The sequence below is a fragment of the Lytechinus variegatus genome, chromosome 6 (assembly GCF_018143015.1).
Source record: "Lytechinus variegatus isolate NC3 chromosome 6, Lvar_3.0, whole genome shotgun sequence".
In the NCBI taxonomy this organism is placed as follows: Eukaryota; Metazoa; Echinodermata; class Echinoidea; order Temnopleuroida; family Toxopneustidae; genus Lytechinus; species Lytechinus variegatus.
In genome coordinates, this window is record NC_054745.1 from 17,262,636 (window position 1) to 17,334,724 (window position 72,089).

Below are 72,089 nucleotides of genomic sequence, written 5' to 3' on the forward strand. Positions count from 1 at the left end.
AGCAAGAAGGGACACAGAATACTGGTAATAGTGCAGAGTTGAGCAATGCACGTGTGTCCGTGTGAGGGTGTGCGGGTGTGTCGGTAACGGTAGTGTGTGTATCGTGTGGTGTTAGTTGTTGGCAGATGTGTGTGTGAGGGTGTGTGTGTCGTGTTGTGGTGGCGGTGGGGCCATTAACATTTTGAAGATTTCGTATTCAACGCAATTAATAAGGCAATTACAAGATTATTAATTCTGCAATTATATTCCTGATTCTTATTTTAATCAATAGTGATAATAGATTTTATCATTTTTAATGGTATAAAGGTCAACGATTTACATGGACTTGTAAACTAGGGTGATTGTTTCAAAGAAAATCCATTCAATTGACATGTTGGTAATCACGTGAACCTTGTCCTGTCACTACAAACTTTTCATGAAATGACAGCTTTTAAACGATAAGGTCAAGAATGAATATAATAGTGGTAAAAGAGGGAATTTACTTTTTTTTCGAAATCTTAATTTTTCATAATTATATATGTAATGATGTATTCGCCATTTCGATAAGCTTACATGTGCCCTTGCTGGCAAAACATATATGATTCATTGCCGAGTTCATTTATCCATTTCATCTCTAAAAACAATAAGTTTACATATTTACACAAATAGTATATAGATTGATAATCTTTAAAAATATATGCGAAAAATGATATCAGAAAAGTACATATGATATTGAATTATAAAAAAAAACTGATATAAGAAATAAAAAAGCACTTTGTAACATTCGAAAACGCGCTTTATAAGGGGTAATTATCATTTATTAACATTACTATTACCTAATTAAAGCCAATAGTGTTATTGTGAGTCCTGAGACTATAAAGCATGGTTTGAAGGCTTCTTAGCATATACACATCTAATAATTAAAACAAATGCATGTATGAAAACATATAAGCAACAAAAATAAGGGGTGTAGAAAAAGAACGGAAATTATGATTAACAATACATGTATTAGGTGATCAATAAACATAAGTGCTATACTATAGGCATATTTTGAAGTAAAGGGTCTTTTATGTCCTAAAATTGTTTGTATTTTTCTCTACACTACAGTATGCACTAACCATGATGGAGTTAGTAACTCCGTGTCGTAACGAAATGTAGCTTTTGGATGCCCGACGTGGCAACTTGATTATTCATAACTGGGAGCATTTTATTATTTACAAATTAATAGCAATAAAAACAATTTACGCGAGAGGTCCCTAGATCTGTAAATAATTAATGTTGACACCTTTTTTAGTCAACTCGTTTTGCGTAATTTCAACTTAAATAAGATTAGTATTCCGAAATTTTGTTGCTGTTTTGCATTTCAAATTTTACCTCAAAATCCCATTCATTTTATGAACAAATTGGGATAAAAGGGAGGCACTTATCATATGTGACCTATAACCTTTAGATCTGCACTCTTGCAGAAGTGCTAACTTTAGAACCTCGGCAAAGACGCACAAAGCTACAAAGATCATCGTACGTCTGGATTGGTCTACGACTATCTGGAGGCACGTAAGTGGCTACGAGCGATAATTTTAGTTTTTAGATTATTTACGGCTATCTTACGATGTCTTGTGCAAGGCATCGTGATGATCGCAGATGGCCAAAACAAAGCCATCGTACGATGTCCCTGCGCAGATCACACAACAATGTGCTGATCGTAGAATGCTCGTTGAATATAAATCATGCCCTTTGGCTCATCGTGCCAGTATATGGTTATCGCACGATGACCCTGATAGCACGATGGCATTGCCCTTCTGGTACGATTCCCTTACCATGCTTACGATAAGTGCTACGATCCTATGATTTTGAAAAATCTGTGCAACTCCGCGCTGAACAAAATCGGAGAACCTACGTAGATCGTGAAATGGTATGAAAATCGTACGATTATCGTTCGCTCATAGTAAGGAAATCATACGTTACGAACGTTTGGCATGGTATGATTACACAACGATCAATCTACGATGATCGTTTTCCAAATGTAAACAGACTTAATCTGCAATACGAGGTTTTATTTACAGCTACTGAGTTTGTGTTTTATTTAATTATAATTAGTTCTGAATGAAGCATCTTCACCCCAGCTCGAACAATGTCTCCTTGAGAAAATCGTTGAATTTCGTTATGTCAAAAAGATCAAACTGTTGCCTGTCGCCAAACTGATGACTTGCATAATGATTCACATTCATCTTGTCCAGTCGGGAATTCGAAAGCTTCCATGAAATCTGGTGACAAATATGAAAAGAAAAGCAAAATGGATTCGAAGTATAATTTATGTTGCGTTAAATACACCTGCAACTATATCCGCCCCGAGCCCGACAGTCTTAATAAACATGATCACACGAAACGTGAAAGTTGATGAGGATCCACTAAAAGAAAATTGGAAGGACCTGCAACTATTTGGAACGCTCTTGGGTTTTTTTCAGTAAAGGGTCTGCCTTTATTTAAGTGTTAAAAATATGTTTCATTATCTATTTTCTTTGAACAGTTAAATGAAATTTATTTGTACATCAGGTAGGATTGCTTTTGCAATATTTTATTCCCAGTTATTTTACACTGCATATATTTTTACAATATAAATAAAGTAAATCTTTCTTATTTACAAGAGAAATTAACACTGAAGAAAAGTTTCTTCTAAAAATCCCAGCTAAAGTAATAAAACGATCTTGGTGGAGTTGTTAGGAAAATCCATCAAAGATTTATTTTAAAATTTAAGGTTTTCGATTTGTGACGTCATATACGAGTAGCTGGCCCATATGTTATGAAATACATTTCTTAATGATTCATAATGATTAAAAAAGAAATTGTTTTTCAGGAGCCGGTGTGAAATAATAATTGTCTGTTGATACGCTGAAGATGCAAACAACATTTCGATCTTTTTTACAATTCATTTTTAACTACTCGATCGGGATACTGCTCTCATAATTATGACGCCACAAATCGAAAACTTATTTATTTTTGTTTGGTATTTCAACAACTTTCCCTTCAAGAGTCACATAATTCATTAAGGATGGTATTTATTATTTTTTAATAAATAAAACAGTTTTACCACGCTTACCTTTCCTTTTTTCATCGGTAGAATAACAATCTCTTTCTCTTCTGATCTATAACAAAATCTCCATTATTCAGAGTGATGACAAACTTGTGATCGGCCGTATCTACTTTGACGGCATCCTCATTGCCACGCCGAGCCTCCTTTCCTATCTTGAATGCCCTGACTCTCACCTGTTTACACATCGTTGTGTAATCTGTACAACTCTTTTTACTCATCTTAGCAAACTGGGAGTTGCTAGGTATCTCGTCATCGGATGTCATGGGTTCCGCAAAGAAATCAATCGTAACATAGACTGATACCTTCGTGTTATTTATGATCTTTGTCTTTGCCCCTTTGTTCTTCTTTCTAAGACCTAGAACATTCTCAATTATATTCCATATGGTGCCGGTACCGGTTGCAATCAATGTCAAACTCTTCGCTGCGTCTTCGATCGAAGCCATTGTTAGCTTGTTTTAAGTCTTTCCTATATAGGCATACACGACACGATTTTCCTGCATAATGCGCTATAAGAGTATACTCGGATAAATAATGATGGACCCAAAATTACCGGCTGGATAATCATTTGTTCTTAAAATGGTCATAGCGATATTCATAGATTAAGTTTGGCCAATCAACGTCATTTAGCGATGGCAATATGGATCAGTTGATCTGACGTCATACAACAGGTAAAAAATGATTGGCTACTGATCTTACTGACCTAAAGATAGACAGACTGAGTTCATTTATTTGAGAATCTAAAAAAAGACAATTAAAGTTCATCTCTCCTGGAATCAGGACTAATGATTTTCAATAATTAACATCATTTTCCAGCTAAAGATTGAACAGCTGATTTTATCAAAAGCACTTGAGGAACTAGTACCCCAGGTTGTGACATGCTTGCTTAAAAAAATCATTTTTTTCGTTCGGGTTGTGGTCCAGTCAAAGGTGGTATGACCGTTGTACGGTAGGTTTAAAGTTTGTGTTATCATGATTCAAGGGTTACCATTCTAGGTCGACGCCAGGGGGACAAGGGAGTCCCTCCCTATGATATCTCAGTGAGAAGAGTGGAATAGAATAAAATTAAAAAAAAGATAAGATCACATCATCACATGCACATTTATGCGTCATAAGAGAATTGTTGATCAATCAACTTTGCGATACCCCTGCATATTACTTTGCGATACCCCTGCACATTTTGAACATATTAAAGTTAAACTTTGTTTAAGATTCCAAACTTGATTAAACTATTTAAACAACTTCTGTAAGGTTCATAAACATCGTCGTATAAAATATTAAACAGCGTTGGTAATGTTCACATCCCTATGAAATTCATTTGAGGAAAAAAATGATGTCCCAAATTAATGTCTCATACGACTGAACGAAACTGTTCTGAATTTTCACCGGTGTCGATCCGTGATGTCTTAATATTCAAACGGGGAAATGAAACAAACAGATCCCCCCTCCCCTCTTGAACAATAGATTCACCGCTTGGATCGACGCCAGTGGTTCTGGTCACACTTTTAAGGAAAATGTCCACTTGGTCCCAATAAAAGTGTTGACTAATCTACCCTACATTATACATCATTTTCTATAACAAGCAGAACACCAAGAAACGTCATACCTTGTATCTGTCATTGCATCTGCTCTCATGAGATGCGACCGGACTCTTGCAAGCCGTGAGATTTCGTTCCCTCCACTCACTACCCACGTGGTATACAGGTATGATTCAGTACATAATTGCGATAATAAACTAATGAAGAATACTAATACCTGGGCTGAACAAATATTTGCATAAGTGGTTGCAAAGTTATGCACTTAGTCTTAATTCATTGTATTTTGGCTGAACAAACAATTTCCTATAAATATACACATTATGCAAGATAAGATATTGCTATTTGCAGACTAACTACATTTTGCAAGGAATGATTAAATAAAACAAAATAATCAGGTCAAGCCGGTAAATTATAGTGTTAATATATTTGTCTTTGATATTTTCCAGGAAAGTCAAATATAATGGTATCAGAATTTCTTTAAGAATTTCTGTCCGGCAGTTATCAAAAGAAGATAATAAATTTCTAAGTTGGAAACATAGGACTGCTCCAAAATGATCTTGTCTTGCATGAACGGTATTTAGGAACGAAATTAATAAAATGATCAGATATTTTTATGATGGATAAGAATTTATTTTTGATAATGAGGCATTGCTTTTGTAGACATGAACACTATAAAAGGACACATTTTAAACTAACGTAATTTGTTTGCGAAACGTGTTTTAATATATAGTAGGAATGTATCTTTCTTATATACTGTATACTCGTTTTCTTATTTTCAAGTCATATAGCGCGTCCCCAACAAAGTCCCTCTGATATACAGCTGATTTTATTCTGAAATTAGATATTCATTAATTATTTAGTCATTCATGTTTGTTTCCTTTAGGCCTACTTCTTTATTTATACTTCTATAGACTTCATGGGCGCGCCGTGGTCTAGTAGTTCTGACTCTCGCCTTTTAAACAGAGGGTCGTGAGTTCGAATCCTAGCCACGGCGTGTTTTCCTTCAGCAAACAATGCATCCACAATGTGCTGGACTCGACCCAGCTGAGGTGAATTGGTACCCGGCGGATTATTTTTTTGAATGCACTGAGCGCCGGTGATGGTAGCTCTTGCTAAAGCCTGGTAATAATAGCAGCGCTTTTTATCAGGCAAAAGCGCTTTATAAATCCAGCCATTATTATTATTATTGTTATCATTGTTATCATTATTATTATAGAGCAGGAAAGTCATTTCAATAGAGCTATATTACTCTCAATTTATCAACTTTGTGCGGAAATAAGATGATTATTTCATGTTTTAACTTTTGTATATAAAAAACATTGGTTTCGTTTCAGCGGTTTTGAACAAACAATCTATGTTAATTGATGCTTTTCAGTCCATTCCAAGTTTGCATGTATAGCTCAAAGACATCCACTTCTGGCTTCCTTGTTATTCCAAAAGTTTCAAAAACATGGGGAAATAGATAATTAGATTTTGCATGCCCCACTTTGTGGAATAGCCTTCCTGAAAACACTAATCTTGAACGGATTTTCCTCAAACCTTCACCAATATTTGTATTTTTTTCTATAAATTTTCACAAAAATCTTATCCTCAGGGCGAACCGTCCCCTTTGAATTACCATTTGTATGAAGTTAATGAGGTCAAGCTTTCTCCCTATTTTTTTAGATTTTAAAAAGTGAATCTTAACTGTTCGCTTTGACTTAATGTGGTACACTTGTAATTTCCAACTCATTCATGTTCTGCGTAGACTTCCATCATTTTCTTTCAGACTGATACATGGATAAATTAATGCAAGAGTCAGTCAAAAAATAATAGGGGCCAGACATGGCGTAAATAGCACATTTTCTAAAAAGCTGCGAGAACCCAACGCAAGCAAATTAAAAATTACTAGAAGACTCTACTTTTGTAATAGATTTTGACATAAATTATTCAGAAAATTGTATCATATTTCACCTTCCCCCCCCCCCCTTCCCTTTTCACTCTTTCTTCCTTTTCTACGTCGTTAAACTTTTTGGAGGGTATGGCCTCCACAGGGACAAAGACCCTGTAATACCGTTCAGTTCAACAAAATGAAGTAGGGATTATATTTCGCCCCAAAATGAACAAAAAAAGGGGGGAAGTTCAACCTGAAAAATTAATAAAATAATGCAAATACAAATCTCAGAAAATAGTGAAAATATTGGCGAAGGTTTTTTTTCAGGAAACTCCACTCGAAGATTAAGTAAGTTATTAAAATTCTAAGTTTTTGATCTGTGGCATCATGGATGTGCACTGCTCCATATGTCATGTAATATAAAATGCATAAATTTCAATTTCTTGATGGTTCATGATAACTAACTAAAAAAAAGTCTTACAGAAGCAGGTTTGGAATAATTTGTCTGTTTATGTATTAAAGTAGCAAGGCACTGGGAACGATTTTTTTTACTGGGGCAACTGATGCAAATTTGAAAAGAAGAAGAAAAAAGAAGGGTTTCACCACAAAATAGAGATCAAATTAGTGCCGAGAAATTTTTAAAGCCCCCCAAAATAGGCTTTCATCAAAGAGGATGTAAAATAAAGCCCCCCCCCCAAAAAAAAAAGAGAGAAATTTTTATTACACAATAAAGTACGTTTTGGTTTATTTCTTCAATTTTTGCACATCCGAATAACTAGGGGTGCTGCAGTAGCGTATCCAGGGGGCAGTTACAGGGGTTCAAACCACCCCACATTAAATTTGTTGGTACCACCCCCCCCCCCCTATGTATTGGTTTGCTTGTCAATTTTATTTTTTTAGGTATGAAACGAAGTAAAATTGGTGGTGGTGATGACCTTTTTCTTTTTTTTTTTTTTTTTTTGCTTCTCGATTCTTTTTGTGGGGTAGGATACGACCCATAATTGGTGATGCAGACTTCTTTTTTGGGGGGGATGTCAATATTGCATTCATCTTGAATCCCCCTCCCCCCCCCTTAAAAAATCCTGCGTACGCTACTGCCTGGGGTGCTGGATATGTAGAATATTACATTCAACGCCCCCAAGGAAATTTTACTGGGGACTTTAGCATCCAAAGCTGCAAAGTAGGCCTACAATAAACACCATTTTCATTTTTTTTTCTTTTTTTTTCTTTATTATATTTCATTGATCTACTGGGCCGGGAAGCCATAGCGATAAAATTTTTATCTCTAAATGGGAAGTTGATTTCATAAGACGTCACGAATAAATAAAAAAATCTCATAATTCAGTGATTTTTTTACATTTTTTGATCGATTTCCCTAACTTTCACCACTTTTTTTTAATTGCTTTTCTGTTATGGTTATCGTCTTCCCCTCTTAGTTTTACAACAAGCAAACTCAAGAGGGCGACGGAACCAGAAAATAGCGCCTTATGAGAAAACTGAATGATCATTGGATAAAGTGTAAGTGGATAAAAGTAAGCTTAAATTTTATATTTGTACGTTTTATTATCTCTGCTTTGTATACCAACAGCAGCAGCTATCTATATAATCTCTGTTTGATAATTAACGTTAGGTATTCGTCGAAGGATTGACATTATTTACAATCGAAAAATTCCCGTTCTAATTTATGTAGTCCCATCCTATCATATTTGTGTAGGGGCTAGGCCTGTGCAGATCTATTCAATTGCGTGTTACGAAAAGTGAGTCCAGGCAAGCGGGTACGAGTTAAAATATTGACTGCTAGCCAAGTCCTCTAAACTAAGGTCTGATTTCTTCTTCTTTAAATTAATTAACAATGAAGATGTGTGTGCTGCTGCATCGCGAGCATTGGCCGTGGGTTTTTTTTGGGCCTTGCTGCACCGGCCAGCCGTGTCATGTGCGCGGTTTTGCTGCAACAAGTGAAAAGGCATCGCTTCTGTCTGGCCTAGCCAGGAGGCTTCTAGAGAGTAAAATCATTTACTGACATAAGGTTACTCTCAACGAAGCCAGGTCTTCCTTTCTATCCATTTGCGTGTACCACCGAAAGCCTGAAACTTTCGCCCCCGGGATTTCTACTTAATACTTTCTTTCTAAAAGATCATCTATCTAGCCCACCCATGGGTTCATATCGTCTCGCGAGTGAAGGATTATCAGTCATACGCACGCGACACACCACTACACTTCGAAAATACAGTGGGCTTTTGCCCACATAAAATATTTTGTTTAAATAAACATTCAACATCCTGCTATGACACTTACCGAATCATTTAGATCCTTCCGTGACTTCTCCTTGAAGTTTCTTTCTAAAAATATGTATATTTTCTTACTTACCTTACTTACCTTACCGCAAATACTGGAAGAATGCTGAATTAGCAGTCGAGCTTCCAGATCTATCTTCTAATTTAGTCATCTTCCATCATGCTTCAATAGATTAAGGAGGCAGTGGGGCAAGTTGGTGAAAATTGACTTTTCGTATCTAAGAGTAGTGGGAATCATAATGCTTATCTTGCCAGTATCGGTCTAGCCTGAATTTGAAGGTGTCTACTGTGGAAGCTTCAACTACCTCAGCTGGGAGAGAGTTCCAATCATTGACTACTCGGTGACTAAAAGCATGCTTTCTCACATTTGTTCTGCATCTTGGCTTTACAAGTTTGTATCTATGACCTCTTGTAGTACTGTCAGCTAGTTGAAAAAAGTGGTCTGGGTTAAGCCTGTCGACTTCATGAGTGATCTTATACACTTGAATCATGTCTCCTCTCTTTCTTCTGTACTCCAAGGATGGTAATTTCAGGTGTTTAAGCCTTTCCTTGTATGGAAGATGTTTGATCCTGGAGATTACTTTTGTTGCTCTCTTCTGAACTCTCTCGACAGCCTTAGCATCAGCAATGTACTGTGGTGACCAGATGACATTTCCATATTCCAGGAGTGGCCTCACTAACCCTTTAAATAGTTTGGGGATAGTGGTCGAATCAAGACACTGGAAAGTACGTCTTATGCTGATCAGTACCCTGTTTGCCTTATTAACAGCATTTGACACTTGCTTGTGGAATTTTAGATCGTCGTCAATGATGATCCCTAAATCCTTTTCTTCTCTAACTACATTCAGTGCTGTACTCCCGATGTTGTAGTGCTCTCTTTGGTCACCTGATCCAAGATGCAAAACACTGCACTTGTCAGTGTTGAATTGAAGTTGCCACTTTGAGGACCAGTCCATCAGTGAGTGCAAACTTGCTTGGAACAGTTCACATTGATTTGGCGAGGAGACAGACGAATAGGCCTTAGTGTCATCTGCATAGATTCTTACAGTGGATTCCATAACATCAGGAAGATCATTGATGTACAACACAAACAATGTCGGGCCGAGCACGCTACCCTGGGGCACCCCACTCTTTACCGTGCACCACTGAGATCTGGCATTGTTTACTATTACCCTCTGGGTTCGGCCACTGAGAAAATCAGCAATCCAAGTTTTGAAGCTTCCTTGGATGTTGTACGCATCTAGTTTTGCCACAAGACGTTGATGGGGTACACTGTCAAAGGCCTTTCTAAAGTCTAGGTAGACAACATCAACCTTTTCACCTTGATCCAGTAAGGATGTCCAGTCCTCTAGTGTCTGGAGCAGCTGTGTAACAGTTGATCTTCCTGGGACAAATCCATGTTGGGAATCGCTGATTAGTTCATTCTCCATCAGATGATCGACGATCTTGTCTCTGATCAGCGACTCCATGATCTTACAAGGTACTGAAGTCAAACTTATCGGTCGATAATTATTGGCTTCAGACTTGTTTCCCTTCTTGTGAACTGGAACAACGTGACTTGCTTTCCATGCTGAAGGAAGCTTGCCTTCTTTGAATGATTTAGTGTAGATGATGGCCAATGGTGTACACACTGAAGGTGCCGTTTCCCGTAAAATGCAAGGATGGATACCATCCGGTCCAGCACTCTTGAATTTGGAAAGCAGATCAAGTTTGCGATGTACATCCTCTGGGGTTATGTCAAGAGCAGATAAGCATCCCGCTGACTGTCTGCGTTCAAGCTGTGGGATGGAAGAAGTGTCCTCTTCAGTAAATGTTGTCTCAAAGAAAGCATTCAAGATTTCGGCTTTCTCTTCATCTGTTGAAGTGAAGGTACCATCTGTCTTTTTGAGATCAGGGAGCCCCTTTCTGGTCTTTAGATTATCAGATGCATATCTCCAGAATGCTTTTGGATCCTTCTTCACATTCTTCGCAAGGTCCTTTTCAAAGTTACTTCGCAGTTCTCTCGTGAGGCATTGAAGAGCCTTTGCTAGTCTCTTAGCTCTAGCAATGTCAGTTGGGTGTTTAGTAACTTGGGCTTGTTGCCATGCACGATGCTTTTGTCCATGCAGTCTGAGTGCTTGATTGTTCATCCATCTATGCTTTTTCTTACGTCGCCGTGATGAAGAACAAGGTATGTGTTTCTTCATAATGTCTGTCAAGTTTGTATGGAAGAATGACCAGGACTGTTCAGTATCCATGTCCTTCATTGACTGTTCCCAATCAACTTTATCAAGCTCCTCACATATGTCATTGTATTGTCCAAGACTGAACTGAAGTTTTGGAAACTGTGCTTCTCTTTCTGGAGCTGAGAGGGTGACTGTCAAAATAAGCCCAAGATGGTCACTCAATCCAAGAGGAGGCAGTGATTCAATATCATCAATCAAATGGTCATTATTAGTGAACACCAAATCCAGAGTGCTGTCAGTTTGTCCTACCCTATGTCTTGTTGGGAAATGGACATGCTGGTGTAGGAAGCAGTCGGCTATAGTGTCTATGAATTCTATATCTGTGTTGCTTCTTCCAGTGTGGGATTCCCAGTCTATGTGAGGATAGTTGAAATCCCCTGCAATCAAAAGGTGGGCTGAGTTCTTACTGGAGACTTCAAGCATGAGATCGCGTAGCTGGTTGTGATTGCTGACAGATGGACTTCTGTATATACATCCAGCAAGAAGTTTCTTTGAACCAGACACCCGCAGAGTTATCCACACAGACTCATCAAATCCTCGTTGGATATCACAGTCTCGTATGAGATGGCGTAGTTCATGAGAAACATAAATAGCAACACCCCTCTTTCCATTTGGGAGATTGGAGTGTATGTCATATCCATCTAAATGTAAGTCCTGTTCATGAAGTGGATTCTTGGCATTCTTTGGGCAGATCTCAGTCAGAAAGACCAAGTCTACTTTGTGTACTTCAAGAAGCATTAACAGTTCATTCCGCTTATTTAAAAGGGAATCACAATTTGTGTAGTATGCCTTCAGTGTACCTCTTTTCCTGTTATTTGGCATTGTTTGTTCTTGTTGAGTTTCATTTTCAGAGTTTACCTGCCACTCATCATCATCAGAAGTTGAGGTCAAGGTGGAGCAGTCACTGTCACCAACACTTGTGATACATGTAGATGTCACAGTTTCATCCATATCTCCAGTAGCATCCCCGGCATATTTATCAAATTCATTATCCAGGGTGAATGAGATGTTGTTGCTTACAATGGATTTCCTAGTACTTGTTCTTGTGGCACCTTTGTTCCCATCTGTGGCAAGTTGTTCCCTCCTTTCACTGTATGAACACGCACCATCTATTTCAATGCATTCATGTAGGTTCCTTCTGTTATCGGTGATAGACTGGTTATCTCCATCTGTGGCAAGTTCTTTGGTATTCACTTGGGATGCCAATACTTCCATTCTGCTATTGTATTCTTGTGACGTCCTTCTCCTGTCAACTTCAATATCACTTTCATTCCTCTCAGTGTTTAATCCAATGTTACCATCTCTAGCTACATTATTTACTGCACATCCATCATCTTCATCAATTATATTAACAACTGATTCATCGTCCATTAAGTAATAATACATTCCATGTTCATCATCAAAATCATCAGTTTCATTAGAGTTACTAACATCTTCTCTGCTGTTGTAAAGTGGTGTAAGGTCTAGTCACAGCTCCATAATTTTATCAGTATCTGCGGGATTCTCAGCCTTGGGATCAACTGAACCTTCCTCATTGAGGTTAGAATTCCTAACTGGTTTCAACTGCTCACTCTGCTTCTCTTCTGAGGGATCAGTGTCATGGTCAAAATCTGTAGCTATATTCAATTGACACTGCTCATTATCAAGTGGTAAGTTAACTGAATCCTTGTTGCTATTTAGTTCAGTTTCCTTTAGGACTGCATGTCCATTTCCAGTCTGTGGGGTATTAGCAGTGACCCCTACATTGCCTGTCTGCACCTTGGGACTAGTGTTCACCTCACTTCGCTTCAAAATCCTAGGGGTGTCTGACATCTGCCGTCCATCAATATGTATACTTTCATTTAATGTTGGGAAGTCAGCATACTCATCTCCATTTCTGCTAGGTTTGGTCAGGTGTGTGTGTGACCGTATGTCATCATTGCTTGGTATGCCAATAACTTCAACATCAGATCGCTTTGGTTGAGGGCTTTGTGTGTTTGCGCTATATGAGTTAGTCCATGGATTGCTGGATCTGTGAGCATTTCCCAAATTCACAATTCTACCTCCACGAATTATACATCTCTCACCATTGGCCCTACGCATTTTTAGTTCATCCCGCATCAGTTTGTGTATTTTTCTTTCAGAGGGTGTTCGGTCAGGGTCAATAAATATATTCTTGTAGAACCCTTGATGTCTCAGCATTTTAGCTTTGTACAGAATCTCATCTCTAGGTACATCAAGTTGAACTAAGAGAATCCTCGGGATGTTATTATCACGGCGCTTGTATCCAAGTCTGGTTACTTTCACAATGTTTGTGTTCTTGATCTGCAGAACAGTCAGAATTTTTGACACAAAATGAATATCGTCATCTTGTCTCTTAGCAAATGTCTCTGATTTGCTCTCTTCTACATTATGTATGATGATATTATTTCTTCTTCTATCCTGGTCTCTGTACTCTTCGAGAACTGGTATTGCATCTGGAATTGCACCTTGAGAAAATTTTTCTGTCTTTTGATCATCATCAACTACTGACGAACTTTTACCATAGGAGGCATTGTCTATACAAGGGAGAGGTGCTTTGTCTATAACATGGTGTAAGTCTGCCTTTAGCTGTTTATTGTCTTTATTGTCTTTATTGTCTTTATTGTCTTTAGTGAAGATTTTACGGAGATAGAAATCAGACAGCGTTGATATCAATTTTCTCCTGAAGAGGGCGCGCGATTTATATTCATATCAAAGACACGACAAGGGAAAGAATAGGCACCTACACTATTTTACACGCATATCGACGCAAGGCATTACGCAAAGTCCGTGAAGTGTCCAATCTCTTCATTGTATAGACTTTGGTACACCGTATACGTATTATTGACGTTCGTCAAAGCTTGTACTGCTGGTTTCTTTCCAGGCACGTATATTATTTTCATTTTTTTTTTATCAGTCATCTTTTTAAATTAATGCAAATGAGTGTTGTCATCACCAATAATAATCATTAATTATGTTTTTTGAAGGCATTTCATTAATTGGTGCCCATAATTAGTAAATTAATCATGAGGATTGCGCATTCAAAGAATTTAGATACAGTTATAAAATTACCGAGGAGCTGAATCAAGGTTGTGAAATTATTAGCGCCACCAACGGGCTTCCTTGTATTTCCGTGGAAGAGACAAGCGAAGTCACTTTCGAGGCCGAGGTAAGCAAAATGTGCTTTTTTTTATCGGATTATTATTTTATTATTATTTTATATTAAAAAAACTCTTGCTACTTACCGGCAAGAGCCCCGGTGCGTAGCGAGAAGGAGCTTCGGCAAATATTACTTCAGCAATGAAGCGATGTTTGCCGACTACTTCGAAATCCAGGGTCAAACACAGTCTATTGTACGAGGTTAGTACATACTAACCTCGTACAATGTGTGAGTGATCTAGCCCTAAATCATGTACATGGTCATGGGTAGACAGGAATAACCGTCGTTTCTGGGGATTTATTCAACAATTTCTGACATTTTACTACAATCCCCATTCATCATGTATTGGTGAGTGAGCCAACACAGTTCAGCGGAACAACCAAAATACAGAGACTGAAGGTTTTGGTCTAGTACATGTAGGCCTACATGGGATACAACTTCATTTCCGACATTTCTACACTATGGATTTTATTTTTAAACAAGTATTCATAAAAAAAATGAGAAAAGGGTCATGAAAAGACGGAAGAGACTTGCCCGATGTTTACGCCGCCATCTTGTTTTCTATTGTTCTTCACGTACGATACAGACGCTTGCGTCGCGTAACGTTGGGGGAGAACAATAGGAAACAAGATGGCGGCGTAACGCTAAGCAATCGCTGTTTCCAAAGCTGCCCGCTCAAGTTACCAATATTTGGTATCAAAATGTAGATAATAAAAAAATGCTCACAATCATTTCATTTAGAAAGTGGGGGTAGTAATTGTTATCAAAATAGAGGGGTGGCGTCTCAACGTGTATCTCAACCCAGCTGAGTCAATGGACTTTTGTGTGCGCACCCAGCTTGTTCCGGCATTGTTTGCACCTTCGTGATCGGTTGCTATGCATAAGTTACTTTAGCGAGTGAAAATCCCCGGATGTCCGACCTCAAGATCCTTAGCTATGATAGCAATAGCAAAACCCAGGTTGTCCGGATAATGCAGAGAGAATGAGATGTCTGGTAGAAAAAGTCCTCCTTGCTGTTGATCCGACTTCCAAAGTGATGATGAGATCCCTTGGCTGGCCTGAGTATGTAGCATTGTTGAATTGTGCATCCAAGCATGGATGAATGCACAGGGCTTGGGGGTGTGGGTCTATTGTTAGTGTGGAAACAGCCTCTAACCCGTAGTATACTCTATGCTGACTCTGTGCTGTAACCAAGGAGGTACATGTAGTTGCTCCAAATCATCCCACAGTACGACATATAGGGAGAAGTTGCGCGTGCCACGGGCTGTGGTACATTTTACCACACTCCCCCCCCCCCCACCGACTTTAGGACATCATGACCGGTACTTCCCTTATTTTTGAACCGTCGCCGTCCGGCCATATGTCTTATATCTTATGTACACATGTGGATTTCAGCAGTCCTCATTGAAAGGAGGGAACGATAAATGTTAATACACTGTCGTTCTCAAAGGTTTGTAAGAAACTGTCTGGAGTCGCAAGGGTCAGTGGATGAACATCGTCTGCTGGGCAAACCCTTCACTCAAAACAAGGGTCTGAATTGCAGCCTACTCATGCCTTGTGTACTGAAGGCTCTCTCGCAAGTTTTGTATGTGCTAGTCTTCGCGTGGAGGCACACTTGTTGATCAAAGTTCCAATGAGGGTCTGTGCCTGCAGACTAGGATGAACATGCCATTTAGTTGGTATATTTATATGCCCAAATTTATTTCAAATAAAAACAACTATCCAACTTCTCAGGTAAAAGGTCAAGGGGAAACTAATCGATGTGACTTTTGGGTACAAGTATTTTAATCAAACGCTGCCACGTGATAACTTGATGCTATTACCGAGACTACAAAGGAATTTCTAAAGTTTTGCAAAAATATATTAATATCGAAATGGACTGCCAGAAGAGCGAAGGTCAAGCTTTACGCGGGTAAGGGATCAAGAGAATACGTGACTGCATATTTATTGAAATGCCTGGGAAGACTTACTTTCTGCTTCCATGCAAATGTGTCATGTACAGATGTTTCTTGCTGCAAAAGTATTGCAATAGGTCAGAGACTGACCGGTTTTCAAAAATCTGCAATGTAGTACGAGATTTGAAGTCTGAGGCACAAGTCACAGTTGTGTCTCGACTCGAGTTCTGTACTAGATTGTCTGCAACTGATTGCACTGCCAGACTTGACTTCCCTGCAAGTTCTAGACTTTACTTACCCTGCAAGTTTTAGCCAAGCAACTGGGTATGCTACAACAATTGTTGCAAGTCTTAATCCCATCGTTATTGGAACTTGACTTCCAAGAGGAAGTCCCTGGAGATGATCTCCTATTCCAAAGATGAAAACGTGTTCTATTGTAAAGAAGTTGACCAATGTAATTGAAATAGGGAGAATAACTTTGTTGATGTGTTATCACCCCAGAAGTCAAGATCTAGAAATCTTTACTCCTGTAAAGTCCATGAAAAATATTGTCATCTTGTTCTTTATTCCAGTACTCAATTCTTCACAAGGTTCCATAAATAGTGTTATCAATGATTTTTCACCAAGTTCAGCAGAGGTAAAACAACAAAGATATCCTCCAACTTTTTTTCCATGACAACCTGCCCTGAACCGGACTGTCTATAAGGTTGCATTTCATAAGTTGGATATGCAAAAAGGGTGGCGTATGAACAATTTTCCACACAGTGCCATGGATAAATTGTTGCTACATCACAGCATCTTGACCAAATTTATTGAGTAAGATCTCAGTTTGAAGCTAGAACTACATGTGCATATATAGGCTAAATATAGTACTATGAATTAGATAATACAATATCGGGAACAAAAACTATAGCACATGAAGTTTGAAGTAATTGGTGGCGGAGCCGGTGGATGCGGTGAATGATAGAATATTATTCAACTTAATTAACAACTTACTATAATATGTAATATGACTGTTATCCTCATATTTCTGGAAATTTTAAAACATGGAACATCTCAATGTCATAAAAAATTTGAAATTTTTAAAATATACAGCAATGAAATACATGTGTTTCTCAGCTCTCATCTCCAACCTAATCAGATAGTAAACTGGAGAAATTTAGTTAATTATTTAATTTGTAATCTTAATTTTTAGTACAAATGTTGTGTATTATTGCAACAGACATTTCTACCCATGATGTTGTCATTTTGCCAAGCATATACATTCAGTGACAGGTATTTTGGGGGCAAAAATGTGACATTAATTAATGTTAATTAATTAGTATAATTAATATAATTAATATGCATACAATAATAGATAATTAATCAATTTTTGGTACAGATTTAATTATTGATGTTTCAAGATTCTGCAAAATACTCGGGTAATATAATGTTGCATTAAATTTTGACACCATTTTATGTGCAGCAGGTCCAATTCGAGAAAAACGCATTTCAAAATTCACATTTACATTGACGTCTATGTAATAATTAGCTGTTGATTAGTCATTTTAAGAGACTTAAAACCTTTTCATTATTTAGAGAAAGGTTATAGCGATAAAATATTTTTAAAAAAATTGACCATTTTTACCCTGTTCGCGAAATTGGACCACCTTATGACATGCGACCAAAATAGACATCCAAATCTATGGTATCTTCAACATTTCCATACTTGAGTACCGGTATGTCTGGATCACTGCAACTAGTCAATGCCACCTAAAACCCAGACAGACACTCTTATTACACCATCCTTGTCTTCCCTGATGGCAAGGGACTGCTTTTTGTCCTGAGAGTAGATCGTGGATATACTCATTGTAAACTTCTAGATATATCACCTTGGGCATGACCTCCGTGTTCTGTTTCTCCTCAATCATTTTAATTTAAACTTGGTAAATATTGCAGTCCCATGTAGTCCCATACATAGATTTTCATGGCAACACCATTGAAGTCTACATGTGGGACTACAATATTTACCGAGGTAAGTTTAAATCAGAGTCGGAAAAGTGGTGAATATTCTTCATTTTTTCTGATAGTTTTCAACTAAGTCAAAATAATTTCAAGGAATTATGGAAAAAAAGAAGGCCACTTCATGGATTTAAAGATGTAAAATGTGAAATTTTAGTGCTCAATTCTTTTTTCAATTTTTTTTTTTTAGCAGGAGCGCGTACGACATCTTGTAAACGTATTGACGTGACCCAGGCCTAGTTTCACCACAGATTAATTAATAGCTAACACAGCTATTGCATATATACAATGTTAAGAAAAACCTACAATTTATCATACATGTATTGTAATGAATTGATTTGAGCTCGTCACAAAGAGCGATTCTGAGGAGCTCAATTGAGCTAAAAAAAAATAAGGAAAGCGATTTATTGAGCTCTACGAAATTATAAACGTGAAGGACTGACAAAATCGTGTAAAACCTTTCATTAAATCCAAAATACACTGTACCTATTCATATTGATATTTCTGTCTGCCACTTGTTTTTCTTTGCAGAATTACTACTCGAAGTTTGGTAATTGAGAGAAGTTTATCACCATGTTTGGAAAGCAGACGACGGCTGGGGGATCGACTGGAACCCCCAGTCTCTTTGGGACCACAGCCCCTACAGCCGGAGGGTTTCCCTTTGGTGGAGCACCAGCGGCAGGTAATAATTGGGTTTTTTTCCATAAAGGGGATTTTCACATGGTCCATGTACACTATAGGCTCTTGTGCCAAAGGCCCATTTTCTGAAGTCAGTTTTAACTTAGACCATGGTCTAACTCTGTGCTAAAATTATGGGAAGCCAAAAGTGTAAACATTTTTATTAAGCTGTATATTTCTTATGTTTACTGTGCTCTTTCCTGATTCATGGATGGTGAAGACAATCATCATTATTTACTTCCTATACAATTATGAATGATTTGAGAACCAAATGGGCTGAAATTAAAACCTCTACTAATAGTGATTTATGTAACAATTGGCTATCCATACTTAAACCATAACTGTAAACCTGAGTTAATAAGTTAACCCGGACTTCAGAATACGGGCCATAGTGTTTTAATAGTCTCTATACATACAGTACCTTAGAGAAAGAAAGTGTACTGTTTGAGTAATACCACAGCCCCTTCTGATAGAGGCTTCTTGTTTCATATGTCGGTGGCAGGAAATATTTAGTGTTTTTTTTTCTTACAAAGAGGAATGTCCCCTTGTGAGATCCATCTACATCTATAGGCTTCTGTGCTGTAGTGCTAGTCTTAATATACCTTTTAGAAAATATAGCATGGATTTGGGCAGAGGGGCGGAACATCGGGCTCATGCAATGAAAGTGGAGAAGCACCTATTGTTTGGCAGACAAAGATGCCCTTCCATTTTCTATGTCTGAGCCTGATGTTCCGCCCCTCTGCCCTGGACGCGGGGGTCATACTTATGATAGCCATATGATTATGAGCAGTATACAGAAATATCAAAATGTTGCATTATGGTTAAACATTTATTCCTTTCCTCTTTTGAAATCACCCCTTTTTTTCTCTCTCTTTTTTTATTAACTTTGTTTTATTTTTCTCCTCATATTTTATTTTTCCTTCAACCCTGAACTTCCATTTGTTTATCTTCCCTTTTTCCTCTTTTATTCTTCTTTCCTGCCTTTCCTTGATCTTGTTCAACATAGATGGGGACATTGCTTGCGAGTGTGGCAAGGATCAGATGATGCAACAACCTTCTGGTTTACCCCCCTCCTACCAGAGCCATGCACTGCCGAAGATGAGTCCTTTAACCCCAAAGCCAGATCTTCTTCCACTGGACAGGTCTTATGTAGTGACCCTGGAAGAAGCAGACCCTTTTAACCATTCTTGCCCATGTCCATATTCCTCCTTTTTTTTCCTTATTTAGTATTTTCCTTATTTCTACACTTCCTCGTTCACTTTTCCTCTTCTTGATCCTCCTCTTCAATTTCATCATCTTCTCTCAGTATGCATCTTCCTTTCTTGTAGATATCAAAGCTTGTCTTAAATGGCTATAGACACATGACTGGAACATGTTCTTAGGTGCCAAGTTAGTTATGTAGGGATATATCAGATAGCACAAGAAATGGTCACCAGTCTCGTGTAAACTCATTCATAACATGTTTATGAAACAGCCATTTATATTGTCCTCCATTTATCATTCTCTTGTTTAAAGGGATGGCAGCACCCAGCGGAGGGTTTTCGTTTGGCCAGACACCAACCAGCAAGCCTGCCGCAGCTCCAGGGGGCTTCAGCTTTGGCTCCACCCCCTCCCAGCCAGCCCAGCCACAGGCGACATCGTCTTTCTCCTTTGGAAACAATGCAACAGCAGGTATGAAAGGTGGCCTATCCCAGATGCAGAGATGTCATTTAGTAGGATTTCAAGGGGAAAGTGACGCTAAATAGGATTCCCCCCCCAGTAAATTGGATTTTTGAAACTCTGAATGAAGATTTTGGTATGTTTTTCCAAATTTTAAAGAAAAATAAGATTGTAGACTGCCAGAGGTGCTCCACTTGCCATTCTTTGATCTTGAATTGAAGGCCATGGTCATAGATGCTGTTTGATTGGCCGCAAAGCCTGCCTCATGATACCTGTTGTGTCCTGTTTTATAGATATATGCCCTATAGAAAAGTGGTTTTGCATACCGGTACACTGTACTGTCTTCATTTTAGGATGTTTGTTTATTTCTGTGCATGGTTTGTTTGCTTTTTAGCTCATCCGGCCCTTCGGGCCGGATGAGCTAATATGCTGTGGAAATTTCTGCTTATATCAAGGTCAGAATCCTGAATTTTGAAACTCATTGAATCTGCTATTTATTCATATATTTTCAAAACTCACAAAAATTGCTTACTTATTTGTTGATTTATTTTGGTTATTTTTGTTCCATCTGAGAGCGACATTAGGTTCACCAAGGTTCTACACAGAGTTAAGAAACTTTGACTAGATAATAATTAGTACTTAATTCATATGAAATTTATTCATACATCACAAAAAATGCTTCTATGTCATTTCTTCATCAATTTCAATTCTATATCCTCAATTTATGTCACCAATATAATTCACTACAGTGTCAACTGGGCTGAAATTAAAATTGTGTTAAATTTTGTTACGAGATGCCGGATGAGCTCCACATCATTGATGTGCTAGTTTGTTTTTATTTTGCTTGTTTTCTTTTTTTTATTTGCATGTTTTTTTATTCACTGATTTGCTTGCATGTGAAGCCCCCTCCACCAAGCCTGCTACATCAGGATTTCAATTTGGTGGGACTACTCTGGCATCCGCACCATCTCAGCAACCGGCAACTGGATTTTCATTAGGTATTAAAGAGCCCACACTGTAGAAAACACAAGAGGGCGACATGCGACTTTGCCTTCACCACAGCCCAAATGTTCAATGAAATTCCCTAAATTGAATACATGCATAGAGCGAGCATCTTGTCTTTAGTCACCCTCGAATGGATATCGCATACGGGGATGTGCCGCTCCAGTGGGTCCTATTTTTGTCCTGAATAATTCTTTGACATGGGTCCGTTTCTGAAAAAAAAAAAAATCTTTTTAAGAATCCCTAGGAAAAACCCCTGGAAAAGCCCCGGAAATGTCTATGTTAGTCCTGGTCAAGAGTACGAGTAGCCGGACCCCGGGACAAGTACCTGTACTAGTTTCACATCTGGAAAATGGGTCAATATCTTAAAGAATATCCTTAGGCATGGGTCCAAATTTTGAGAAAAATCCTTAGGCATGGGTACCTGTTCATGGTGAAATGACCCTTAGAAATGGGTCCTGTCCAATCATAATCCAAGTACATCCCCCCCCTCCCCCCGGGTCACCCTAAGATTTCCCACAAATAATCATTCATACATGAATTGAGATATTCAGTCACTAATTAACAATGGACTGCTTTTAGGAGGTCCCTATTACCCAGCTTTCAAAACTCCAGAACATGTGACTCCATCTCTCTATTGGCTTCCAATAAAAGCCTGCATTTTGTTTAAAGTCCTTGATTGCTTTATAAATAGAGCTTAACACTGACTTTATCAGAAGTATCTAAGCAATCTACACTGTACAGCAATGCTGCATACATGTAATTACCCTAGCAGAGCTGGGGACCATTTCATCATAGTTATCAACTGACAAGTTATCACATTTGGCAACTTTCCTTCATTTTGATCATTACGTAATTCCTCTGGTTAAAAAATACCCCACCAGCTTATGACACAGGAGCCCCATTGCCATGTGTATCATGTCAATGGAAGCTCAAGTGGGGTATTTACCACCCCACTTTCAGTTTTTAAACTGGGGAGGGATAGACTGACAGCTGATGAGAGCTGATAATACACAGCCACCACCGGCAACAGGCGATGACGACAGCGGTGGAGTTGGATTGCAGCTTTCCATCTTACATAATAGTATACACAAACTTTTAAGAGCTTCCTGGCTGACAGAAATAAATTAGTATTATATTTGTTTAAGGATATTGGCATATCGAAAAACGATACGAAATTTAAATAGATGAAGATCAAAATGGGAGGTTGAACGATGCAAAATGACCCACAATTGGCGAAATTAGAATAAGTAAAACAAAAATAGTTCAGGACTCTCTCCCTTCCTTTCTCCCTGCCTGCGCTGTAAAGCATTGAAGGGGTGGATTACATCTGGACAGTGTGTGTTGTTTGATTACAATTCCTGCAAAGGATTGCTGATATTGGGGTTGGGGGAGGGGATGGTGAGAATGGTTAGGAACTGGAATTTGGGGTTATATAGTTTAAACGAGAATTTTCCTCATGATGTTTTTTTCTGTTATTGTTACTCCTCCCTCATCTTTCTTTCTTGATAGGGGGCGGGGCCGCTGGAGGTTTCAAATTTGGGGAAACCCCCAAACAGCCAACAGCTCCCCCAGCCCCTACAGCTACAGCTGGGGGAAGTTTCTCCTTCGGTGCCACCCCCTCTGGAACCAGTGCAGCTGCTCCTGTTGCATCAGCAGCCCCTAATGTTGCAAAGCCTGGGTTCTCACTGGGAGGGCTGTTGGCTCCCGGAACAGCCTCTACAGGTATGTAAGTGGTACAAGCCATGGGTAATTCAAGCTATTATTTGTAGCAATATATCATTTCTTGTCTGTCTGTTCTGATTTCAGGTTATTCATATTGAGTAATGAAATTCTGGTAAAGCAATTTTTTGATTCAGTTTCATAATTCAACTTTATTTATTTTCCATCTTAAAAAAACAGCACACATTATAGATATAACATGGTATTGATGTGGAATATACAATATTCAAATGGAGGGAGGTCCTTAATTAGCAGGTTGATCGTTACCAGGGTCCCAACAAAACATGTAATGACGGTGACATAATAAAACAAATAATGCATTAAAAAAGATAAATACAATCCTGTATTACGCACGCCTATGTAAACACAATGTAGGGAGAGAAAATAGTAAGAAAGAGAGGGAGAGACATAGACAGAAGAGACCAATGACAGATCTGTATTTGATTTTTCAACAAGTTTTCTATTTCATTGCTTAATATCATTGTAATAATAATATTAATAGACAGTTCTTGTATAGCGCATAACACATTATTATAAATAACGTCTCTATGCGCTTCCAAAGGACTTGGATATTATTACCCTGGCTTTAGCCCCTCAGCCTTTTACAGCGCTGTGGCATTTCAAGGAATAAATTCCTGCCAGGTACCCATTCACCTCACCTGGGTTGAGTGCAGCACAATGTGGATAAATTTCTTGCTGAAGGAAACTACGGCATGGCTGGGATTTGAACCCACGACCCTCTGCTTCAAAGTCCAGAGACTAATCCACTGGGCCACAACGCTCCACATTGTACTATCACATGCATACATGAAATCAGAATTTCTGCTTATATCAAGGTCAGAATCCTGTAATTATTAATATAGATGCTATTTATGGCCATATACTCTGAAAAATGTGTAAAAGGTAATCAGTTTAAAATAAAAATTGCTATGCCAAAAAATTTGCTATTAGCCTATCAAATGCCATATCACCATGGGCCCGTTGCAGAAAGAGTTGTGATCAAACGCGACTAAAAATATTTGCGCAACTTGATTTTCACCCAATGAGGCACCTGTATTTGGGACTTGATATTTTGACTTGCGTTTTAACGCAACTCTTTCTGCAAAGGGCCGCTTGTGTAGCTTTTACCAGTCAACCAGATACCATCATCATCATCGCTGTGTAATGCTCCCCTATTTGTACAATCCCTTCTTCCAGCTGCCACAACTCAACCAAGTCAGACGGCCACTTCCACTCCTGCATCGGGGGGTCTAGCTGGTGGTCTTGGCGGAGGGATCAAACTGGGAGGATTTGGAGCCCCAGCATCGACTGCACAAAGCACAGGTACGTGTGAATCTATTCATTTTGTTTTAACTTGTGCAAGTATTGGGGTTTGTTTCATAATGTATGATACATCTCATGCAAAGATTCTTGTGATTTGATTGGTTGAAAGCCATTCAATATTTGATCCATTTTGTGCTGCATGCAAATTTAATTTTTCATTGCACGGTTGAGCTCTCTCCTTCAGTGTGTGTACGTACATTCTGTATGTGTGTGTGTTTGCGCACATCGAAGTAAGCGCATCAACAAGGCTGACTATGCGCACTCAGATTAATGACTCAAAGTGCGTCACAAAAAAACAGCTGCTTTCATTAAGCGGGAAAACCTATCCACTCTCGTTGAGGCTGTGTTCACCCCATTGCACTCAGCCTAATGGCTTCATGCAATGGATTGAACAGAGCCTCAACTTGCGTAAGGATAGATCGCCTAATAAACTCATGTGCATGTGCACTAACAACTGTTGTAAAAACTTCAACTTACCATTATGACAGTTACCATAGTAACCAAGGCTACCATGGCACTTGCTCCTTATTTTGTTTATGTGTTGTTTTTGTGTTTAATGGTAAAAACAACTTCTACTTTAGATATATAAACTGATAATTCAATAAATATCAATAAATACTTTTAAAAAACTCAGTTATAAAAAAAACTTATGTAGCCCGTCATTTTCATGTTAGTTATGATATGTCATTTGTTCATCAATCAAAATGTATATTGAAAAATTGATTTTATTAACTTACTAATTATTTTTCCTATTCTTTTATTTTTATTTTTCTAATGACATTTATTCTGTTTTCTATATTTGTATATTCTGTATATGTTTGTTGATATGTTCATCATTTGAAAATTGAAATAGACAACTTGAAATGTGAATCTTGCCATTACATTTTAAAAATACAAGAATATTTTTTTATTAAAAAAAACTCTTTTGCAGCATCCACTGGTCTGAAATTAGGCACATCGACAACCTCCGCTCCAGCAGGTGGATTGACATTAGGTACAAGCACAACCTCCACTCCAGGATTAGGAGGTAAATACAAACTTGATGGAAACAACTATTGTGATCGTAAACTTTGAAATTGTGTACTCAAAAATGTTCAGGGAATGTCGCAGAAAAGTCTTTTCACGATTTTGAGTTATGTTAAGCATCAAAGAGCAATACTGTCAGGCCATATCCCCGAATATGAGTCGCTGTCATTATGTTAACCTATTGAAATTTCGATGATAAGTTTCTTTATCCTGAAATATCCAAAAATTGAAATGTTGTGTAATACATGCAGTACCAGAAAATACAAAAGAAATCGTGAGGGAGTGACATCATGGACTCTCTCATCATCGGCATATCGCTGTGTTGTGCGTGTAATGTTTTCTGAAAAATAAGTGAAATTAACATTGTCACAACTCTAATTTTTAATCCAAATTTGATATCTTTCAGCACTTTTCTAGTTATGATTTTTTTGCTTATGTAGTGAAATAAACTTTTTTGAGGGTGGGGGTGGACTTCCACTTTTTGTTTGTCTCCTTGACAGGGTTCCCAGCCCATCAGGGAAAACAACATCCATTGAATGACCGGTTATGGTGGATGGCTGTATGGGGAGAAGGGAGGCCATTACATGCCTGTGTAATAGTATTATTAGTTTACATTATTATTTTTTATACTGAAAATACATGTAATTCACTGCAACAACTTAGAAAACATGCGAAACTGGAAATGGGTCTAAATAATTATTATCAGGGATTTTTTTTTGTTGAAAAGCTGGGAACCCTGCTTGGACAAGCCTTTGGGATCCTTAAAATTATTTGTGATAGTACTGGATCAAATTAATACATAAGATAAGTGGTATCGACAGATGACATACATATTATATGCCTGCAGCATCATTCGTTTTTATTTTCATTTCATACTTGTACAGGTGGTCTAAAGCTAGGAGGTCTTGGAACTAAGCCATTAGGAACAGGTCTAACTCTAGGCACACCTGCATCGAGTGCCGCAGCTAGTTCCTCATCGGGTCTTGGTCTGTTGGGAGCCAAGCCCACGACTACAACAGCAACAGGAATTGGACTCGGTAAGATCTTTCATTGTACTACCCTTGTGATTAGTTTACATAGGTGGAGGTAACCAGCTTACCTTTATATAGTAATGTGATCGATCATGAAGGCCCCATTTCATTAAAAAGAGGTGCTATGATGTCAACTATTATATAGTAATGTGATCATCAAGGCCCCTTTTCATTAAAAAGAGGTGCTATGATAGCAACTATTATATAGTAATGTGATCATCAAGGCCCCATTTCATTAAAAAGAGGTGCTATGATAGCAACTATTATATAGTAATGTGATCATCAAGGCCCCATTTTCATTAAAAAGAGGTGCTATGATAGCAACTATTATATAGTAATGTGATCATCAAGGCCCCATTTCATTAAAAAGAGGTGCTATGATAGCAACTATTATATAGTAATGTGATCATCAAGGCCCCATTTCATTAAAAAGAGGTGCTATGATAGCAACTATTATATAGTAATGTGATCATCAATGCCCCATTTCATTAAAAAGAGGTGCTATGATAGCAACTATTATATAGTAATGTGATCATCAAGGCCCCATTTCATTAAAAAGAGGTGCTATGATAGCAACTATTATATAGTAATGTGATCATCAAGGCCCCATTTCATTAAAAAGAGGTGCTATGATAGCAACTATTATATAGTAATGTGATCATCAAGGCCCCATTTCATTAAAAAGAGGTGCTATGATAGCAACTATTATATAGTAATGTGATCATCAAGGCCCCATTTCATTAAAAGGAGGTGCTATGATAGCAACTATTATATAGTAATGTGATCATCAAGGCCCCATTTCATTAAAAGGAGGTGCTATGATAGCAACTATTATATAGTAATGTGATCATCAAGGCCCCATTTCATTAAAAAGAGGTGCTATGATAGCAACTATTATATAGTAATGTGATCATCAAGGCCCCATTTCATTAAAAAGAGGTGCTATGATAGCAACTATTATATAGTAATGTGATCATCAAGGCCCCATTTCATTAAAAAGAGGTGCTATGATAGCAACTATTATATAGTAATGTGATCATCAAGGCCCCATTTCATTAAAAAGAGGTGCTATGATAGCAACTATTATATAGTAATGTGATCATCAAGGCCCCATTTCATTAAAAAGAGGTGCTATGATAGCAACTATTATATAGTAATGTGATCATCAAGGCCCCATTTCATTAAAAAGAGGTGCTATGATAGCAACTATTATATAGTAATGTGATCATCAAGGCCCCATTTCATTAAAAAGAGGTGCTATGATAGCAACTATTATATAGTAATGTGATCATCAAGGCCCCATTTCATTAAAAAGAGGTGCTATGATAGCAACTATTATATAGTAATGTGATCATGAAGGCCCCATTCATTAAAAAGAGGTGCTATGATAGCAACTATTATATAGTAATGTGATCATCAAGGCCCCATTCATTAAAAAGAGGTGCTATGATAGCAACTATTATATAGTAATGTGATCAAGGCCCCATTTCATTAAAAAGAGGTGCTATGATAGCAACTATTATATAGTAATGTGATCATGAAGGCCCCATTTCATTAAAAAGAGGTGCTATGATAGCAACTATTATATAGTAATGTGATCATCAAGGCCCCATTTTCATTAAAAAGAGGTGCTATGATAGCAACTATTATATAGTAATGTGATCATGAAGGCCCCATTTCATTAAAAAGAGGTGCTATGATAGCAACTATTATATAGTAATGTGATCATGAAGGCCCCATTTCATTAAAAAGAGGTGCTATGATAGCAACTATTATATAGTAATGTGATCATGAAGGCCCCATTTCATTAAAAAGAGGTGCTATGATAGCAACTATTATATAGTAATGTGATCATGAAGGCCCCATTTCATTAAAAAGAGGTGCTATGATAGCAACTATTATATAGTAATGTGATCATCAAGGCCCCATTTCATTAAAAAGAGGTGCTATGATAGCAACTATTATATAGTAATGTGATCATGAAGGCCCCATTCATTAAAAAGAGGTGCTATGATAGCAACTATTATATAGTAATGTGATCATCAAGGCCCCATTCATTAAAAAGAGGTGCTATGATAGCAACTATTATATAGTAATGTGATCAAGGCCCCATTTCATTAAAAAGAGGTGCTATGATAGCAACTATTATATAGTAATGTGATCATGAAGGCCCCATTTCATTAAAAAGAGGTGCTATGATAGCAACTATTATATAGTAATGTGATCATCAAGGCCCCATTTTCATTAAAAAGAGGTGCTATGATAGCAACTATTATATAGTAATGTGATCATGAAGGCCCCATTTCATTAAAAAGAGGTGCTATGATAGCAACTATTATATAGTAATGTGATCATGAAGGCCCCATTTCATTAAAAAGAGGTGCTATGATAGCAACTATTATATAGTAATGTGATCATGAAGGCCCCATTTCATTAAAAAGAGGTGCTATGATAGCAACTATTATATAGTAATGTGATCATGAAGGCCCCATTTCATTAAAAAGAGGTGCTATGATAGCAACTATTATATAGTAATGTGATCATCAAGGCCCCATTTCATTAAAAAGAGGTGCTATGATAGCAACTATTATATAGTAATGTGATCATGAAGGCCCCATTTCATTAAAAAGAGGTGCTATGATAGCAACTATTATATAGTAATGTGATCATGAAGGCCCCATTTCATTAAAGAGGTGCTATGATAGCAACTATTATATAGTAATGTGATCATCAAGGCCCCATTTCATTAAAAGGAGGTGCTATGATAGCAACTATTATATAGTAATGTGATCAAGGCCCCATTCATTAAAAAGAGGTGCTATGATAGCAACTATTATATAGTAATGTGATCATCAAGGCCCCATTTCATTAAAAAGAGGTGCTATGATAGCAACTATTATATAGTAATGTGATCATGAAGGCCCCATTTCATTAAAAAGAGGTGCTATGATAGCAACTATTATATAGTAATGTGATCATCAAGGCCCCATTTCATTAAAAAGAGGTGCTATGATAGCAACTATTATATAGTAATGTGATCATGAAGGCCCCATTTCATTAAAAAGAGGTGCTATGATAGCAACTATTATATAGTAATGTGATCATCAAGGCCCCATTTCATTAAAAAGAGGTGCTATGATAGCAACTATTATATAGTAATGTGATCATCAAGGCCCCATTTCATTAAAAAGAGGTGCTATGATAGCAACTATTATATAGTAATGTGATCATCAAGGCCCCATTTCATTAAAAAGAGGTGCTATGATAGCAACTATTATATAGTAATGTGATCATGAAGGCCCCATTTCATTAAAAAGAGGTGCTATGATAGCAACTATTATATAGTAATGTGATCATCAAGGCCCCATTTCATTAAAAAGAGGTGCTATGATAGCAACTATTATATAGTAATGTGATCATCAAGGCCCCATTTCATTAAAAAGAGGTGCTATGATAGCAACTATTATATAGTAATGTGATCATGAAGGCCCCATTTCATTAAAAAGAGGTGCTATGATAGCAACTATTATATAGTAATGTGATCATGAAGGCCCCATTTCATTAAAAAGAGGTGCTATGATAGCAACTATTATATAGTAATGTGATCATCAAGGCCCCATTTCATTAAAAAGAGGTGCTATGATAGCAACTATTATATAGTAATGTGATCATCAAGGCCCCATTTCATTAAAAGGAGGTGCTATGATAGCAACTATTATATAGTAATGTGATCATCAAGGCCCCATTTCATTAAAAAGAGGTGCTATGATAGCAACTATTATATAGTAATGTGATCATCAAGGCCCCATTTCATTAAAAAGAGGTGCTATGATAGCAACTATTATATAGTAATGTGATCATGAAGGCCCCATTTCATTAAAAAGAGGTGCTATGATAGCAACTATTATATAGTAATGTGATCATCAAGGCCCCATTTCATTAAAAAGAGGTGCTATGATAGCAACTATTGCTGTGGCCCGTTGCAAAAAGAGTTGCAATCGATCGCAACTCTAAAAATCATGTGCAACTTGATTTTCAACCAATCAACAGCGCGCATTTGGGACTTGCGATTGATTTTTTGACTTGCGTTTAAACGCAACTCTTTCTGCAACGGACCTCTGGAGTGTCAATTTTCTTTGGATAAGCCAATCAGGAAGCTGAATTTTCACTGTTGTCGTAGAAGTTGGCATTCCAGCAAGAGTTGCTAACATGGGTCCTGGAAGACAATATGCTCAATATCAACTACGCTTCTGTAGGATCTCCGGGTTTCAGAACTCCTTCTTTCCTAGTAATGTACGGTATCGAAGCCAGCTCCCTACCATTATAACATCCTGGGGCTGAGGAATAATAATACATTAGATTTGTATAGCGCACTTTTCATCTTGATTAGATGCTCAAGGCGCTTCAGAGCAGAACAAAAACTATTCACATTTAATACATGTCTGAACAATAAGTCAATATCTATAAAAAAAAACACTCTTATACAGGTATCTTTTCAGTTAGGGGGGTTTAAAATGGGGGGGGGGAAGGGGGCTGACCATGTAACATTCACAATCAGGTGGTAATTTTTATAATTTGGGGAAAAAAGTGGAGGGGGTATTTCTCTTTAAAATAAAAAAAAGTGCTCTTGATTATTGGTTCTACAGGCAATTTAGCTCAGCAATAACCCAATATCTTTGGAAATAGATGATGATAATTACCATTTTTACACTTAATCGGCTTTTGGTTCAGAACCAAAAGCCGATGCAGAATCGGCTTTTGGTTTATCTTGCACTGCGTTTACACGCTATTACAGCTCGCGGTTCAGAACTGCGAGCCGATGCAAAAATCTGAAATGATACACGCACCAACAATATACGTCATAAAGACAACACTGAATCAGTGCGCTTACAAATACGTCACAATGGTAAAGTAAAGGAAATGCGCACAAATTGCCGATGCAGAAACGGCTTTCTGTTTACACGTAGTAAAAAGGCCGATTCTGCATCGGCTTGCGGTTCTGAACCTGCTACTTTGGTGGTGCAAATTGTTGATTCTAAACCAAGAGCCGATGCAAGTTAATCGCATTTACACGCTATGAAAAGCCGATGCTGCATTGGCTCGCGGTTCAGAATCGGCCGATGCAAAAGTCGACTAAGTGTAAACATGGTAAATGGTGATGGTAACTTTTATTCCAATATTTCTACCTAAAATGATTGTTGGAAGGAAAGTAATATAATAGGGACATGATAATTATGATGAAGCCTCAAAATGAGTTCCATGTCATTTGCTCCGGCAACAATTTCACCGCTGTAAATCCCACACATGAATGGAATGACCAACTTCAACCGTGGATTTAACAATAAACCATATCCTGAATTTAACCCAGAGGTGCCAATTAGTACTTATTTTCAGTATCTAGTACTGAAAAGTGAGAAGAATACTGACAGTTTCTTGCAAAATGCTGATTTCTTAAGTTTGAGTTGTATGTGTTGTCCTATGGTATTTTTTGAAAATACTGATTTCCTCACCGAAATACTGATTTTCAGCTTCAAAAATACTGAAATGTTCCTTTTCAGGTTGGCTGCTCTGTTAACCATGAACCTAACATAAAAACCCTATTACAACCGTAACCCTATATCTTAGACAAAATAAAGCCCAGAGCATATGTTGTGTCACCTGAAAACGATGTGAATTATCTTTAAAATGACATTATTATTGTAAATTATGATTTATTTTGTCAAGATTATTCTAATGATTAAAATGATATTCTGTTCTAAACTTTGTCTTTTTACAGGTGCGCTTGGAGCCAAATCTACTGCTACCACTGCGTAAGTGGAATTGCTTCTTTTTTTTAATGCTAAATTTTTCAGGATTTGAAATTCGCTATCAATCATACAAGTTCAAAGATATTTACTTATGACAAAAATACACAAAGTAAATAAAAAATGAATTAAAAAAAATATATATACCCTCATTGAATCTGTCACAATATTGTCAATCGAACTTGAATTTGTTGGGGATAGAAGTTGAGATTATAAACAACTTATAAGAGAAATATGGGAAAAACCAAAAAGCTGCAGAGAGCTTGAAAGGGGTTATTCCCAGTTGAAGAATACGATTGCAAAAATACATATACATAACTTGATGAAATAACATACAAATAAAGCATAAATAAACTTAACTGTAACTTGCCTAAGAGAACTCCTTAACACCCCCCCCCCCTTACATGAACAAAATTGACCTATCTTCCAACTAATATCATTTTGCAGTGCTGCCGGACCTGCAGAGACGATGTCCTACCGTGAATTAGAAGAATGCATCAATAAATGGACGGTGGAATTGGAGGAGCAGGAGAAGAGTTTCCTTCACCAAGCCGCACAGGTCAACGCTTGGGATAGGACGCTGGTCGTTAATGGAGAAAAGGTATTAAGGGGTAATTAATGTTGGATAGGAGAGGGATGGACGGTACTGATGGCGGTTGTGGTGGGGATAATGACGATGTTGATGATGATGATGATGATGATGATGATGATGATGATGATGATGATGATGATGATGATGATGATGATGATGGTGGTGGTGGTGGTGGTGGTGGTGGTGGTGATGGCCATGGTGATGGTGATGGCCATGGTGATGGTGATGATGATGGTGATGATGATGATGATGATGATGGTTTTGATAATGTTGATGGTGATGATGATGATGATGATGATGGTGATGATGATGGTTTTGATGATGATGATGATTGACATAATGTTTGTGGTGATGGTGTAAAATGATGCTGATATTTTTAGATTCATTTTTTTTTTCTATTTTCAGATCACATCACTCCATAATGATCTTGAAAAGGTGAAAGCAGATCAGCAAAGGTAAGATTGTTTCATTCAGACCATGAGCATCTAGGTTTTTTTGTGCCTCAACAACTTTTTACCTTCACGTAAAAAAGATTGAGATATCATACATTGAACAAAATAGCAACTGACCAACCCTATTTTGTTCCTCTCTTATACCCCCAAATTTTTTTTTTAATATTGCGTCTAATAATCTGACGAGCGCCAACTAGGTGCTTCTCTCCCAATTCAGTTACTGTACTTGTATCAAGTTCTAATTTAATTTTGTTTTCCCAATACAGACTAGAGGACAAATGAAATTACATTGCAACCCAGCAGAAGTCAAACCAGGGCATTGTAGAGTTGCCAAGTAGTACGGATTTTCCGTATTTAGTACTGAAAAATGAGAAGAATACTGATGATTTGTTGCAAAATACTGAATTCTCAAGTTTCAGTTTTATGTGTTGTCCTATGGTTTTTCTTTGAAAATACTGATTTCCTCACCAAAATACTGATTTTCAGCTTTAAAAATACTGAAATGTTCTTGTTCAGGTTGGCAGCTCTGGCATTGTAACATAAATCTTAGCAGTTATTCATAGGGGTTGATTTCTCTGATTGGATGTAATGATAAAATGACATGCAAACAATTGCTCTCATTTTGTTTTTCTTGCTGCAGACTAGAGCATGAGTGCGATTACATCGTAGCCCAGCAGAGAGAACTTGAAGACATTCTTGTCCCACTTGAAGAGGCATGTAAGACACAGGAGGGCTCCCTCTACAGGCAGCATACAGATATAGAGAGGGAAAGAACGTGAGTAAAATTGCAAATTTGACATGAGCTCTAACTCGGACAGTGGGATATTTCTTATGATAAGATTATGTTAAGAACAGATTGTAAGTTTTCATTCTTTCAAGTTTTGCACAACTTTTGAGAGCAAATTATCCACACCCTGTCATCTGTTTATGAGTAATGCAACATTTTATAGTGCATGTATAGAAAGGTAATGCATCAAGGGATAATTCACTTTTATTTTGCCTGTACTCAAAATAATGTATGGTAATTAGTTAAGATTCCAAAAGGTACATCATTTCATGATTGTTTGGAAACTGCACTATCCCTTGACTAACTCTTGGCCAATCTTAAAGCAAGATTATTCAGTTTGTTGAATATTATTAGATATATCCGAGAATTAAGTGATTGATGCGTAGACTGTTCATCGTCTATTTTATTATTACCTTCATAGGTATCAGATGTAGAATGAAATCATTTTTCTTTGCAGTGCTCATGATTATCTTGAATTATGAGATATTTGAGAATGTAATCATTTTCGTTGTAATGTTTTTATCTTGACAGCTGTCAGATGTCTGACGATGTAATCATTTTTAAAAGTAATGTTTTTATCTTAATAGTTGTCAGATGTCTGACAATGTAATCATTTTCAAATTTGATATTTGAGAATGTAATCATTTGAAATACTATCTTCATCTTAATAGGTATCAGATGTCTGAGAGCATAGATTCCCAGTTGAAGAGGATGGTCCAAGATTTAAAAGAGATTATTGATCACATGAACACATCCAACACATCTATGGACCAGACAGATCCTGTAAGTCCTTTTGATAGTAAAGCTAATGATTGTTTGACGTGTAAAGCATAGCTAATGGAGGGTGTCATGGTGAAGTGGGTAAAGATGAATACCAGGGGGGGTGTTTCACAAAGATTTAAGTATGACTTAGGTCGCACTTAAATGTTGACACGTACATGATATGAAACGCGCAATGTTATAGATCAATACGCAGAAGTGCGCGTCATCTTGGCATGATCTGACCAATGCTGTCATGCCTTTTATAATGCGCGCAACTAGACATTCAAGTGCGACTCTAATGGGGCGTTGCAAGAAACTTGTGATCAATCGCAAGTCTATTTTTTTTCCCGAAATCAAGCATATGCCTTGCAATTAATTGCAAATTTGCGATTGATTGTTATCTGCTCCATGAAACAAGGTGTGTAATCTGGGGACCGTTTCATCAACATTTTTGTCCGACAAGTTGTCAGATCTGACATCTTTCCTTGATTCTGATTGGCTGAGAGGCACTGTTACTATAGTAACTGTCAGATAAAATGGGACTTGTCGGATAAAACGTCCGAAAAACATGGGATCTTCCGACACTAGATAAAAGAGAAAATTTAAGTGAAATATGCACAAAAGTAATGGGGAAGTTGTCCGTAGGTGACATCACAGACCTTTTTCGCTCTGTCAGTTGAAGGATCTACATATATGTTGTTAATGATCTCAATATTCAAAGCTCATTATTTTCTTAATATTCATTCAATATTCCTCAAACTTTTGTTGATCTCTTTCTTTGATTTTTCTCTTTTACATGGATGTTATTGGTTTCAGGGGTTGCATTCTCTTAATGTTTCTTGTAATTTCTCTCTTAAATTCAACCTTCCTCAAACGTTCATTGATCTGTTTCTGTGATTTTTGTCTCACCTGCGAAGCAAAGTGAGACTATAGGCGCCGCTTTTCCGACGGCGGCGGCGTCAACATCAAATCTTAACCTGAGGTTAAGTTTTTGAAATGGCGTCATAACTTAGAAAGTATATGGACCTAGTTAATAAAACTTGGCCATAAGGTTAATCAAGTATTACTGAACATCCTATTAGAGTTTCATGTCACATGACCAAGGTCAAAGGTCATTTAGGGTCAATGAACTTAGACCATGTTGGAGGAATCAACATCGAAATCTTAACCTGAGGTTAAGTTTTTGAAATGTCATCATAACTTAGAAAATATATGGACCTAGTTCATGAAACTTGGACATAAGGTTAATCAAGTATCACTGAACATCCTGCATGAGTTTCACGTCACATGACCAAGGTCAAAGGTCATTTAGGGTCAATGAACTTTGGCCAAATTGGGATATCTGTTGAATTCCCATCATAACTTTGAAAGTTTATGGATCTGATCCATAAACTTTGAAAGTTTATGGATCTGATTCATGAAACTTGGACATAATAGTAATCAAGCATCACTGAACATTTTGTGCAAGTTTCAGGTCTCATGATTAAGGTCAAAGGTCATTTAGGGTCAATGAACTTTGGCCGAATCGGGGGTATCTGTTGAATTACCATCATAACTTTGAAAGTTTATTGGTCTAGTTCATTAAACTTGGACATTAGAGTAATCAAGTATCACTGAACATCCTGTGCGCGTTTCAGGTCACATACCAAGGTCAAAGGTCAATGAACTTTGGCCGAATTGGGTGTATCTGTTGAATTACCATCCTAACTTTGAAAGTTTATGGATCTGAGTCATGAAACTTGTACATAAGAGTAATCAAGTATCACTGAACATCCTGTTCGAGTTTCAGGTCACATGATCAAGGTCAAAGGTCATGTAAGGTCAATGAACTTTGGCCATGTTGGGTTTTTTGTTGAATAACCATCATATCTCTGTAAGTTTATTGGTCTAGTTCATAAAAAGTGGACATAAGAGTAACCATGTATCACTGAACATCTTGTGCGAGTTAGAGTAATTCAAAGTCAGCACTGCTGCTATATTGAACCGCGTGATGCAGGTGAGACGGCCAGAGGCATTCCACTTGTTCTCTATTGTATGAGAGTTAATGGTTTCAAGGGTTGGATATCTCTTGTAATTTCTCTCTTAAATTCAATCAACAGGTAAACCAAGTTGCCAAGATCCTGAATGCTCATATGAACTCGCTGCAATGGATTGACCAAAATACAGGTATAGTATTCAATCTTTTCTGGCCCCAAGGGGGGGGGGGAGTTCAATCCTCCCCCCTGACATTTTCCCTGATAAATCTGTAACTCGAAAAGAACACACCCAGACGTTTCACTTCTTGTTTCCTTCCAGTCTTGTGCAACTTTTAGACTAAAGTTGCAATGCCCAGGTCCATGGTTGTAAATCTATCCAACATGTAGTGCATGTCTGTCCCAAAATTGCTCCAAAATGTGATTATTTGTGCAAAGTTAATGCAAAAATTGAATTTTCACACCCCATTCATACAGGTATGATTATTTTAATTTCAACTGAAATTGATTGATTTTAGCATAATTATGCTTCAAAAACTTTCTGCAATAAATGTAGTGAAAGACATGTAAAAACCAATTAAATGCATAAGAAATTCATAAAGCAGTAAAATACATGAGAAATTGAATTTCAAAATTATGGTCTCAAAAGATGCCCAAGAGTTGAAATTAAAAATTCAGCGAGAGGCATAATCTAAAGTGAAATTGAATTCCTATTTCAATGGGTCCAAATAAATGTGTCTCATTGTAGATTGTATTGCTTTTATGTCTTCTACAGCGAAATTACCAAAATTATAAATTTTAATGTGGATTGTAACAGAAACCATATGGGTCCTTTCAGGGATTTAGAGGTCCTGTCAGTGAGACTGTAGTCATGTGCTTAGAAATAGATTGATGCAAAGCTCTATTAAACAGGGGTATGATAGTTCAACTTAATTTAGCTTTCCTCTGTACAAATGTATGGGAGCTCTTTCAATTTCAGGGGAGCGTTTCATGAAAGGACTTGTTGGACGTTTTATCCAACAAGTCCCATTATATCTGACAGATTTCATAGTAACAGTGCCTCTCAGCCAATCAAAATCAAGGAAAGTTGTCAGATGTGATAACTTGTCGGACAAGAATGTTGATGAAACACTCCCCAGCTTTTCAACACTCTTCAACTATTTTTGTTTCTGATCTCTAACACCCCTGATTAATAGATATTTCATTTGATTTTGATTTCATAGGTCTTGTTCAGCGAAAGGTCGACGAGGTAACCAGACAGTATGAGATCATCAAGAGAGACCAAGAAAGGAATGTTCATCTAGCTTTTGAATGATGTCTTATATCCCTCCAACCATTCCTCGTCTAGCCATTGTAAGACATGCTCCGGCTACTTGAACTCTATGGCCGCTGATACACATACACCTCAGATGCAAGCTTAGAAGCCATCTTCAAGCCTGCAATTTGGGTGATGATACACATAGGCCGAAAGTGGACTGAAGCCGCCTCGAGATCATCATCACCCCCCCTGCCATACACATGGACTGAGGCCTGCAATCATGTGTCTATTCTTAAACCATCTTTACTTCTCCTAATCACGTGTGACCTGATCGACTTTTCATACAAAAATTGTTATTCTGATTTCGGTTTGTTAGCTATCACTATTTTATTCTATTCCTAGTTCAGTGATCAAGCCGGCTTGAGTCCACTTGGGGAGGGGGATATGCACTTTAACAAAATACAACACTTTGGTGCTAATTTCATTGGATTCTGTTCAACATTATTTTGATATTGTTACCTGGTATTTATCTTTAAAGAGAAATGCCAGTAGTTGCAGTAAACACTGATTTCATGAGAAAGTCTGTAAAACCAGGCTTAATTGTCAGTATATCATCGAGGATCTAGATCTGGTACAGTTACATAAGCTGAACTTTGTGAATTCTTGAAATCTACGCTGAAAAATGTTCACACTGAACATAACCAACACAAATAGGCACATGTGGGACAGTGTATTATTATTGCTGGAATAAAGACCCGACGGAAGTGACCGAATCTGCGCTTATTTTGCTGATTTCTCAGCAATTACACAATTTCTTCCAGAATCCTTTGGCACATATTTTTTATTCATACAAACAGACACTTGGGTGGTCATTACATTAGATTCTGTAAAAAGTCATTTTGAGATCGTTACCAAAACTGGAATTTATCTTTAAGTTATGACAATTTTGTGTAATATCCTCTTGGTCTCTGAACACCACTAATGGAGATTGCAAGAAACTTATGATCAATTGCAAGTTTAATCTTGGTCCCTAAATTGACCATACGTCTTCTCATTAATTGTAGATTTGTGATTGATTTCAAATCTGCTTCTTGCAACCTGGACCCTGTCTTGCAAAGAGTTACGATTGATGCGATCAATTGTAACTCTGGAAATCCATAAGTGTCATATTTTTTGTACAGAAAATTTGCACAATGTCCTTTGTATGCAAAGAGATGTGTAGTGAATTTTCAAGAAAACAATGAATGCATGAATATACTTCACAGCTAGAAAATATTTTGAAGAAGCATGCATAATAGATGTGGAAGTTGCTGGCCGTCCATAGTTGCAATTGATAGGATCAGTCATAACTCTTTGTAAGACAATTCCCAGGAGTGTAATCTGATTTACTACAGCTAAGAGTGATATATCAGTCGTAAAATTGCAACAGAATATTTGCAATTGATTGCAAATATTTCCTTGCAACACCCCCCTTAGTTGATGTGATACTGTTTATGAACCAAATGCTTCTTTGACACAGGGCATAATGATGAATAGATTAAGTTGAAGTTAGACCAACTTGTGGAGCGTTGTGGCCCAGTGGATTAGTCTCCGGACTTTGAAACAGAGGGTCGTGGGTTCGAATCCCAGCCATGGCGTAGTTTCCTCCAGCAAGAAATTTATCCACATTGTGCTGCACTCAGCCCAGGTGAGGTGAATGAAATGCGAGCGCTGGAAGCTAGCTGATTGAGCTACAGTCAAGATAATAATATCCAAGTCCTTTGGAAGCGCATAGAGACGTTATTCATAATGTGTTATGTGCTATATAAAAACTATTTTTATTATTATTATCCTGACGTTAGACTAAAGAGCAATTACACCATGCTAGTATTTAACCAAGTCATGCATGGGCCAATGAAAGAAGACAAAATGGGTATAGGAGCTGCTAAGCATTTGGTCTTGGAAAAAAAAACAGCAAGCCCCCTCCCCCCCCCAAATCTTAAATCTCAAAGAGATGGTAATACATGTAAATCCCCCCCCCCCCCACTTTGGACCCCCATCTAAGATTAGATTGAAATATGGAATGATATTAAAAGTAGTCAAGTAGACATTTAGTAACATTTGACATTCATTTCATGGTTGAAAGTGGTCTCCTTTTTAAAGCTTGTTGATTTTTTTATGATATGGCAGAGCAAAAGAGCAGGAGAGATAGATAGGAAAGGAGAAAGATGGGAAAAGGAAAGGGGGATAAAGGAAATGAAATATAAAGTGGTGTTTGTATATCAGACAGTGGAATAAATCACTTTTGTATTACTTTTTTTGTCCATGGCTAAAATCTTGTTTGTTAATTCAGTGGCTGGAGCATGAATCCACGGCTCGGTGTAAAAATGGCAGAGGTAAAAATGGCAGAGGTAAAAATGGCAGAGGTAAAAATGGCAAAGGTAAAAATGGCAGAGGTAAAAATGGCAGAGGTAAAAATGGCAAAGGTAAAAATGGCAGAGGTAAAAATGGCAGAGGTAAAAATGGCAGAGGTAAAAATGGCAGAGGTAAAAATGGCAAAGGTAAAAATGGCAGAGGTAAAAATGGCAGAGGTAAAAATGGCAGAGGTAAAAATGGCAGAGGTAAAAATGGCAGAGGTAAAAATGGCAGAGGTAAAAATGGCAGAGGTAAAAATGGCAGAGGTAACAATGGCAGAGGTTGAGGTCACAAAAAACCTTTTTTTTCATTTCAGCACTTTATATTTTGGAAGAGCATGATGAAAAGAAAACCCTACTAAAGTACCAAAATTTGGTGGGAAAACCCATATTTTCTACAACCAGTTCGTGTAATATCCAGTTCGTCTAATTCCCACTCAAAGTTATACTGCTGCTATGCTGAATCGCGTAATGCAGGTGAGACTGCCAGAGGCGGTCCTTTTGTTTGTTCTACTTCTTCGCCTCCTCCTCCGTAAATTGTATTGGATCTGTTTTCTTTCTCATCCTTTTGCCCTTTTCCTTCTCCTTCCCTTTCTCTAGCTTATTTCTCCTTTCGATTCCCCTTCATTTCCTCTCCCTCTCTCTCTCTACATTTCCCTTTTTATTTTCCTCTTCCTTTTTCCACTCCTTCCTTTTCCTTCTTTTCTCTTCCCTTCTCCCGCTCTCTCTTCAAATCCTTCTTTGTCTCTCTCTCTCTCCAATCCTCTCCTTACTTTTCTTTTTCCTCTCCCTTTTCTTGTTTTTTCTTCATTTTCTTGTTCTTCGTCATCTTTTTGTTGTTCTTCTGCACTCATCTCCTTCTGCTTCTAATTCATCAACTTTTTTTAATGAAGGGCTTCTTCCTTTAACCTTTATCATTCTCATTTATTCTTATTTTATTGTTCGCTTGTTCTCATTTTCTCTAAACCTTCCCCATCCCCTCTAAAAAGGAAACTAAAGAGGTTGCTTGGTTTGAATGTTTTGTATTAGGATTAAGCAGTAATAACTTTATCAAAATGATAATTTCCTGTTCAGAACGAAAAGGATACATTTCTTCTCTTCTCATGAATTCAAAGAGAAATAAGTGAAGGTATTTCTTTTTAAATGTGAAGTAGAATAATTTACACTTAAGAAAATGGTTAGGCTTGATATAAGGCCTAGAGCGGACAACATGCAATGCAATATTATTAAATTTCTAGTGTTCACGTTGAAAAAAAAAACGACAAACACAAGACATGAATAAACTGTATGTATGGGTATGTATGGTGGCCGAATGTGAATAGCCCAACAAACCATTACTCCAAAAAGAAATTAGACCAAGTGGCATGCAGATGAAATGGAAATTAAACCTACTGCACTTAATATAAAGTGAGGATTAGACGAACTGGTATTAGACCAACTAATATTAGACTAACCGACAATTAGACGAACTAGTATTAGACCAAATGCAATTAGTGAAAATTAAATACATTACACTAAATGGCAATTAGACCAAATAAAAATTAGCCCAAGTGACGATTAGCCCAACTGGGCATTTGACCAAATGGCTATTAGACCATATGTGATATTAGATCAACCGTCAGTAAACCATATTGCCTCATCCTTTCGATTATCGATAACATGTTAGTTAAATCTTGTAAAAATTTTAGCTATTGTATCGTTCGCGATGACTTGTTCAGTAAAAATAGGTCGATACAGAAACTCAGTGAATTCGAATCCCTAATAAACTAGCATTGAATTCCTAAGACCATGAAGGCGGTAATAATTTGGCAACCAGCCAGCATCAACTCATTGACAAATTTTGAATAGGAACCGGACACCATGGTTCATGCTGGCGTCCACTCATTCATAGCTGAAGATAAAATTATTGTCATATCCAAATTCTTGATTTAAGATTTTAGGTCTTCTATCAAATTATACTTTGAATAATTTTATCATGTATGATGTGAAAATAACGAAAAAAAAAATCTCGTTAGGAAGCGTTTTCTTGTCGTTCATCTGTTATTCACAGAACTAGTTTACCTTTTCTCAAGTGGAATTTTCCAAGTTGGGGTGTACTTTAGGCGGGAAAATATCGTAAATACAGGTCCAGGCACTAATGCCAGTGAATGAATAAATGTCGCTTTCCCAGACTTGTAAATTTCGGTGGGTTGATGTGATAATGGCGCGTACTGACCCACATCATCACTATTCGTGAATTAGCGCTATGTTCATTTTGTTCACAAATTGGAAAACGAACACTTTTTTGCCTTACTGACGCGTCACTATGGCAAAAAAGTGGTCGTTTCCAATTCAATCAACCGATATACAGGCCTTTGAATCAGGTCATAACCTCTTCGTGTCACAAGTCAAGACAAAAAAGTGTCAAATTATTTTCCTACTAAGATATCAACTAAAAAGGATCATACGTTCTCTGCATTATGGACGCAGTATGACCTGGGTTTTTCTTGAGACAAATGTTAAAGAACATTCTTGATCGAAATCATGAATTTGATTTCATTATATTTGGACACAATGCACGGATAGTTGTGAATATTTTAGAATACAAATGTAACAATAATATATATCCGACGCTCCAAATTTTCCCTTATTTTTTAAGCGAGAACATTACTTTAATGCTTCCTTTGTTCAATGTGCCGGAACCACAAAAGGGACAGTATAAACATTTGACGCATTCCAGAATACCGCGCGCTATGCAGATGTTCTTGTGCCAAGCAGTTCAAAAGTTTTACCCGATCATGCCCCTTGATGACACGCACTTCAACCCACTTGATGAATATTCAACAGAAAACCAACCAATTACCGAAGACTGGTATCGTCAACAATTCGATCTCATGAATATTCACTACCAAATTAGCCAATCATTATATAGGGAATAATGAAAAAGTTAGGCGCATCTGTCCACGTGTGATTGAAGTTCGCGGTCGACAGGGCCGGCTAGAAATAATTCAAAGTTGCCTCGTGTTAATGGTCATTTGCAACATCGACTGTAATCATGGAGGTGCTAAATTCAAACAAGGGAAGAGTGAAGATAATATTTCAAGGAAATATGTATACAAAACACTATGAGGGGAAGGATTCCATAAACTGGAGGTGTGTTAGGAGGGCTTACGGCTGCAAAGGGACTATGAAAACGAGCTTAAACCAGACACAACCGCGCCCGGGTAATGACCATAACCACGATATTGACCAAGTAGGAGCGGAAATTGCTAAGGCACGGCAAGAAATGAAGATGCGCGCATCTACCACCCACGACACGCCCAAGCAGATCTACACAGATACAGTAAGAAATCTTCCAAGGGAAGTGCAGGCAAGCCTGCCAAGCCGCGCAGTCGTTAGGAGGACCCTGCTTAACCAGCGCAGGGGACCGGCTGAGCCCGACTCTTTGGCTGATTTAGTTTTGGATCCGGAGTTTACGATGACTGAAGGACCAAACCCAGCACAATTTCTACTTTACGATAATGGGCCACAAGCTCAAAGTCGAATCATCGCCTTTGCCACAGAGGAATGCCTTGCTCACTTCGCAAATGCAGAGCTATGCTATATGGATGGAAATTTTGCTATGTCCCCGAAACTATTCAAGCAGCTCTATATAGTCCGAGTTCCCCTTGGCCTTGATAATGAAAGTGTTGATGTAACAGTTGTATATGCCTTTCTGCAGAGGAAAACCAAAGCGATATATGTGGAATTATTTCAAGCCATCCTAGATAAAGTCACAGAACTTGGACTTCAACCAAGACTTCGCACAATCGTAACAGATTTTGAGATTGCTGTTATGCAGGCTAGTGACGAGGTATTTCCTCCCCATAGACATCAAGGATGCTTCTATCACCTCACACAGGCGACTTGGAGAAAGATTCAGGTAAATATAAATGTTATGGGGCTGCTTTAAAAAGAAATATGAATATTGTTGCAGTATTTCTTATCATTATTTTATGTGTCTGCAAAGGGTTGATATAGCCTTATACAGGCTTTTTATAAAGGCAGTGTATACAGCCACACGCGTGTGTCTTTACCATCCAGCCACACGCGTGTGGTTATATCCAGAACACCTATCTGTGGATACCGCCACACGCCGCCAGTAATAACAGTAAAACACGCATGTAGGTCTGACCGTCTATATCACGATCAAAATAACCTCATTTCTTCATTAAATTCTTACATTCTAAACCCCTTTGATTTCTTTAAATCGTTTCAATTTCATTCTCACCGTCTTCTTTCCTTGCTTTTCTTGTCTTGTTACAAAAGGCCGCCTGTTAAATAGCAAATTTCCACACTTTTTCTACTTGTGTCGATTCTCTACTGACTCTAGGCTATGTGCGCGTACGTACGAAACCCAGACTGTGTATCGGAGCTACTGCGCTGCGCTAACGCCGCGCTGTATGGGTCTGCCACCGCGAAGGAAGCCAGAATCGACACAAGTAGAAAAAGAGAATTTGCTGTTAAACAGACGACCGTTTGTAACAAGACAAGAAAAGCAAGGAGAGAAGACGGTGAGAATGAAATTGAAACGATCTAAGGATATCAAAGGGGTTTAGAATGTAAGAATTTAATGAAGAAATGAGGTTATTTTGATCGTGATATAGACGGTCAGACCTACATACGTGTTTTACTGTTATTACTGGCGGCGTGTGGCGGTATCCACAGATAGGTGTTCTGGATATAACCACACGCGTGTGGCTGGATGGTAAAGACACACGCGTGTGGCTGTATACACTGCCTTTTATAAAAGGAACTTTTAAGACAACTAAGACTTATTTGTTTATTATTATATCAGTTGAAAATACAGAACTACTTTGGACAAATATTTATATTACAACAATGTCAACCTGTGTGGAATTGGCTCCTCAAAAATATTTCTACCCCGAGATTTGACCTACAATATTTTGTATATATACCACAGGAGGTAAAATGACGAAAACTTAAGTTATACTGTAGAATAGTTCAAATTGTTGGGGGGGGTATCGATCTAATGAATGTGATCGACATAGGCATGACATATCAGACTAATCTCTTAAACCAACTACCATTTCTTTACGCAGGAACTTGGATTGATCGAGCATTATCGTGATACTGCAGACTTCCGTCACTTTGTAGGCATGCTCGATGGCCTCGCCTTCTTGCCAGAGGTTGACATCGAAAGGGGGTTTGACTACCTGAGGAATATTGCACCACCACAAGCGAATGGCTTACTCGAGTACTTTGAGAGGACCTACGTACGAGGTCCCGTGCACCAACGTCAAGGGCAGCAATTTAATATGCGTTATCGACTTCCACCCATCTTCCCTCCCCGGACCTGGAATGTCAACGAGGCTACCATAGATGGCAACCCTCGCACCAACAATTCTTGTGAGAGTTGGAATTTCGGGTTCCTGAAACAAGTTGGGCACTACCATCCTACTTTCTGGAAGGCACTGCAAAACCTGAAAGCGGAGCAATCAGCAGTTGAAGTAGCCATTTCCCAGTTCCTGATTGGTAACCCGCCAAAAAAGGAGATAAAGAGGGTATATCGTGATCTGCAACATCGCCTCCGCAACCTCTGCGTAGACCTCCGCGATGGAAGGCGCGACATGGCACAGTTCCTGCAGGCAATAAGCCACAATATTCGACCACTTAGGATTTTGAATGTTGAGCCAGATGACGCCTAGACAGAGCTTGACAATATAATTCCAGTGACATACAGCATTAAAACTTCATGGACATAGGATTGTAACAGATATGAGTTAACCTGTTTAAGATTTATTTGATGCTTATCAACATTTTTTATCTATTTAAAAGTCAACGCTGCACCTTAATTTGGCGTATTTTGTGTTATTGTTTTACACGATCCCGCAATTTTATTAAAAGCATATCTTGAGAGAATGTATTTTTTTGCTAAACGTTGATATTTTTAAAATAATCTCTCTAAGTAAGTTATAAAATCATTAATCGTGATGTCTGCTTTAACTTGGTGTATTTTGCGTTTAAGAATGTTAAAAAATCAATTTTTTTTTTGGGGGGGTGAAGAAAATATAAAAATGTAACTAAAAAAAATCTGGTTTAAAAGAGTATGCATTATCAATGTTCCAGTCTTTATTCATGTTGAGGTACAGAATTTTTCATTATAACCATGATAACTTCACTAAACAGAATCACACATTTTTCAACAAATGTACAACCCGATTTGTCTTATGATGTATATAGTCATACAAGCAAACTGAAGATGCCCAAAGCTATAAATTCTAGAAGACATGTGAATTGTCAGAATTGTCTCTTGAGTATTTCATTAAATCCAAAATCATTATTGCTTACATAAACATTGGTGAAATAGTTCATTAAAAATACAAAAAATGCAGGAAATCAAGGGACAGTATTAAAAGCATTACAAGGCTATGCTAGTTGAGTTGGGCATACAATATTGTGGATTGTATATATCAACACATTTTTAAATGATGTATGACAATGTATTTTACTATTTATAAAGATATGATTTAGTAAGATCATTATTTTTTTACATAGCTATTGACATTTATATCTAGTATTATTGGGCCTATACAAGTAAAGTGCAAATGGAAAAGTTGACACTTAATAATTATGTCTGCCCTAGTTTTATTTCAAAACATTTTTGTTTCTATCTTATGATTATGATCTCCCCAACCAATTACTTCCGTGATGTTCACGCTTTATCCATAAAGTCTAAAATTGCCTTATAAGGTTGAATTAAATGGATTAAGTAAAGTCAGAAGCATTAATTGATTAAGTAATGACAATCAATTTAGTTGCATCTTTAAGTCTTAACTAAATTATATAGCAGTGTGTAATTTCCAAATCATAAATGTTACAGTAGCCTAGTGGTTGAATATAGAAACGTTTTATTGTGGATTTAAAGGGCAATGAAGGGTGTATAAAATGATTTAGGATTATTTGAAATTATATTAGCATGCACTTCTTGTCAACAGCCTTGCCACCACTCAGTAATTTATTTTAAGATGTATTCTGTGATGATTAATACATTCCTCGAACCATCATGCAACACTCCATTCGTTTGTCAAAAGGATAACAGTGAAGCGAAATGTATTTTTAAAACATAAAGGTGGTTGTTAAATAATGTTTAAAAGTATATTATTTTGTTTTCGAAAGAGATGATATTCTTAAAGGGTTAGAATCATTCGTGTGAATGGTCATTATAGTGAGCATTTGATACATACAAAGAATCGAGGCAGGACCTGAACCCTGCAATAAAAAGTGTTTAACGGACGACAATTTTTCCACTGTCCTTTTTTAATTATTAATAGTTGGTGTTAATGTGAGAAGCATGCAAGTTTGTCATGTATACTTCATTCCATTCCAAGCATTCCTAGACAAAATATACAAATAATTTGGCCTTTACACTAAAAAATATTTCAAGGGAGGATATTGGGGGAGGTGAAGATTTATCTATGCTATGTAGGCTCAATTTATGTAGTCGGGGATGTAATTCTTTGGAATTGCCTACTGTTTAAGTGAATGCAAAGTATATTTCTAATATTAGTTAAAATTCACGATAAAGCACAAGACTTCGAATTGAGTATGTGTGAAAGTGAGGGGCGCAGATGTGTGTGCTTGAAAGAGAATGCCGGCGGTATTTAACAAGCGAAGGAGCGTGCATTGATGTTGTCAGGGGTGGGATTGGGTTTGTTAAAATAAACAATAATTGTGGTAGGCCTGTGAATGATTTATTTTCATTTGGTACAAAGCCAATTCGTCCAATTGCCAACTCGTCTACCATTATTTATTCTTCTTCTTGGTCTATGATCAGTTCTTCCAATATCTACATGTACATGGTCTAATAACCAATTCTGCCAATCATCATTTCGTCTGATAACAAGTTGGTCCAATAGCCAATTAGACAATATACCGTTTGGTCTAACTAGACTAAATGTTAATTGTGCGATATTAATGAAAATAAAAACGATTGTTAGACTGGTTATGAGACGAAATGGTCATAGACGGGCTAGTGATTATCATTGGACTAAATGGTTGTTAGACAAAAAATATCATGGAAAGAATGGCAGTAGACTAAATTAAGGCAGACCGTGTGGTGAGTGGACGAATTGACAATCTACCACTTTACTATTTCATAATCCATTGTCAAGAAAATGAAAATTGATTGCTCCCTTTTGACTCGAAAAATTATAGTTGACAAAATTATGGATTATAAAGTGATGGTTATTTCCCGCACTTTCAGATAGGGTTTGTAACATTCCGCGACGTAGTTCGAGAATGCACCCGTCACAAAGACCAGCGGCGTAACAGAGGTCGGTGACCAGGGCGGGGGGGGGAGCAAAAAAATTCCCGGTCATATCATGGTATGAATAATGGTGTAATGAGGGGAGTATTTTGAGAAGGCCAGATATGGCGTTTTGGGCAGAATTTGTTTATACAAAAATCAAATTTTGTGATATTTTGACATGATATCCATAGAATAACATATTTCACTCTTCTCTCTTTATATTCTTTTTTGTGGTCTGTACGTCACTGTGAACAGGATTCTTTGCGGCAGTAGCGTGAAGAGTAAAAAAAAAAAAAAAAACGAGGGGCGCAGTATAGCACATGTGCTAAAAAGCAAAGCGAGTGAGAAAAACAATCTTTTCATGAAAATCTAACTTTGAGCTATTTTTTACATTATATTCATTAAAAAATCATATCCCGCCCACACCTTTCCTTTGCTGTTATTTCCTCCCTTTTTACTTCTTATTCATAGAACTTTTGGGGGACTTGCCCCCCCCCCCCATGGCCTAACCCTTCCATACGCAGTGCTGTGCGGTTGGGGTCCGTCCGGGGCGGAGCCCCTGGAACTTCTTGATATAAAAGCCATTTAAACCCTGCAGATTGCCGCTATTTTAATCAAATCGCGGGCATAAACAGAATATAGCTTTTACACAACTAATTTATTCAATCCAGTTGCGTAATGAACCAAATATTTTGAGGGGGTAAAACACAGCAATGTGGGAAAAATTTGTTAACAGTCACCAGCAAGCAAAGCGAGCTGGAAAAAAAGTTGCCTATTGAAATCAATCTATAATTATGTGATATATTTTCCATCATATTCAGCAATTAACACATTTCATTGTTTCCATTAAATTACCCAATGTATAATGAAATAAATTTTATTTCATTATACATTGGGTAATTCACTTTATTTCCACTTGGGTGTGGCACCAAGACACCCCCTCCCCGCATGCCAGTGATTGAACAGGGGGCCGTTATAGAGCCATTTGAAAGTTATAAATGAAGAGCCCGTACTGCGTGGGGTCTGGGGCGAAGCCCCGGTAGCTTATTTGCATAAAATTTATCCAGCTTATGTTGTATGCAGTCCATCTTTCTTCCCGCACTTTTATTCAATCATTGGCAGCCCGGTCGTGTTAATTTTTTTCTTGTCCCTTTTCTTTGTTTTCCTTAGCTTTTGACTGCTAACATTTTACCTTCGTTTCCCGCTATTGTTTGCCATTTCGTTATCTTTGATTTAGTTCCCACCGTGCTATTGCATTATGTAGGTCTATTTCAGAATGATTTGTTCTTTATCAAATGTTCTTTTTTCGTAAATTTTCCCGCTTTCCTTCCTTTTCCAGTAAAAAGTTTTTTATTGTTTTCTTTTTCTTTTCCTCCTTTCCTTTTCCCCTTTTCTTCCCCTTTCCCTTTCCCTTTCTTTCTCCATCCTTTTCGCGTTTTCTTATATTTTCCAGTAAAAAAGAATCGGCCAGGGGGAGGGGGGGCTGCTTGGCCCCAGCCTTTACGCCGCTGACACACACACCATGTTTACTTTCTAAGACTATATAGCTCACTAAGATTCAGGAAACCAGTTTAGGAGATCGCTTTGCGAGTACCACCCCCCCTTTGAAAGTGATAACCTCACTCCTCCCCTTTGAAAGTGATGACCCTCGGGGGGGGGGGGCTTGTCAAATTCATTTTGGAAAAATAACCTTAAATTTGGGTATAACTTTTTTTTTGTCAAATTATTTTTGGGGACAAAATGACCTTTCAAATGTGATCCCCTTATTTTTTAAGATCCTGAACGGCCTCTGATCTTTTGGGGAGGGATTTCCATCCACGCATTCAAGTAATTCTCCTGACCACGCCTTCCCGGGCCCGCCATCGGTCATCTTTTTAATGAGTTCGTTGCGATTTGCCAATGTTGGGATGGCAATCCTGTTTTTGCGATTTACCTGTTTCCTGATAAATATCTATCCATGGAGTCAGAAAATGTGTGTCAATGAATTTTCGAACTGCCTTGCGATCGGGCCTGCGATGCAAAGCGCGTAATATTAGGCGAGTTCAACAAACTTATTAAGTGGGTCAAGTGCATCAACAAAATAACACTTGTATTTGGGCTCTAAAATTGTCTGTATGAATAATAATCTCGAATGCGCAGTGCATGCATGTTTTCCCTTTTGGGGTTCAATTTACTACGGGAGCCCAAATATTTCCTCCGTGAGCCCTGTAACACAAAGGTTAGCAATTAATCGCTAAATGAAGCAGCCTCTCACGATCAGCTTTCTATGCACATTTTCTTCAGTAAACTGACTGGGAACCAATCAGAATTGTTGTTTTGAAAAATCGCTCACACTCGTGTTAGGGGGCCCTGGTTGGAAACAAGTGAATTTCTTGTCGCTATCAACGTGAAGATAGAGCCTTGTAACTTTTGTCAGGCGAATTACATGCAATTTATTATCATTATAAGCCTAAATTAACCTCTGCCATTTTTGCCTCTGCCATTTTTACCTCTGCCATTTTTACCTTTGCCATTTTTACCTCTGCCATTTTTACCTCTGCCATTTTTACCTCTGCCATTTTCGCCTCTGCCATTTTTACCTCTGCCATTTTTACCTCTGCCATTTTTTCCTCTGCCATTTTTACCTCTGCCATTTTTTCCTCTGCCATTTTTACCTTTGCCATTTTTACCTCCGCCATTTTTACCTCTGCCATTTTTACCTCTGCCATTTTTTCCTCTGCCATTTTTACCTCTGCCATTTTTACCTCTGCCATTTTTTCCTCTGCCATTTTTACCTTTGCCATTTTTACCTCTGCCATTTTTACCTCTGCCATTTTTACCTCTGCCATTTTTACCTCTGCCATTTTTACCTCTGCCATTTTTGCCTCTGCCATTTTTACCTCTGCCATTTTTACCTGGCACCGAATCCATTCAGTTCATATTATGTAAAATAAATTGTCATGAAATGAAAATAATGTTTTTGTTAATGATATCTTGATGATGGCAAGTAATAAAGGTGAAGGTTGATTTTGGTGATGGTGATAGTTAGTGGCGGACTGTGACCCGGAGGAGACGAAGCATTGGAGGGGCACAGCATTGTTCAGACACAAACAATACAGTGCCCCTCCAATTATTGTCTCCTCAGGGTTACGGTCCGCCACTGGTGATGGTTATGATGGTGGTGATGATGGTGATGATGACGATGGTGATGATGATTGTGATGATGGTGATGATGATGATGGTGGTGATGATGGTGGTGGTGGTGATGGTGATGGTGGGGGTGGTGGTGAGGATGATGATGATGATGAAAAAAAAATAAAATGAGTTTTCCGATTAAACCAAAATGGGAATAGCCCCTATATTATGCAAGAGTAAAATAGGACATAACTCAGACATTTCATAGTTATAGTTCACACTCAATTTTGCCACATTCTGAAGTAAAAAAAAAACATTCCGATCATGTTGATTTCAAGCATAAAAAGAAACATTTCTGTGTTATCGTTTCTTACTCGGAAATAACCATCGAACATGAGAAACATTGAAAGTGTCAAAATTCCCACGCTTTCTGTCGCTCTTCCACAAAGGCTCCTTACCGAGAAATCCTCAGCGCGCGCCGACAACGCTGGCGTACATTTCATTTCATAGATGCCGCCCTCCCTCGGTCGTGTAAGAGAACAATACAATGTTTATCGTCAAACTGTCACTCAAAATCAGAGAGGTCATTTGGATTAAGGAATGATGAGGGGTGAAACGGAGGTCATTGACACCGTCCAAATGCATCCAACATTCCAATCTCACATAAGGAAACAGGTGAAGTTCATGTACAACTAGATGCAGACCTGTAATCACTGAGTTTCCGAATCGGTTTGCTTTGGGAAATCATCACTTTGTCAATTTATGCATTGATGAAAACTTACCATATCCTTTGAATTCAGATAAGAAGTACTTTAAGGCCTGGTCACACCGCCCGAGCGTTGTTGGAGCGGTCGTGGAGCGGTAGGGAAAGAGGGTCGAATTTCGCTCTCAAAATTGGGGAAAATCGAAAACAAAAATCGAAAACAAAAAAAAAAAAACATTCGAAATCGAAAATGGTAAACGGTAGCGAGCGGTGACGATTTTTTTCTCTCCGCTCCACGACCGCGCCAACAACGCTCGGGCGGTGTGACCATGCCTTTACTTAGATTGTCTTTTTCATTCTAGTAATGTGGATGCTGTTTAATACCCATATATGAGTACATAAGATTAAACAAACAAAACAAAAATAGATGGGAATATATGGCAAGTTTTTTGTCCACGATTAACCCACCTCACCCCCCCCCCCCCAAAAAAAAAAAAAACCCAACAACGAAACAAACAAAATGGGGCTCCTGAATCCCCGACCCATTCAGAATTGCTTCATGTATACGCCTGGAGAGAAGTTACTGCCAAACAGTCGTGATTTTTTGCAGTAATTAAAAAAAAATCAATTTTAGAGTACTGTCAAGGTGAATTTTCCACCGGTTCACACCTCCCCCGTGCATGAAAGTATAAACCAAGACCCTTAAAAGTTTTTTTTTTGTTTCTTTTTGTTAATCGAATCAAAGTAGATAATTTGGTAGATCAACGCTGTTCAAAACCGAGTTACCACATGATAAACGAAGTGAGATGAAGAGGCAATTAAACGAACAGGAGAAAGGTATAATAGAAAGGTGATTTGAATCAACACGACCCCAAAAAAAGGGGATGACGGATATTGTTCAAAATATTGTGTGCATCATCGGCCATTTTTGGTGTATGATAATAATTTCAAAGTAATCTGGAAAAAAGGTGAGAGGAGAGAAAAATTATCCACAGAACGAATGAATTACTAGAACTAGTAAACTGAAAATATGTCGGTAGACGCTTTGGTGTTTGGGGGGCGGCGGAGAGGTACAAAAATCGAACTCAAACATTTTGAAATCGCCATATTAAAGTGATTGTTTAACATTGGTTTGACTTTTAAAAAATCTTAGCTAGAAGGTCACATTTGTCACCTGTGTCTGTGATATGTTACAAAAATGAAGCCCTGAAAAAATTGCGGTCGAAAATCATTATTTAGTGCTTCAAAAATTGAAATATAAAGTGACCGGAAACACCATCTTAATTTCATCCCATACAGTTATGTGTACTATTTAGGCGTCTATAAGACGCCTATTTACAAAATCAGGGTTTGCCTTGTAGTTTTAGCTTTTCATTCTCAATAATTGTTGTTTTCAGGGTTTATTAGTTCTAATACATGCACTTGTACACATGTTTCATCTTGGTTTGAGAATTTTTTAAATCGGCTGCTCACAAAGTTAAACAATACCTTTAATACAACTTTGTTCACTATAAGGTATAAACCCCGGGGGGGCACTTCCATTCACGAGTGGATACCATGCGCGACCATGGGGTCTCGAAAAGCACCCTAAACACGTAATTTACATATTCTGAAAATGCACCCCTTAACAAGTATTGGCGTGTGAAACCCTACCCTTAACAAGTATTGGAAACAAAAAGATACTCTTGGCAAATATTCCGTGAAATGAACCCCTAAACAAGTACAGGAATGTTTTATTGTTACGGGTCCTTCGGTCGTCTGCTTTACCTTATTGGTTTAGTACGACCCCAGCTTCTACACCTCGCGCAAATCGGACTCTAAACACAAAGTGTTGGGGCAAAAAGGACATCCTTTTTAAAACATTTTAATTTTGTTTTATCATCCCCGCAAATTCGACCCTAAACACGTAATTTTCCTAGCGAAATAGATACCCTTTTTATCAATATTTTTGCGTTTTTGACACCCTTATCACGTTACGTACGTAACGTGCCCTATCGTGAAAAAGACATCCTTTACGTGTTTTGGGGGTCACGCATGGTATCCACTCGTCAATGTAAGTGCCCCCCCCCCCCGTAACTTTTTTTAGCTCAACAGTTTGAACAACCATACTTATTGAAAATTAAATATTTAGAATTTATTACTTTGTTGTTTAAACCTATCGGACATAGTATATCGCCCCCCCCCCCGGATCGAAGCCTTTGGTCCGGTTGGTATGCTAAATAGCAGAAATGTAACAAAAATCACCTTCATTATGTAGTAAGAACCTTTTTTGTGGGGTGTGGCTGGTCAAATTTCTCGTGAACAAATTAAAGTGACCTTCATTTAATAATGATAACATTTTCTCCCTCTTTTTTCTTCTCAAAGTTAAACCAGCATCCCTGTTGAAAAAATCGTTCCAGTGCCCTGTCTCCAGACGTCGTGTAATATAAACTCCAAAATATGCATTTTCTATGGAAGCTTAAAAGTGCCACCGAGATGTTGAGATAATTATCTTGGGAAGTCGACATCTTGATAGCAAAAGATCAGACGAGATCCCGGATCTCATCATGTCCACATCTTTCAGAAGAGATGATCAGATGACAAGATCCCGGATCTCGTCATGTCGACATCTTTCAGAAGAGATGATCAGATGACAAGATCCCGGATCTCATCATGTCGACATCTTTTAGAAGAGATGATCAGATGACAAGATCCCGGATCTCTTCATGTCGACATCTTTTAGAAGAGATGATCAGATGACAAGATCCCGGATCTCATCATGTCCACATCTGTCAGAAGAGATGATCAGATGACAAGATCCCGGATCTCGTCATTTCGACATCTTTTAGAAGAGATGATCAGATGACAAGATCCCGGATGTCATCATGTCGACATCTTGTATAATAGATGATGAGATGACAAGATCCCGGATCTCATCATGTCAACATCTCATAGAAGAGATGATCAGATGACATGATCTCAGGTTTCCCAGGTTTGTTAATCCGAAAACGAAATAAGATTTGTTATTCCGAAGGTTCGTTAATCCGAAAACGGAATAAGGTTCTTTATTCCGAAGGTTCGTTAATCCGAAAAATGAAAATCGGGAAAGCAGAGGAAGGGCAAATGTGGTTGGGGAAGAAACAACGTTGCTGTTAGATTGTTATGAGGATGGGAAGGCAAGGGCGGCCGAACGAAATTTCGTTAGGTGGCAAAGCCAAAAATTACACTAGATTGTACGCCAAAATGGGCAATTTGGTGATATTTTCACCATGAGATTATTATCTGCGTGAAGTCAATTGTGTGTTTTATATAGTAATTAAGTAGAGAAAAGACTTTTTGAAGTGACTTCTGATTGTGGAAGATGTATATTTAGGCTTTATTTTTCGTAAGAGAGTGTATAATGAGCGAGCGGTTTGGGGGAAAAAATCAAAGCTGAAGTTGTAAAACTCGTTTTGCGTTTAATTACTGTAAAAATGGCATTATTGCGAGTGTAAATCACAAGCTCAAACTTGAGGGCATTTCAATAAGAAATGAAAATTAAAAACAATCCAAGCAGGTTTCTGCCATCATTAATAAGACGTTCATCTAATCATGGAACCTAGGGTCCATGATCTAACTAAAGAATTAACACGAGCGCAAAGCGCGAGCTATTTTTTTTTTTAATATTATGGACAATATGTTTTTAATCTTCAACACATAAAAGATGCCTATGTAACTAGAAAACTTTTGGATCACGTCATGTCTACATCCTACGGAGGAGATGATCATATTTTTTTAAACAAGTGCACACCTAGTTACCGATAATGCATATAGCATTTCCATTTATTTGAAAGCAAGATAAAGAGCTTTGTAGATTAAATGCTTTGCTAACAGGCATTGGTGCCGCGGCCGGGGATCGAACCCCGGACTTTCCATGTGTAGCCAGGCGCTAGACCACTCGGCCACGGCACCTCTATGACAAGATCTTCGATCCATGATCATGTCATCTGATTATCTCTTCCACTGGATGTAGACATGACGAGATCCAAGATCTTGTCAACTGATCATCTCTTCAAAAGGATGTAGACATGATGAGATCCAGGATCTTGTCATCTGATCATTTCTTCAAAAGGATGTAGACATGATGAGATCCGGGTTCTTGTCATCAGATCATCTATTCTACAAGATGTCGACATGATGAGATCCGGGATCTTGTCATCTGATCATCTCTTCTGAGAGATGTGGACATGATGAGATCCGGGATCTCGTCATCTGTTTTTTCGCTAGCAAGGTGTCGACTTCCCAAAATAATTATCTCAACATCTGGGAGGCACTTTTTAAGCTTCCACAATTTTCCTTTTAAAAAATGAAGTGATTTTTATTGGTGTAGGGAATTACCATTAGACATCCACATATCATTTCTTACCCCTTCTATGTACAGTATATAGAAAAGCAACTTTGTTCCAGCGCACCAGAAACGGATTTTTACAGGGGTGCCGATGTAAATTTGACATGCCTGACAAGCAAAAAGGTTTCACTACAAAATGTAGGTCCTCTTGGTTATATTTATTTATTTGGCCTCACCTACCATAATTCAACGGAGTGCTGCCTTTAGAAAATAAATAACACCCCAGCACAACAGGGGCCGCGAAACGGTTTTCAAAGTGGGGGGGGGGGGCCTGACCATGCAAAAAATCACAATCATATGGTCATTTTTACGTTTTTGTGCATGGTTTTGGAAAAAAGTGTGGGGGTTGCCCCATCCCCCTTCCCCCGCTTCCACGACCCCTGCCATGCTTCCCAGGTCCATCCATGCATGCTTTATTCATGTTGCGTTAAAAAAGGAATTATTTGCATGATATATGACGTCACGAATTTAACCCCAAAAAAACATTTGTATGTTTCATTAAATCATAAATTCATAATCATGGTACACTGTCAAAACTGCGGTGTTAAGACTGACACCAATTGGTGTTAATAGAGGACCACACCCTGAGGTGTTAAAATAACCCTAGAGATTAAACATAACACCAAAGAGTGTAAATGTAACAAAATGTGTTGTAATAACACCTATAGGTGTGAAACTAACACCACCAAGTAAAATATCTGGTGTGGTCCTCTGTGTACACCGGTTAACACCACAGTTTTTGCTGTGTAAAATTGCTATATTTTCAACTTATTAAGACAGATCAGAGTTCTTGTGACAAGAAGCAATATTAACAAAAAAGTAAAGCTTATAACAATTAACATTATTAACAATTACTCACTTATTCTTTGATGATTTTCATCAAACCGTCACAAATATTTTTCTCCTCTCCTTTTCCGTGTTTAAATAATTATAAAACCAACCTATATCGCCGGGATTAATCCCCCTTTTAATTAGTAATCGATCTTTGAAGGTTTATAATGAATGGTTAAACTGAGGTATTAGGCACGTTATTTACCGTCTTGTATTAATGATTGGAGTGATTAATTCACAACTTGTAATTAATTCACGTCTTGTAATGAATGATTGGAGTGATTAATTCACAACTTGTGGCGAATTTACTTTACAAAATTATCCATTTCTTCGATGGCAAATTAAACATTGCTATGTTTGTCCCTTCTTATTAAACTATGATTCCTTACTTGTCGATCGTCTATTATTCTGTACAACGTTGTAAACTGGTATTAAATAGTCGTACGCTGCAAAAACTTCGGTGTTGATTAACCACCAGCCCGGTATCTGTATGTAAACACCAGAGGAGTATTGAAACAACACCAGTTTGGAATCAAACCGATGCTGTTTTAAAATTGGTGTTAACACTTCTCAGGTGTAGACACAATACCGGGCTCACCCTGGTGTCAATTAACCCGGTTTTTTTTTCAAAATTACCCATTTCTTCGATGGCAAATTAAACATTTCTGTTAGTCTCTTCTGATTAAACTATGATTCCTTTCTTGTCCAATCTTCTATTATTCTGTATAACGTTGTAAACTGGTATAGTCGGACACTGCAAAAACTTCGGTGTTCATTAACCACCAGTCCGGTATCTGTATGTTCACACCAGAGGAGTATTGAAACAACACCAGTTTGGAATCAAACCGATGCTGTTTTAAAATTGGTGTTAACACTTCTCAGGTGTAGACACAATACCGGGCTCACCCTGGTGTCAATATTAACCCCGGTTTTTTTCCAGTGTATTGTGGATTGTCATTCAAAAAGAAATTGATCATGAAAGAACAAATTCCATTCCAAATAATGATAAGGAGACTTGTTTGGTAAACATTCTGGTTAATCATAAATCTATTAAATCACTGCTTGGGATTCGAACTGTAATCTCTGCTGAAAGGTCAAGGAGGTCCCTTTGATCTTGATCAGTTTGCTTTTTTCTTCATTTTCAAAAACTGATTCGAGTCCTTGTAATGTTGTTTGTCTTTTGTTCTTTATTATTCTCATTTTCTTTTTTATCTGTCTTACTTATAACACTCATGATTCTTGTTGAGTTTTCTTTGTCTTCCTTTTCTTCATCCCAGTTTCTTCGTCATCTTCATTCACGATCACTTGTCATGCATACAAAAGTAGGAAAAGAGAGAGGCGGAAAGAGAGGGAGCGCGAATTTGAAAAAAAATGGTTAGAAAGAAAGGAAGGAAGGCAAGAAAGAACTTGAAGAAAAAGAAAGAAAGAAATAAATAAAGATGGAAGGAAGCCGAATGAAAGAAAGAAAGAGCCTGTCAGTTTCTGCACTCGAGTTAGCATGGTTAGGGGGCGTGTCCTCTTCCATGTTTACACCCACGTGGTTAGGCTTTTGGCGTCATTCTTTGATGTCGCAAGGCTTTACTCTTATATAGTTAGTGTGTATCCAACGCATGTGGTTTTAACTGTGGTTTAATCCCGGGGGCAATATATTTTCAATAACTTCGCGTGGCGGTATACAACCTAACAAATGTCAGAATTGAGGAAAATATTTCCAATGATGCACTAAAAACAACAGCGCTCAATATTTTGATATCAGTTGAAAAAAGACCCTGTTTCAGTGTTTGTGCATGCAGTACCGCATACACTAAAGAACGAACATGAGAAAATAAAGCAGCCAAGTCGGAAAACATGAACGTTTATAGAATTGTTGATTTGATGTCTAAATATAGGTTTATCTCAATCTGAACCAAAACTCTTCTCTGAAAATGGACTCCAAAAGAAGGGATGGGAAAATGAAAGCAGAAAATCGGAAAGAGAAGAGGGTTAATGATACCTAGGGGCCGCGGAACGATGCAGAAATCACAATCATCATAATTTTTACGTTTTTGTACACGGTTTTTGAAAACAAAATGAGGGGCTGAACCCCCCCCCCCCCCCCCGCTTCCCCTGTAGGGGGCAGACAATGAGAAAACATATGAAAGAGCTACAAAAGTGGTCAATAAATAAGGAGAAGGCGAAGAGGAAGAAGAAGAAAGAGGAGTCAGAAGAAGAAGAAGGAGGAGGAGAAGAAGGAGAAGAAGAAGAAGAAAGAGGAGGAAGGAAGGAGGAGATGAGAATTATGAAATGGATGAGAGAATAAAGTCACTATATGAATAAAAAGTTGAGAAAAGAAGACGTTTCGACATTTATTTTTTCGACCTTGGTCTGGAAGCTAGCGAGTAGCAGCCGACGTTTTGTTTGTTCTGCGCGCGCGCTTTGCTAGCTCTCAAAATTGATAAGAAATCGCCGCGATATCGGATCAGCACTAATAATTGATTGGGGATCAAAATCCAGTGATCATCACAATTTCAGCCATAATCATCCCGGCTAGATTTCAAATCACAATCAACTCAACTCTTGTAATTGTGATTTTTCGTAGCGAGATTAGAAGAAGATGGAAGGATCACCAAATAAGTCAAACCCCGAGGGAATTTCTGGTGCTCGAAACGAGGCAGCTCTCCTGACTCTGATGGAGCGCACCGGCTACCACATCGTTCAGGAGAATGGGCAGCGTAAATATGGAGGACCTCCCCCGGCCTGGGAAGGCCCGCAACCAAGCCGGGGTTGCGAAGTCTTCGTTGGAAAAATCCCCCGAGATTTATTCGAAGATGAACTTGTTCCCGTCTTCATGAAAATTGGAAAAATCTACGAATTACGTCTGATGATGGACTTTAGCGGCAGCAATCGCGGATATGCTTTCGTGATGTACACCAATCGAGAAGATGGAAAGAAAGCGGTGAAACAGCTCAACAATTATGAGATCCGAAAGGGGCGATATTTGGGCGTTTGCCCATCTGTCGACAATTGCCGGTTGTTCGTTGGCGGCATCCCCAAGAACAAGAAACAAGAAGAAATCCTTGCCGAGATGGCTAAAGTGACGGAGCAAGTCGTCGACGTTATCGTGTACCCATCCATCAACGACAAGGCGAAAAATCGTGGATTTGCCTTCGTCGAATACGAGAATCATCGGGCTGCAGCCATGGCTCGACGCAAGCTCATCCCTGGACGAATTCAACTTTGGGGACATCAGATTATGGTAGACTGGGCCGAGCCAGAGCAAGATGTCGATGAAGACGTCATGAGATCGGTGAGTTTATTTTTTTTATATAAAATACTAACTTAAGGTTTAATAGACTTGGGACTTAATTCAGATAGATCTAACATTTGAAAAATTTGCAAGACCTCTGAAGTCGTAGGCCCAAGTCTAGTAATGTCAGTAAAAAGAACGAACCTAAAAGGCTAAATAGGCTAGGCCTAGTAAAAGCCGGCTGAGGTTGAGACTTGAGTTGAAACCCTATTTGACTAACAACAGTTAGGACTAAAGCCTTAAGTAACAGTAATTTAGCCAAGTTTTCCAGACCTGAGTGATATTGATTGATTATAAATCATTGTGGTTTAGGCCTAGATGTTAATTTTGTCTAAATACTCTAAGGCTAAGGTCCTAGACTCTTACTTAGATCAGGCCTTTTGTTCCTAACATATTTTTATTGAACCTTCTTTCTGTCTCAAACATGTAGGCCCTAGGCTTGACCTGTTTTTATTTTTATTTAACTTTCTTTTTGACTAAAAGAAAATAAACACAGCATGGCAATATCAAACGGAAAATAGAATTCTAGATGTTGCTGTCGAACTTCCAAAGTTGGGCCAAGGGCGAGGCAGGACCAAACGTTCTTAAACCTTAACTTTTAAGTTTTAATGTTATTTACTGAATGAGAGGTGGTAATATCTAGCTTTTATTATGGTTTGGTTATGTTTGGTGTTGAATTTGTTCATTGTTTTTTTTTTCTTTTAAAGAATTCATGTTTTATATTTTTGCGAAAGACCTCTAAAAGTCTAATTTTAATACTCGTGTCGAGACCTGTAAATCGCCTGGCAAGAGGTGCGATCGGTTTACTCACGACGCTGGCACTGGCGTGACCAGCGCTTTCAGGAGATCTCTTTCCGTTGGTGGGCTGTGCCGCCGGGAGATATGCTGCGCTGCTGCTGCCGCCGACGCCTCGTTTGATGAAGCGGCTTTTGCAGCGTAACCTCATGTGTTCTCGCGCCATTATCTCCGGCGCTTGTGTTTGTTTATGCCAAGGTTTCGACCCCACTCGGCAAACATCACCTCTATTCTTAACGGGTTTCTGTTGCCTAACTTTTAAACCCTAATCCAGACCGTTTCATCCAAAAGATTGGCCAAGTTGACTTTGTGGTATTTATATGGAGGTTTATTCTCTGTCCTCTGGGCAGTGGCTTTTTGTTTTCTTTTTTCCCCCTCCAGTTCAGGTATTAAGATCGGGAGGAGGGGACAATAATGTAATCAGCTTCTTTGTCATACTAGTATTTTGATTCTATAGAATATGTACCTACTACACGTACTTCAAATACCCCTACCGCTAACCCATTAAAAAATTGTTTGAAGTTAAACCTCAACTTGAAACCTGAACATTAAAGAGCTTGCTTATTTTGAAGAATAAGTCTCCCAAATGGTTTTTGCCCTTTTATTCCTTAAATCCAAAGGTTCCACAATCTTCTATGACTTGTGTCAACTTTGAATCTAATTGTTAAAAAAATCTGTTTAAAACAGAGTCATAGCAGTAGGTCTACCATTGTTGCATCAAAGCAATCATTCTCAATTTAATCAGATTTCTTCATCAACAACATCCAAGTTTGATACAAATGCAAATATTGAAACTAGCTTTAATATCCAGTTGGTAATGTCTGAATCACAATTTTTATTGCCTATATTAGTGTGTGTTGCAAGTCCTTTGCAATCAATTGCAAATGTGAGTCGCAAGCTTACAAATGATAGACCAATTGTAATTAGGTCTAAAGCAAATTAATAGTAAATGAAGCAATTACAGACCAGCGATCAGTTAGAAATTTGCAATCAATTACAAGACTTCTGATCGATTTGGTTATAGAAATTGACTTACAATTGATTGCAAGTTTCTTGCAACAGTCAAAATGATCTTGACTTTTCAAAAATAATAATAGTTTGTTTGTTATTCTCTTTCCTTCCCAGAATAGTATAACAAAGTATTTTACCATTATCCTCATAATAAAATCACCATTACAAATTGTTATGATCATTGTGGTTATATTTTAATCACACAATGTGATTGAACAATTTACTTTCCAAAATGTTGTTTATTGATCTCAATTTTACTGATTAGTGAAATATTCCCTTAAATTATGGAGGGGTTTAATAGTAAACAAGCACTTTTGTACATACATACATATGGGTCTGTATACATTATCCACACACTATCCTCACCCCACCCTCTGTTTCATTTTTTAATTCCCCTTCCCCCCCCCCCTCCTTTACTCTCCTTTCCCTTCCTTTCTCCTTGCTCATGATTTCACTGTAAAAGTAGTCCACTCCACTTGCATGCGGTGAACAGTTCATGCGAAGTTCAATAGGCAAATTTCATGCTCTATTTATCTGGACCCAAATATGAGATCAGTAACAATTACTACCAGAGTATCAAGGCTAAAAAAGTTCATTATGTGTGTAAAGCAGTGAAATCTGACTTCATGCATGCTATGCAAGAAATTTTGTGTAATTTACTACAACAAATGGCAGTATGCCAGTTTTATTTGACCCACAAACTTCAGTTTTGCCAAATTATTTCCTGTACAAAATGGGGGTGTGGGGGCAATTGTGAGTGGAAATGCATAATGCTCATAACATAAAATTGAGAAGTATTTGTATTTTATGTTATGCATTAAATTTTTACCACTTATGCTTTAGACTTTTATTGTTATTAGTATTAAGTCCAACATGCATTCAAACCACATGTTGGCGATTATGGCCATCCCTGATTATGAATTTATGATAAGATGCTCCCCTGATAATGCTCCCCAAAAATACATTGATTCAGGATAGACATACATGTAGCCCTATATTTATTGAGAAAGAGAGGTGGAAGGGGTAAATATTTTACCACATATTTATTTCACATTTTCCTCTATTTTTCAGTGAATCCCTCAATTTCCTTAGTACTTTTACTTGTACATGAAGAGATATAAATACACAATTCCACTCTTAACAATTTGTAGTATGTTTTGTATTGTTAATCTTCACATTTTGGTTACTGTGTAAAGTTGCTTTGGTGTAGGCCTAATTGCTGTAAGTGTAAAGTAGAATTGAAAATAAACTTGAAACTTATATCAAAAACATTGAAATATTCATTATTCTTGTTTATGAATGTTTCTCTTTTAATAGGCTATACTAAACACTCTATTGCACCTTCATGTAGTCTCTCTCACCATGAATATCTCCCCTGTTTAGTCTTCTTTTAATTCACAATCTACATTGTAAATACACATGCGAGGAGTAGGGATGACTAAATGCTTAAAATAGATGTTTCATTCATCTAAAGTAGATTTGAAGGGTAAAAGAGGGGTTTGTGAGAAGTCCTGAGTCATCCTGCCAGCCAGGCTTGATGCAAGCGTGGCGTAAACCTGGATTGTTAGCACTTGGGGTTTTCACCTCCCACACCAATGCACAATAAAATTGACTTCTCCTGATTGCTCACTGGCATACACGTGAGAAATGATAGTCTGGCTTCCAGACTGATTGAAATTAGAATATTGTGAATTGGGAAATAGGAATGGGCCTACTACATGTTCATGTACTGCCTCGTTTTAATGCATCCAGGGAGAAATATAACTCAGGGGCTTGGGGGCGATTTTCTTCTCCAAACAAAAACAATGTTGACTTCTTTTGATTGTCCATTGGCATACTATGAGAAATGATAGTCTGGCTTCCAGACTGATTGAGATATCAATCAGTTTAATAGTATTAGTGATGTGTATGGGCAAAGTTGAATAGGCTACAACCTACATGTATATAAAGAGGACATCTATACGTCTATACATTTAAATACATCCTTGGAATAACTAAAATGACACATGGGCTCGGGTGATTTTGCCCCCAAACGAAACACTCAAAATAGCCTTGGAAATTATTAAAAAAAGAGCCCTGGCCTTAAAAATCTCCAATCGAAGGAAACGTTATTTCATTCGATGTTGCAGATTTAGGCAGAAGGATTTTAAATATAGTCCCTGAAAAAATATATTTTTGCCTGCCTGGCTGCCTGCCTACATACCATCCCTCTTTCTCATTCTTGTGGGAGATGATGATCAATTATTTTTTTTTATTTGTATTGGGCTTTTCTTGGGGGGGGAGGTGGGGGTGGCTTCATTCAATAAAATCAACTGCATCCACAAATTTGCTCTTTAGACAGTATGCAGTTGATGTATTAAATAACTGTAATGTGCTGTATTAGGTAGAAAATTCATATGAAGAGCTGCATGTTAAAAAATGAGAGAACTCAGAAATCAGATCTACATGTAAATGTCAAATTTTGCTATTGGTGTATGGGTCTGCTTCTCTATGTAAACTCTGACAAAGTCTATAGAATTCTATTATTAAAACAGTTCAAAATATGGTATAAAGAAATACCCTTTTGAATAGCTGCAACTGCAAAATCCTAGTACATGTAGACACGCCCCCTTCCATTGATGAACCTCTTGACAAACTTGAATCGAAGAGATGGATCAAGGAAATGCCAAATGCATACAGAGCTGAATTGAACAATGATAAAGCTATTATGAAATCCAATGAAGATTTTTAAACAAAAAATGTAAAGAATAGTTCTTATGTTTATATGATATGTTTGGGTTAATCAATGTTTTTCTGCATGTGCATGACTTGGATTTCTTTCATTAAAAAAAAGATTAATTAACTTAGTGCTTTGCCCTAAAAAACAAAAACAAAAAAACAGTGTGTTTGTTCAATACTATGTTGAAACCTTCCCAAAGAAAACAATGGTTTTTCATGTTGACATGTTATGTTTTGGAGATGAATAGTTCTTTTTTCTCAATAAATACATTGATATATAGATTAGTTCCACTTAAATGGGATACTGCTGTTTTGTTTTTTTGTTAAAAAGGGTTAAAGTTTCAAAAGGCATTAAACCCAGCTGCCATTGAGTATGATGTTGGTGTGTTATGTTTATGGATAAAAGCTTCTTTATCTGTGCAAAGACACAAGTAACCTCCTTTGATTTTGAAGTCAAAATTTGAACCAATCACCATTTCTATCAAAAGTAAAAGATATATTCATTGTATGGTATAGGCCTATATGGATGCAGAGTCATATACTGTAGACACACATGTATGTAAATGAGTGTTTGTTCATTGTACAGCTCTATTGGCAAATGAAAAAAGATCCCATTTATTTTCCTGTAAAACTATTAAGTTGAGTTATTGCCATTCAGTGGAGAGGAGTGCTTTTATATAAACTCATCACCCCCCCCCCCACCTATAATAGAGAAAATATTCTTTAAAAATCAATTGTAGAAATGTCTTTATCTTTGCTGAAACTATTATATGGCATTGTACTGCTCTCTGCATTAGAATTGTTCTCAGACTTTAATGTTTTAAGTACACAATTGTGCATTAATTGTACATGTCCATTTAACTTTAGCAGTGGTTAGCATCATGGAGCTATAATCTTCGAATAAACTGATAAGAGTCTGGAAAAGTTAATGAGAAACCATTCCAGTTGATAACAAACACAAAAATTAACCCTGGATATTATCTCTTTGAAACTTGGAAGCAATTGTGGATTTGTCCAAGAAGTTTATGCATATTGATTCCTGATCACACTTTGAAATCCAGGCTTTTCCAGGAGCATGAAACTATAAAAACAATCCCTATTTACGTATTATATTTCTTTTTTTCAGATTCATGTATGCCTATACTCTGTCCTCTTTTAATAGTCCTTTGTGTGTACATTTTGTGTTCCACACTGTGATCACATTGTGTGAATACAATGAGAGAAACTGCATGTATTATTTCCAACAGGGGCTAGTTTGGTTGGGCACCTCCCCCCTCTCCTGCATGAAACTACTCTATTAATAAACAGAAGAGTGTTTTTGCTTCTGTTTCCATCAGGTTTTAACAAGATAACAATTACAAACAACAGGCTGACAAAGTTTAAAGTACATAAAACCCTTTTAAATAATAACATAGACAGTAAAAATTTTATTTTGCCAAGATTACATAAAAAGTTGTCCATCATGACCTTTCTTTCAGGTCACACTCTTTTAACTTTATCACTTTCAATCCAATTATACCCCAGAGATAAAGAAGGGGTATCACTTTACACCCCAGACAATCCCCTCAGGGAGGTGATTGGGAGGGATTAACTAAAATCCCATTGGTGTAATGAACCCCTGTAACTGTCAATGAGGGTGATTGAGTGATTGAGTAGTGGGGACTCATGCCTGATTTAACAGGGACTAAACATGGAGAGATTAACCATGTGCTGATGTACATGTGTATATTGAAGTGACAATGGTGCTTGTAATTGTGACATGAGTGGTATTGGGATTATGATTTGTGAATCATGGACATCCCTCCATGGTTATTTCAACCTCCTTGTTTTGACCAGGGACCTTCCCATCCCCCTGGTCATGATAACGCATGTGATTTCATATGTTTGACTGATCTGGGGGTACTCTCAGCTCCCTGGTTTGAGGCAGAATTGTGATACTACGAGCAAAGTATTATATTTGGAAATAATCTGCAAACTTAATCAGACTAATAGTGACTTATTAGACAAAAATTTAACATTTTCTATTATATTTAAGAGCTTTTTTTTTAAATTCATACCCAAATTTTAAACATTGTGATCCGAATGAATTTCATACCTGCCAATTGTTCCTGCAAGAAAGCAACATTGCTGAACGCATTTTTGGGGAAAAGAAAATTTCCATTTTAACTTGTGTGTTCCTATTTGTGTGAAAAATATACAACTGTAGTATTGAATAGGAAATATAAAGAATGTTATTTCAGGAAATTCCTTGTTCCCATTTATTGGAAGGTACTACAGTATGGAAATGTCATCAATTCTGAAAATGACGAGGATCTACTAATAATTGAATGTAATATTAAAAAGTCCCATTTTGGGGTGTGGAAAGAGGTTCTTTTTTTTATTGCAGAACTAAAGAAAAGTAACCAAAAGGAAAGGGTTTTAAGAATTTTTGTGTGAAATAAAGAATCCCTAAAAACTACATGTATGGATGGGATATTGAATCTCCATTAGATTTTGACCCTTACCGTAGGCCTATATGTACATGAGGCAATGGTATTTAATAAGGACTATTCATTATTCTAATAATATTTAAATGGAAGTATATTCCATGAAGTAACACATTTTATTAATGAAACTGAATTTGATACAACTTCATTCATGTATGCCTGATATACATTGTACGCATTGGAAAGGGGTTGACTTTGCAACTGAAATAGGGTTAGTTTTTCAACCAAACATCAATGATATCAAATTATTCACACTGCTGTATGTAATTGTAATTATTCACACCCTAATACTTGCAGTTGTACATTTCATCCTCTATATCATCAACTACATTTGTATTTCTTTACCTACATGTACCACACAGTTCTATAGTCACCCCATTGCTAACACACATTGAAGCGACCCTTGAAGGCCTATATTTGTTTGATATATTTGCTCTTCTTCAAAAGACGTGGAGGTAGGATCGGGGTCAATATCCACATTGCTGTGTAAATTTACCAAGGAGGGGAAAGCATTGCCTTCTATTGCGCTGTTGCTTTTATGCCAACGTGGACGATTACTTAGCTAAAAAAAGACACACGTGGTCACATTCACAGTGAATTGCCATGATCTTAATAAAACATGCAGAAGACACTGATTCGCATTTGAATGCTTCATATTTCTATATCGTCTTTTCCACATGTACAAGGCCCTTTGAGATGCCCTCCCTGGTCAGAATAGTACATGAAGAGGAGATACATGTATATTCCAAAGCATAGCATATTTCATATCTTCATGTATAAATAGAATTGCAATTCTGATACAAAAATACATAAAACATTTCATAACTTCCTTTCATTCGAAAGACCTCCAGGTTTTAGTGTGACTTTCACTCAATGAGAAGTAGAGCTACATGTACATGTAATGTACATGTCAATTTTGTATGAACAATATCCAGTGCAGCATAATAAAATACAAATACAAATATTAAGTTACAAGTCAATCAATTGAATATTTATTTTCTACTCCCTATACATGTATTTGCAGGGCCTCCAGGTTATGCATGAACAGGGTGGTTTTTAATCTCAAAGAAGTGATTTCTATTCTGAGAAGTACAGTAGAGCTACATCATATTTTATTTTTTAAAAAGAGGTATTTTTTGGTCCAACACTAGTGAAAATACATTATTTTACTCCCCAAAATTCAAGAGTCCAGTCATGTATTAAAATCAGTCTAAACTTCTCATCAATACAGATTGAATACTGATCTACATGTGTATTTTATGAGGAGAGTGGACTTTTAGTCCTTTTCAGGACATGGAAAGGAACTGCTCATCTTTGAATTTAATAGCAATATAGTAGGATCCAATTTTCAAGTGGTTTGAGGTTTATATTGGCATCGAGCTCCAAAAGATTCGTCATCAAATAATAAAGGTTTGAATTCCATATTTGTACTCCCATCAATCAAGTGTATTTTTAGCAAAGTGCTAAACTGGACTTTGCCTGGGTTATGACTTTGCATATATTTTTACCCTGCTACACAAGTTTATTGTACATGAAACTTTATAGCACTTTCATCATTTTATGTTGGTGGGAAGAGTTCTGTTGCTAGTATGCACAAGAATCTGAAATACTGTATAGCATTATCCATGTTATCAATGATTTATGGTATTTGCAGGACGTGGGAATTGATATCAAACTGAAGGCCTACATGTATAAGGGGCTCTCTACATAAAGGTTCAGAATTAATTACAAATAGTTAATCAGGAAAAAAAAATGGGGGGGAGGGGGGCTACTTTTTTAACTTACTACCTGAATCTGCAACATTGATGAAAAAGCATAAATATTGTATCATGAATGGGGATCGCCAGGGTTCATTTTTTTTTTAGTTCCTAGGGCTCTTTTGAGTGCTTTGGGGCTAATTTGGGTCATACATGTACATGTAGGTTCGAATCCCAGCCATGGCGTAATTTCCTTCAGCAAGAAACTGATCCACAATGTGCTGCACTCAACCCAGGTGAGGTAAATGGGTACCGGTAGGAAGTAATTCCTTAAAAAGCTGTGTGCGCTATGAACACATAGCTTAGCCGGGTAATATAGGAGCGCCTTGAGCACCTAACAAGGTGGATATGTGCGCAATATAAATACCCTATATTATTATAATTAATTTGCCCCCACTCCCCTAGCCCCGTGTATTTTTTCCTTGTTAACAATTTGGAGAAGGGTTGTTACATCTAGTTCCTGTACAGTACTATTTGATGAAAATGTGAGAGACTATTAAATTGGATATTCTCAGGGGCTAACCAATATGAAAAGGGCACATACCATAAATATGAAATATTTAAAAAGGGTAAAAAAAAATATCCTAGGTGAAGTAGTCACTTTTTAGGCCAATTAATTATAATAGGGCATCCATGGACTTGAAATTAGCCCTCTTTTACACTGCACATGTGTACCAAGGAAAAATTACACAGGGGCCCCCAGGCTGTTTCGTCCCCAAAATGCGCAAAAAAGAACCCCCAAACTCCTCCATTCTTTGCAATGCACAGTGTTGCAGACATAGGCAATTGGAATAGCCTCTGCCAATAAAACATTTTTCATGCCAGAAATGTACGTAGATGTACTACAAGGGTCTTGATTGATCATTGTGATGTCATTTTGCAATTGATTGCAAGCTTCGGAATGCTGCTATGGTCACAAATACCTTGAAAATCACTGTGTGAAGATTTATATGTGTATATATATATACGTATATATATATATATATATATAAGCATCTTGGTTTTTGATGTATTGGCAATAATAAGACATCAGAAATTATGCGAAACAAATTCACGAGTAATGCAGTTTTTGCAATGCCAACAATTAAGTTCTTTTATTCACTCTCCAAATTTTTGGTAGACATCTACATGTACCTTCTTCAGGGAAGATTCGTGAATTGATGGCATTAATTGTTGGCATCGCAAAAACTGCATTACTCGTGAATACGCTTCGCATTTCTGATATATAGCAATATCAAAAGAGTATTAAATTGTTCGTACAGCATTCGTAAAAGTATTTGGGACCATAGCATAATGTGGCCAAGGTAGGGTCTGGGGTGTTAAATGATCAGTGACTTTGACACATCTGTAGTGTTTCACACACGACTGACTCCCTGATGGATAGCCTCGTTGTAAACCTATCCGATTCTTTGAATAGAAGTAATTTGTTTCCACCAAATCAAACATCTGAGACCTATTGTTATGCGATCTTCGCAGGATTTAAAGGGATCATGAAGTACCCTATTTTTGTTCACTTGATTTGATGATTTGCTAAATTTTCTGTCCAAAGACTTTTCGCGGATAATTTGCTCATAGAAAAACAGCCAAGGAATTAACTGGTTAAAATTTATAGTTGAATAGATAGATAGATGAGGATACATGTAGATTGCATTTGAACTCAGGTGCATGCATCTTTTGTATACTTCACACATATGGCAAGTGTATGAGCAGGAGAAACATTAATATGAAATTCTTCCAGGGCCTCTTTCTGAGCTTTCATTTGCTACATTACAAGCTGCATTAGACCCTGTATGGGAATTTATTGGGCTCTTGGGTCATTTCAGGGGCAAATTTGCCCCTGCCACCATTTCATTTTTTTCTCTGAACTATTGAAAATGACTTTCAGAAGTCAGAACAGATCATAGCGAACGGTTATTCTTTTCTCAAGGAGTGCAATGTTCATTGAGCTAAAGATATCAATGCAAATACTTTATCTCTATGGATTGTACTTGAAATGAAGGGGATGATATGATAGCTTGTTCACACCCTGATACACAAAAAAATATGAAGTGATAATATCCTATCTAGTTAGAATGGTGTGGTCTTGGTTCAGGTGTTTATAAGTATTCTTTTTTTTTCTTTTTTTTTTACTATTTGAAGAACTGTGAACTAGGACTCCGACTAGCAGTTGAGTTAACTGAAACATTTCAAATTGAAATTTCGATCAATATTATACCC

The 72,089-nt window shown here is 37.6% G+C and overlaps 3 protein-coding genes across 10 annotated transcripts in view; all 3 read left to right on the plus strand.

Moving 5' to 3' along the window:
• The first annotated feature begins 7,933 nt into the window (after positions 1-7,933).
• LOC121417107 (nuclear pore glycoprotein p62-like) lies at positions 7,934-38,231 on the plus strand. 2 transcript variants are annotated; one of them, XM_041610685.1, is made up of 15 exons: positions 7,934-7,996; positions 18,585-18,735; positions 20,247-20,402; positions 21,293-21,388; positions 22,905-23,117; positions 24,312-24,437; positions 25,369-25,464; positions 26,348-26,500; positions 32,271-32,304; positions 32,746-32,899; positions 33,296-33,345; positions 33,983-34,117; positions 34,801-34,912; positions 36,991-37,057; positions 38,088-38,231. In XM_041610685.1, the coding sequence occupies exons 2-15, from the start codon at positions 18,627-18,629 to the stop codon at positions 38,177-38,179; spliced, it is 1,593 nt and encodes a 530-aa protein (XP_041466619.1). In that variant the 5' UTR covers positions 7,934-7,996; positions 18,585-18,626; the 3' UTR covers positions 38,180-38,231. The 2 variants fall into 2 exon arrangements, with proteins under 2 accessions (XP_041466619.1, XP_041466620.1); XM_041610686.1 differs by lacking the exon at positions 21,293-21,388.
• A 4,510-nt stretch (positions 38,232-42,741) lies between these two features.
• On the plus strand, positions 42,742-50,144 carry LOC121417108. Its single transcript, XM_041610687.1, has 2 exons — positions 42,742-44,416; positions 45,597-50,144. Exons 1-2 carry the CDS (start codon positions 43,550-43,552, stop codon positions 46,200-46,202), a joined length of 1,473 nt encoding a protein of 490 aa, XP_041466621.1. The 5' UTR covers positions 42,742-43,549; the 3' UTR covers positions 46,203-50,144.
• A 10,132-nt stretch (positions 50,145-60,276) lies between these two features.
• Positions 60,277-72,089, plus strand: part of LOC121417109 (APOBEC1 complementation factor-like) — a 42,456-nt gene continuing 30,643 nt past the window's right edge. For 6 of the 7 annotated variants that reach the window (XM_041610688.1, XM_041610690.1, XM_041610691.1 and 3 more), the window contains exon 1: positions 60,278-61,105. In XM_041610688.1, the coding sequence (XP_041466622.1) occupies positions 60,413-61,105 (693 nt within the window). In that variant the 5' untranslated portion in view covers positions 60,278-60,412. Of the gene's footprint in view, positions 61,106-72,089 lie in introns of all 7 variants that reach the window. The other variant, XM_041610689.1, reaches the window with a different exon arrangement.

Bases quoted from the DNA above. Each gene is read 5' to 3' on its own strand.
- LOC121417107 (XM_041610685.1), top strand. From the start codon at position 18,627: ATGTTTGGAAAGCAGACGACGGCTGGGGGATCGACTGGAACCCCCAGT. The intron at 24,438-25,368 runs GTACGTGTGAAT...ACTCTTTTGCAG, and splicing joins ATCGACTGCACAAAGCACAG to CATCCACTGGTCTGAAATTA. The intron at 32,305-32,745 runs GTAAGTGGAATT...ATCATTTTGCAG, and splicing joins AAATCTACTGCTACCACTGC to TGCTGCCGGACCTGCAGAGA.
- LOC121417108 (XM_041610687.1), top strand. From the start codon at position 43,550: ATGGAGGTGCTAAATTCAAACAAGGGAAGAGTGAAGATAATATTTCAA. The intron at 44,417-45,596 runs GTAAATATAAAT...TTCTTTACGCAG, and splicing joins CGACTTGGAGAAAGATTCAG to GAACTTGGATTGATCGAGCA.